Here is a 71,015-nt window from a genome sequence, read left to right on the forward strand (position 1 = left end):
AACTTAGAAATTAAAAAAAAAAAAAAAAATTATTTGAAAAGAGATGGGGTTGAAAACTTTTTTAATTAAAGAGTAACAAAGAATGATGAAGTTGTAAGTGGTTTGTGCATTTTGTCCTTTTATTTTTAAAGTACTGTGATAAAAAAAATAAATAAATAAATAAAAATTGGGTTTTGGTATCTACAGCCCACAGGTAAGGAATCCGGATGAGAATTGGGTATGGGTGATAATTAGGTTATAGGTTTGAGTATCCAGGTCGGGTTTTGGTATACCTGACCCAAACCTGGGGCCGTGCCCATCCTTGATTCCAACTATCTAATTATTATAATCGTTTTTTAAAATAAATAATAATAAATAAATAAAAAAAACGCTATTTGTGTTTTTTGGACTGGACTTTGTAATGTAAATTGGCCCAATAATTGGACTTTACCCGATATTGTAAGCTCATATTAGGCAGCCTGGACCCAAATCTTGAGTTGGCCCAGCTATACGTTTCTGACATCATAATATAAACTTTTAACGTCATTAAATCGTCAGAGGTGAATCGTTAATAGTTTTTTATTGTGTTTGAGGCGGGGGTGAAATCCCAAGAGTGATATTAAAATAAGGAAGATAATAAATTTTCAGGATTGGGGATTTGGAAAAGTAAAAGCAGAAAATGTTCTCACGAATACCTAGGATTTCTTTTATTTATTTATTTATTTTGTGCCTTTTTTTTTCTTTGAATTCCTTTCTTTTGCAAAATGATGCTCATTTATTGAATGGGGAATTCAAATGAATATCGTCATAGAATTAAATCAAACTGCTGCTTGATTGAGCACAATAGTGATAAAAAATTATCAATGGACTTTGTTAATTACATGGTTCCTTGATTGAACAAAATAATGATGATCAAAAGTTACCCGTGGAGTTAATCAATTGGATGGTTACGGGAAATTAAATAAAAGGTTAGGACTTAAAGTATTCCATATTTTATATTAATTTTTAGGTTATTAACTTCGTCAATTATTATTCTTACCCAAAAAAATAAAAATAAAAAAACAAAAAAAAACTTTGTCAATTATAGTCAAATCCCTTTTCAATTCTTCTAGACATGAATAAAGTAAATAAAAGTGAAAAATCATGGCCTTTAAATCCGTGTTTCACTAAAAAAAAAAAAAAAAAAAACTATGTTTCACCTAAGTTTTGTTTATATATAAATTTGGCAACCAATAAATAGAGAGGTTATGAGAGAGAAAGCTTCATTTAGAGAGAAAGTTTCACTTAAAGTGATAAAATGATTGTCAAAGAATTAAAGTTGGTTACAAAGATGAACACAGTTTTAACAGTGGATTCTAATGTTTATTTGCTCTGTTATTGCTTAGAATAACAAAATTGAATAATAGCGATGAACATGAACTTTGAATTGAAATGATTTTGTAAGTTTAAAATTTTAATTTACATCTAATATAAGGTATAAAATATGAATATTTTTTATGTAATTTTTTCCAATTTTTAAATGCATATTACAAAAATGAATGATTGACTAAAACTTTCCAAGAAAGTTAGGAATTTAATAGGTGGTTATTAACCCTTTTACCATTAAATTTCATATCCAATCCACATACTTATGCATTCATCTATGATTATTTTATTGGGTGCGATCATACCAATACTAATGCACCGAATCTCATAATTCATCAAATTCTATGATTATTTTCCATACAAGCTCTTCATATAAAGTTTCATTCTGAGTTAGATCCAATACTAGACCATATTGGAGTGTTCTAGGCATTTTGACATATTCCAGCAAATTCCGAGTGAATGCTATATTTCGGGCCAAAATAGAATTTGGGTTAAATTGTAATTTTTTAATTAAAAAAAAACTTTGTATTTAGTAATATCTCAGTGAAAACAAGTACATTTTCATTTTTTTTAATAATTTTTTTATATATATAAAAAAAATCATCTTGCTGTTGAGAATAATTCTGAGAGGGGTATATGAAATGTTTTTTTTTTTTTTTTCCTCATGTTATAAACCTTTATGTTGGATATATAATAAGATCTTAAACATCCTCCAAAATGGTATTCAAAACTTTGATGTGATGTACTCATTCATCTAATATTGAAATGCTTGAATGGGCTTATATAAAAAATAAAAAATAAAAAAAAGTTTGAATGGGTGGTTGCTAGAAGGCATCAATTTCACATTAATGTTCTTTTGTAAAAATAAATAAATAATATTTTATGCTCGTTGAAATGACGGAGTAGATAAACATGATAGACTATCCCACGAAAAAAAAATCCCTACCCTAATAACTTCTATCTCTTCTCCCGTCTCTATCTCTGTCTCTACAAGTTGACCGGTGACAACTATTGACATTTCTCAAAATGACATTTTTTTGCTCAAATAAGTTGTTTTTATCCATTATATTTATTTATTTGTGTAGAATTCAATTTTCGTGTATTTTTTTCCCATTTAGGAATCCCAAGTGGCTAAGAAAATAGAATTTTTTTTCCCAATTTGTGGCATGTTTTCGTGAATAATCATATGATCATTTGGAGTTACAAAAAAAAAAAAAAAAAATGGTAATTATCCTTCCATCCCTTAAGGTTTAAAGGAATAAGACTTCACCTCAAATCTAAAAAGAAAAAAGTAATCAGCCCTAATGACGTTTGTTTGACCAAACACAATTAACTTGACGTTAAAAATTTTGTGCACTAACTTACCATTTGATTAAGTCCATCACAGTTTATATGAAATTGCAACATCTTTTTTTGAAAAATTTCCTACATATTTTCCAAAACATTTTTCAAGAAATTTTTTTACTACAATTTTCCAAATAATACTTTGAAATTAAAAACTAGAACTAAAATTCTGAAAAGTAATAGTTGTCTATCCCCTCAACTCTTGAAACCCACAATTATTGAAAACTAAAGAAGGGTCATGAAAATAAATATATGGGGAAAAAAAAGCAAAAGATAAATGAAGCATCTGTCTCTGCTTGTGCAGAAATTGTTATAAGTCTTTTGGGGTTGGAGAAACTTTATCTTTTTATTCTAAATTCTATTATTTATGTTTTTACCACAATAATTAAAGTTTGGTAAATAGAATCTTTTTAAAATTTAGAATATTACATTATTGATATTAATGGAATGGAAAGAAGTGTCGTTTTCTTTAAACCTCAAAGGAGGAGAGTGTTTTTTCCCTTTAAATTTGGGGTGGAATGTCATTCCTTCAAAACTTAAGATAGGGGAGTATAATTACCAAAGAAATTGTACAAATTAAATAACATAAAGTTTTTTCTTGCTCATTTTTAGGGTTGCATTAAAACAAAAGAAAACAAAGTCAATTTTCTAGAAAATTCTTTTTGGAAAAAAATTTTCATTCAAAGATAAGGAGGTTAGTATTAAAGATTACTTAACGTCTTTTTTCCCCTTTTAATACTAATAGTTGTTTAAGTAACAAGATAGTTTGTCTAACTAATTGTAGTCAAAATGCAAAAACACCACATGAGATTTGGGTCATTTTCAAATACATCTCTTGCACTATCAATTTAAATTTTAAAACCCATGTGGTATTTCATGTAACCACTTTGTAATTTTTTTTTTTTTAAACCTCATTTTAAATAATAATTTAGTAACACTTTTCATTAAATTTGATTTAAAAATAAAATGAAGGAAAAAAATTCAATACAAGCAACCAAAAAAAAGTGTTGTAAAAAACAAAGCAAAAACAACAAAAATTTTCCTATATTTTCTTACCAACAAAATAAAGAACTATTTTCAAGGAAAAAGATCGGGACCTAAAGGGATAAAGTAAATAACTTTCGAAATACATATTCCCACACACAAGCAAATCCAACATCATATCTACTCTTTAAAATAAAAAAATAAAAAACCATCACTCTCCAAATCATTATTGTAGGTGAGTAAAATTTCAAAGAGGAGACAAAACCAAATCAAGGACAGTAGGTGCAACGGGGGGAGTACAGTTTGACCAAGTGAACTGGGGCGAAGAAAAGATGGGGAGTCGCCACCTAGTTTAGGTCTAGGAACTATATATATAGCGCTTTTACGTAGCACGACTAATCTTACTACTAGAGTATGGGTTCGGAGTTTAAGTATGGGAATGGGAAGGTGTTAGGCACCCAACCCCACTCGACCCGTGGGTCGACTTCCACTCATTGTGTACTACATTTTAATCTCATTAAAGATATGTTCAATATTGCATCCTAAACTCTCTCTCTCTCTCTCTCTCACACACACACTAACATTCATCTAACAATCAACATGATATCAAATCATCCCAAAACCCTAACATACATCTATCATGACAACTCACATCAAGCCTAGCATGCATCTATCATGCATATCATATTTTCTTATTCAAAAACACAAACAAGCAAGACATTACAACGGTAGAAGCATGGCAGCAAGGTACATGGCATAAACATAGGCATGTTAGAATCAAACAAGCATGTGATAGGCATTAAAACATATCATTCAACCAAGCATGTTCATATCCATCATTAAAGCACAAGATAAATGCATACCCATGTGAATGCATACCTTATCTCCCTTACCTTATTGCATCACAATACCTATACATCAGTGCATGATCATATCACATGCATATTCATGGCACATCAAAGATTTAATTGAAAAGAAACCCTAATCAAACATGTGAAGAACAATCAAAGAGTAAACAGAGAAACAGAGAAATATATATGTGAAAACAAGCTAGAACAAAGGTGTATTAAACAAAAGAAATAAAGAAATAGAAGCAAAAAAGGTGAATTAGGGTTTCTGGGCTTGAGTACACGTACGCATACATAGGGCCTGCATATGCAGCCCAGCTATATGCATGCGCAAACTTCGAGTATGCGTACGCATACACGCCCAAACCCTAACCTATAAACAACAAGAAAAAAAAATAGAGCAGAAACAAAAACTATAAATCTAACAACCTAACAATGCTTAAAACAATAAAACAAAGAAAATTTAAGCTAAGCAAACATATTATAACATATAAAAAAAAAAAAAAAAAAAAAAAAAAAAAAAAAAAAACAAGAAAACAGAAAGATTAAGACAAGAAAAGGCTAAGAAATGAAAAAAGAAGTTTAGAACTTATACCTCAAAAACAAAAGCTCTTTAGCTTAATTTTGACCATTCCCATCAGTCAATCTATTCACAGCCAAACAAAATTGATTAGTAAACTTCAAAATTCAAAGATCAAGACCAAAAAAGGTCCTAATAAAAAAAAAAGAAAAAAAAAAAGAAGAAGACTTAAGGATATTTTGCGAATAACTCTCTCTTTGATTCACTATTTCTAATGAATCTTAGGTTTTCTCTTTGGATTTTTTGTGTGTTTTGAACATGTATCATGTATGACTTTTTATATTGAGAAAATAAGGGTTTGGAACGGCTCCCAGACAATGTGGTATTTGTTCCAAACCTTAGCTTTAATGTAAAAAATTTGTCTTTTATAGTTTTTAGAATCCTAGCATGCGTACGCATGCCTGTGTATGCATATGCATGCATGAAACTTGCATACGCAGGTCTAGAGCATGTGTACACATACACGTATCTGCGTACGCATGCTCTAGGGTTTTCGTGGCTTTTATTTTCCAAAAATAATTTTATTCAGCTCATAAAAGAGTTATATTTTCCATAGAAACCTTCCCCAAGTCAATTTTAATCTGATTAGGCCCTAAACCAACCTTGAGCTTTAGAATTTTGCCATCATTGGGGAATGGGAGTCCGAGTCATAAGAGGTATAAAATGCGGTGTCTACGAGGACTTTGATGATGGGCAAAGAGTGGTGAATCTTTGCAACTTGAATGTCATCTTGCTAAGAAAGTGAGACCTCAATTTGGCCTTGACCAAACTAGGGGTTGACCAAGCTGGCTTCGATGGTTACATTAGTGAACTAGTAGGAGAAGAAGAAAGATGAAATTGGTAAAGTAATAGTGCCTATGGTTGTGTACCCCACTTAGCATAATGGAGGGTTCTTTTACAAACAAGTGAGGAATTGAGTTTGGTGGGAAATATGCTCCCCTCAAGACTTGCTAGTTAATTGTCCCCCAATTTGGCTGAGGGGATGTGAGTCAAGGAAGCATCTCCCAATTATTAGGCAAACCGACATGGCTTAGTAGTATTAAATATAATGATTTGTTATTAGCACATAATAAGTGTTGATTTGAAGAGGGTTAGCAATCACTTCTTTTAAGTATTATTGTACTAACCTTTGACTTACATAGTTGACTAAAGTAGATATTGGTTGGATTGATGTAGTTAACTTCGTGCCCCTTTTTTGATCTCCCCTCCCCCCCACCCCCAACAATAACTTATAAATTATCATTCCCACACCACAAACATAGATTTAGACTCAAACAACTGACCTCCACAAACAAAGGTAAAGTAGAACACACAATCCAAAAATAGCCATGGTCTTGCATAGATTAATGTTGGTATGGGTTTATAGGTCTATGTGAAGTCAATTTGTGGTGGCCAATTGTATGTTGTGCATGCGTGCACAGAGAGAGAGAGAGAGAGAGAGAGAGAGAGAGAGAGAAGAGAGAGAGAGAGAGAGAGAGAGAGAGAGAGAGAGAGAGAGAGAGAGAGAGAGAGAGAGAGAGAGAGAGAGAGAGAGAAAAACCATAACAAGAGTAGGTTTTTTTTTTTAACAAATAAATAAATTTTAGAAATTTATTTTATTAATGTGAACTAAAAGAAATGATTTTGTTACAATAAAGTAGTGCACACAACCACTTTGCATTCATTATAAATTATGGAAGTGAGAAGAGGCATTAATTTGGTGAATTGCAACATTTTAGGAGTTTTAAACATAGGTTGTGTTCAAAAATGGCCCAACCCTAGGGGGTATTTTTGAATTTTACCCTTAATATGTATTCTACAACCATGTATAGCTTCATAGCTAGTAGGAGGAATGAGTAACAATTGGAACATTAGCACCAACCCCACCCCCCCCCCCCCGGCACGCCCCCTCTCCCCTCCCTCCCCTACACACACACACACACACACACACACACACACTCGTTTGGTAAGGGAAAACTTGCTTGAGACAGGATAGGGACATTTTGACATCCATGCTATAATCCTTCTAAAACTTAATAAATATTGAATATTATACAATAAATTATACTTCTCATCCCTAAAATTTGGTGCAAGCTTGGTTTTATTCCCTAAACTGAAAAAAGCTTGTATTTGGTCTTTGAAATTTTCAAAAGGGAAAAAATTTGGTGGTCCATCATTTTTTTTTTTTATGTGTTTAGTGAGATGCTAAGACACGCCCTATATTTAAGGTACGAAAAAAAAAACCAATCACATATTTATGGGACCAAAAATTATATAAACCCTATATTTAAGGAGCTAAAATCAAACCAACCTATAGATAAATGGACAAAAAAAATTTCTTTTTGAAATTTTTGGTATTAAAAAAAAATTTTAATTTAAAGGACCAAAATCGAATTTATCCTAAATTTTAAGAATTAAAAGTATAATTTATCGAATATCATTATATATGCTATTTCTTTTTTGAAAAGTGCTATATCACAATATTTTCATAACAAATCATAGGTGGTCATTTTTTATTGGTTTTAATTTAAATTCACAAATGAAATTATTTTTTTACCCACCAATAACAATCAATAACAACCCACCATTTAAGATTTGTGAAAATATTGTGAATATGAGATTTTTTTTTTTTTTTGCATGTCGCTAAATATCATGCTCATACAACTATTTATTCTAAGTAAAGAAGGTGAGTAAGAATATATGTGTTTAAACTTAAGTATTTAGAAAATTTGTGCAAGACTTCATGTCTATTTTAGTATAAGAACTACTTTTTCTATTTTATATATTCAATTTTTTAAATGTCGCACGTTAGAATTTTTATTTTATGTTATATTTAAGTAAAATAACAAATTTTCTTGATTTTTTTAATTTTTTTTTTCTTTCTTTATATACAACAATTATCATTCAATCTCTCCATTTATTATCAGAATACATAAAATAAAAAAAAAACAACAACAACAACAAAATGCAAAATAAATAGTGCAACATAAATTTATATGATTACCGTAATAATTATGTAATTTTATACAACTTTATAAGATCTGAAATTGGTAAATTTTGAGCTTGATTAACTAAAATGTATTATTTTTGTATTATGCAAAAGCACTTATCCAAATCCTCTCTTTGTAAATCTTGGGCTTCTTCCAAAATCAGTTAATCCAATCACTTCATTAGATCTGTAACTGGCATGTGATATGATAGTGCAATCTTGCAGGATATGGGTTGCAGTCACTATATATATATATATATATATATTTATATACACACACTTTTGGCTGATTGACGGCACACATTTATTTTTTATAGTGTGGAGTGAAATTTAAGAGACAAATGAAACACTCAGCCACAACAAAAAGAGAGAGAGAGATATATGCAACATCCCACTAACTAAGCTAGGTGTACCTGATCCCATATATTTACATTAATTATAATTAACGAGAGATGAGAGAGATGGGCTATAAAGCATAAAGGTGAAAAGCTGTCCACCTAAACACCAATAATGATTGTTGTAAAAAGACAAAAAACCAAAACCCACGTCACACCCTTAATCATCCTCCCCCACCAAAAGTTTTCAACCACATGCGAAGGCTATGCTATACCCATGCTTTGCCATCCAGCTGTGATCGATCACGTGCTTCCCCACGCTGATCTTGGCCTACCTCACACCAACCCGAAACAAAAGTCAAAGCATTATTTTAACGGTTGTGATCTAGGGTGCAAAAACAGTGAGTTAGAGAAGGTCACCACCAGTTAGGTCCTACGCGGGTGCCACATGTTATATATATTGCCTTGAATTTTGTGAGAGGCTTCGAATTGATGGGTGTTTTGACCTCTGTAGAATACGACACACCACTGAACATGACGAATTTAGGCCTTTACCTATCTATCTGCCGCATTAATATATTATTTAAGCTAATCAAATCAACTTCATTATCATCACAGCAATCCGTGACATTTATAAAGAGAGTTGTTATTCTTCTGTCCCTTTGTCTTAAATTCTTGTTTTGACTCGTTAAAAAAAAAAAAAAAATTTCTTGCTTTGTTGGTGTGGCTTAGTACATTAGGAAATTTTTGTCTTATCATATTTATGAGGTTTGAAAAATTGAAAATTATGTGTCTGAGTAGGTGATATCTCGTTATTTTTTGAAGGGTTTAGTTAATATATGTTTTTAAAAAGTATATCAATCATCAATTTTAAAAAAAAAATTGTGAAAAATTAAAAAAACTGTTTTAGACTCACTAAAAAAAAAAAAAAAATTCTTGCATTATTGGTGTGGCTTGGTACAGTAGGAAATTTTTGTCTTATCATATTTATGAGGTTTCAAAAATTGAAAATTATGAGTTTGAGTAGGTCTCATCATTTTTTAAAGGGTTTAATTAATATATGTCTTTAAAAAGTATATCAATCATCAATTTAAAAAAAAAATGGTAAAAAATTTAAAAAACTGTTAAAACAGTTAACAGTTTTAACTGTTTTGAAAAGGAAAAGTAGAATTGTAGGACTAGAAGGTAGCTTATGTATGAATGCCTGGAGTTTGCAAGGCACATGGTGCCCTAGCCTAGGACAGACTTTGATGAAGGATCATCACGTATAATTTGTGGACCCCTCTATTACAATTTTTAATGGAATGATTCTTTTTTTTTTTAACAAAAGCCGCAGTCAGAATTTGTCGAAGCCACTAAAGAGAATGATACAAATAATAATAATAATAGTGCACCTTGCATAATGCATGTACCCTGTAGAGTGTTTTCAAATTTTAATTTCATATTTTATTGAAAATGGGTCATTTTCAAGAATTCATAATTAATTAACTGCTGAAAAAGGTTTTTAAACAGTAAATTTGATCACTGTCAATTTCGTTTCTGTTCCATATTTTCTTCAAATCATTCCTGCAGCGACATTACGATGTTGACTAGGAGAAAAATAGACTGAATAGTCCAAAGAGTGAAATCTGGTTCATATTTTTTCCTTTATTGTTTTTGTCAAAGAGGAAATATGTAAATAAATCCCAGGTCTTCAAATTAATCGTCTAATAAACGCAACATATTATTAGAAAAAATATTTTTTTTTTGTTTAATTTTTTAAAAAAACTAATTCATGATTGGGTAATTTTAATACGAGAGTATATATATTCAGACACACAATTTGTCAATCAAATTAGGATTTACAAAGCTCGAGTCCAAGTTCAAATTCCAAACCTGATGAATAAATTGAGTCAAAATTGATGACTTTTGCACAATTATTATATATCTCCCCTCATTTTAATAATGATAGAATTTTTTTGAATCTAACCTTAAGTCTACGCCATTCGAATTAGAAGAATAATGGCCAATCCTGTTAAGGGCAAAGGTCAAGCTAGCATGCCTTGGCCTTCACACCTTAATTAAACAAGCAAACCTGTCGTCTACAATCCATACCTGGCCAAACAATATTGGCTTAGTTTAGTCTCTGTCACACAATATTTTCAACCTTATTTATGGAAGGCTTTCCCTTTTCTTTTCTTTTTTCTTTGGTATCTCTTTTTTTTCCTACCCTCTCCTTTCTTTTTCTATTTTTTTTTTCTTTTCACTTTATTTTCAATTATATTCTTTTTCACTGTACACCATTTTGAGTTTTCAGAACAATTCAGATCAAACAATTGGTCATGCATGCTAGACAATTATTTCTGAGCACAACAGCCTTAATAAGAGCAACTATAATGCATGAAAACTGATCAGAATAATAATAATAACACATACATACATACATTCATTCATATATCTCTATCTATACAATTCAAACTTTGAAACAAGCTAGCATGACTAATAAAGAAAGCCCAAAAGCTCGGCAACTATAGTGATGACTCCTTTAACCTTTAGTTCTGATAATAGTGATAGTTCCTCTTCCTTGAGTGTGGATTCTTGTAAGGGCCACCACAGCTTTCCCAGAAAGGCCAGGACCATGAGGGGACACACATGGCCTACATGCAAAGTCCCCCACCGGATGCCTTACCGGCCTTGTCGGCGGCATTAGGATCCTCTCATTGATGTCGTTTAGAGTTACGTCCCCTTCAACCCCTCCTGGCTTCACCAATGCAAATGGATACACCACTCTTGTTATCACTCTCTCCCTCTTCTTTTTCTTTTCACCATCTCCTGACCCTGAAACAAATATACAATAAAATGTCACTTTTGGTCAAACTATAATAATGCATATCCACGAGATCCTAGATTCAACTCTTAATTATACACACCTAGATAATAAGAATCAACTCGAAGAGCTTTGACAACCCAATTAAGTTTTTAAAAGAAGAGAGAGAGAGAGAGTTGTACCAGGATTCATGGGGCTTATGGAGAATAGGTTTTCTCCATTGTTGGACTTGGTGCTAATCAGGTCTTTGTAAGAAGATGAAGAAGAATCTGTAGCTTCCGGGCCCTCTTCTGGCGTTTCTACATCTGTGATCATGTTTGCTTCCTCACTGATTCCACTCATCGATGTGCTCATAGGACCATCTACAAGGGTACAAAAAGTACGTAGAATCATTTAATTACAAATGGTAAAACGTACAGCAATAATTAATGACAAACGTTTCTCAAAAAACAAAAAAAAGATTCCTTAGGTGTTATACTTGAATTCACCCCCCCAATACAACAAAAACAATGAAACTCAATCGTCTCAACTAGCGGTCAAAAATTTTGAGAAACTAAGGTGTAACCTATAAAAAAAAACAAAAAAGTACATAAGTTTTACCTTTATCAAAATAATGCTCGGAAGCTTATGCACCTTAATTTTGTGAATTTCACAATTAAGTAGCACTAAAAAGGTAAAAAATGCTAGTACGATCATATTGTAATTACCTGAAAGTCCATTCATAGTGTTTATCTGGCTCAGGGAATATACGTTCTCCGACATTCCCCATGTGCAGTTTGTATTCCAGTAACTCTGTACAAACAACATAAATGCTAGTACTTTTAATCAACCATAAACGACGACAATATTTAAAATCCCAGTTGGGAAATTCAGACAAAAAAAATTAATTACCTTGGCAAGATCTTCGGGACCATCATGATCAGTTTGATCATCTGTGTACAACAGCAAGCGTCTTCGTTTGGACATCTCACTAAACTCAACCAGAGCATCTTCTAAATAGCCAGTCGAGTAATCAGACTCTAGAGGAGCTGAGTAGAATGGTGTATTTCCATCCATGACTGCATAATAATAATGATATTCACAATATCAAAAAATCATTGTTGTATAAGTAAGCATTGGGCTATATCCAAGAACCCATTAAAGGACAAAAACAGTAAAAGAAAAGAAAGCAAGATAGGTGGAAGAAAAGTGATTACCTAAAGACATTGTGTCTGCGTTGAGAACTCCAAGGTTGTGAAAATCCCAACCTAGGGAAGAGCTGTGGTGGCTACTAGTGTAAGCCAAGGAGTGAAGCTCACCCATATTGTGGGGAGTATTGTATTGTATTGTTTGTGTGTGTGTGTGTGTGTGTGTGTGTGTGTGTTAATGACACCCTTTAAATTTAAATGATGGGAAATGGTTCTATTTATGTGCAAGTTGTGCCAAAAAAAAAAAGGTGAAGGAATTGGATGGTTTTTTACAAGAAGCAGTAGTAGTATATCAGTCAACGGCAAGGGAGAAGAAAAATAAAAAGTGGGTTCTTCTTGGGATTCGGAAAATTGGGTCACTTTTTTCTTTTTTCTTGGTTTAGATATGTGGGGGACTAAATAATTACAAAAGATATCATATAATGTTTGTTGCATGTAAAGCAATGGTATGAGAGGCAAAGACATGCCTCATAGAGACACAATTCAAATTCAGCTTTTCCTTTTTGTTTTCCTTCTGATATTGTTACCAAACCGTCTCTCTCTTGGTCACTTTTTTCTTGCACATTCTCACTTGTTGTGGGGTCATAATAGTAGTTACCTATCTTCTAAATCTCTAAGAAAATTTAATTTAATTTTTTATTTTATTTTAGGTGGGTTTTAACTTTTCATGGGTGAATATCATTTAGAACATGGTCAAGTGGGCCCCATTAATTGGCATGCTGGTGGGCCTAACAATAAGGATAGAAGGAGAAGAATTGATGGGGTGGGTGCGTGGGACCAACTTTTTCTTGATCATGAGTTTTGAATGGTCCAAGTTTGTGTACATACGTGTCACCCACCTTGTATTTCGTGTGGAAGTTAGAGGGATTGATGTACAATCAGACGGCACAGCAAGTTTGTTTGATGTGCATCATTGGTGTTGTGTTTTGTGCCAAAGGACCAAAGGTTATTGATTTTTAATCAAACGGTTGGATGAGAATGGGCCGGGCCTGATGATCATGCAAATTCAAAAAAAGGGTCTAGACCAGAAGTCCAAGCAAAATGTAATTGAAAACCTGGCCCATGGCCATAGACAGCTGGATTCACACATTATTTTGTTACTTTTCCTTTTGTGTTTTCTGTTTAATACAGTTTTTTTTTATTGTATGCAACAGTCAATAACTAATAATTAATCAACATTTCCACCACCAGGTAAAAATGATAATGCTAAAATTTGATTTTGGTGGATAACGAAAATTATTATGAGAGAGAGAGAGAGAGAGAGAGAGAGAGAGAGAGAGAGAGAGAGAGAGTTCTAAATTTGAAAATCTAAAGTGACTATAACAAATTTTCATCATTTTTTAAGCAAAAAATGTCATTTGAATTTTACACTATGAGCCCGTTTGGTTAAGCATTTGAGAGTCCAAAATGTAAAAGAATGTGTTTGGCTGGACGTTTTTTAAGAAGTTGCGTATTTTAAAAACACCCAAAATTAGTGTTTTAAAACTGAAGGACGCATATGCTTTTCTTGAAATGCCACTTTTAAAAACAACTCACGTTTTCGCAATGCATTTAATAGATGATGCACGTTTTTGCAACAGCCTATCCAAACGGGTTCTATGTCTTAAAATTTATAAAGGAAATAAATGACATTAAATAGATAAATGGTAAATGATTGGAATGAAATGGAATTGGGTTTTTTTTCTTCTTATTATTTTAATTGATTAATAGGATTTGCATTTCTATATATCAAATGTGACCAATTTTGCAAATAGCTTTATTGGTTTGAGCAAAACTATGTTCGGAATGAATCCATTTTCTAATTGAGGTCTCGAACACTATTCATTATAAATATGAAGCAATGTAATTTGGTACGTCTCAAACTTTTTATTTTTGGATCCTTTGAGTCCTTAATTAATTATTTGTTATTTGCTTCTGAAAAATAACTTCTCATGAATTTATATATCTATACTTTTTTTTCTTCTTTTAGATAATTACTAGAGATTTTTACAGATACTATCATTAAATTTAGATGTGAGTTTCAATTTGGTCATTGGACTTATGACTTGAACAATTACTCAGTGTGAGAGTGTCTTTTTCGGGATACTCAAGCCCAAGGATCCCGGGCCTGAATGAAAAGGAAGGATTTGGTGGACCGGGCCTTGATTCACCGCAGCTAACGAGCTGTTTAAGAATCAAGTGAATGCAGAGAATACTCCTGACAATATACAGAAAGACAACAAACAAGGATATCGAAGAGTACCAAAATTAACAACATAAGTTCAGAAGGAAACAAAGCAGGATTAGCAAAACGATAAAAAAAAGAAATAGTGTTGTGGGGATCCTGGGAATTATTAAGCAGTGTTTCATTAATAAGTTATCTGTTTTGATTACAGAAAGCTCACTAGGACGTGATACAAGGTCCAATCAAGCTCAAAAATTGCAGTCTTGAATGGCTATTTCAGCCTTCAAAACTTGCAAAGTTTGATTCTCGTTGAATCCGAGTATGTGCAATAGTGGCCTTTACAGGATATCGGGAAGCAGTATTTGTTCTTCCCTTAGTATTTTCTTTCTGCATAGATTTTTCTGATGGTTCTTCCTAGAGAATTTCTTCTTTCTTGTGTTTCTTTCTTTTTTTCTCGCTGCTTTCTTCACAACCCGTCCCCTCCTTTTATAATGGAGTTTTTCTGGGTGTCCCGGGTTCCCCTGTTTTGTTCTTTTGTAAACAGAGCATGTTCTGTCCCTGTCGCCTCGGTAAGTCCCTTTGCCGTTTTCTCTCATTCTTTCCTTCTCTTGGTTCTGATTCCTTCGAAAGCTTCTGGTTGGCCATCCTCTTTGGGACGTGCTGAGGTATGCCCTTCTCGGCATCCCCATTTCTGGCGTATTCTTCTTTTCCCTTTCTTTCCTATTTGGGCGGAATCCTGTTCTGCCATTTTTGAAAGTCATTCGTTGCCATTCTTCTTCCCTGTCCTGGTTCCCCGAGGCCCTTTTGCTGTCTGTGCCATGAGAGGTCGCTCGCGTTTCTTGTTTTTTTCTTTTCCTGTCTTCTTTCTACCGATCTGTCCCAGTCTTCCTTTTTATTTGTGCTTGAAGGGATTTGAGGATCCTTACTTCTTTATATTTTGCCGTGGTCTCTTTTTGGGATGCTTCTTCCTTTTCTGGGCTTCAGGATCCTCTGGGCCTTCCTTTTATCCCCCATGGGTCATCCGTGCCTATTACTTTGGGCTTAGCCTGAGATTTTTCCTTTTGGGCTTGACTTGTTCTTCTGTTTTGGGCTTATTTCATTATGACCCTTTTTAGACCTCAACACTCAGGTTTGTGACAAATCTAACATTCAACTAGTATTTTCTAATAAATTGTAATAGATTTAATCATGTAATATACACATAGTAATAATTAAGGATGTTTTGAAATTAATATGATATGGATACCTCATGTGATTAAATCTTTTAATTTTAAATATAAAATATGAACCGAGGTTTGATTTATTTCGAATCTAGCATTTATGAAGTTAATTGATAACACTTGCATCAATGTTTAAGGGTAATATTTATATAAATTATAATTATTATGAACCATTTTTATTTATTTAGTTATTCTTTTGATTTGGATAGCTATAATGATGTGGAAGTTCACGTTGCTAAAAGTCTTGTGTCTTAATTAGTTGATACATCTTGATATTTTCAACCTAGACATCTAAGATTCTAATTCTCCATCCCCCAACAATTGATTTATAGGAGGAAAAAATGTGATAGTTCCATTAACCTAAACTCCATTTCCTCCCCTTTTTGAGTTTTCCCACCTCTTATTTAAATAATAATAGCAATCCTAATCAAAAGTCAATCCTTTATGTTTCGTTGGGTATTTTTTATCATCGATTTTTATCAGCATTTATACTTTAATTGTACTATACATATCTCATAAGGAAAAAAAAAAAGTTTACATATAAATGTGTCAACTTGTTTAGAATTTTCGTCTATAATAAGTGGTGAGGGGTACATTTAAGTTCTCTTCAAAAGAAACATCAAGTAATAATATTGTATCACAAAACAGTTGACATGTCAACAGTTTTGTGATACAATAGTATTACTTGTTTAGAATTTTTCAACAATGACGAAGTTCTTAATGAAATATTTAATGACTAGAAATTTATAGGGTATTCATCTTATTAACTAATCATTTTACTTTTAGTGAGACTTTTTTATTAGATTTTTTTTTTATTTGTTAGATATTTGTTTGTCTTACATGATTGTGAGACCCATGGCACTTAGGGTACATTTGATAAACTGAATGAGAATTATAATTGGAATTGTAATATTTATTACTAGGAATAATTGTGTTGTAATGAAATAACTAAACATATTCATAAGCTTAGTTGTGAGTTGTAACATTAAAATAAAACTAAAGATCTATTTTAGGAAATATCTTACTCAAACAATAAAATTTCCAAGAAAATAATTTTTATTTTAAAATTTCAGAGAGTTAAATTATTTTTTGATGATTTTTTATTTTTATAATTGTTACATGTATATAGAAAATTTGTATATTTAGAAATATATTAATTTTAACATTATTATGCATATTAAGGAATAGTTATTAGCCTATTACAACCTTTAGGGTATGTTTGATAGACTATAATAGATACTATAATGTAATCACTATTCTTATGTGTTTATTTATTCTTTAGTTTAGTTATATTTTTATTATGAGAAATGATATGTCTACAATATTTTTATAACAAATCATAAGTGGCAGGTTGTTACTGGTTGTTATTGTTAGGCAAAAAAGTAATCTTAGTGTTAGTTTCAAATTTGAACCAATAACAACTAACCACCTGTGATTTGTTGTAAAAATATTGTAGACATAACATCTCTCTTTTATTATAGAGAATAGTAACTTCTTATGAATCAGTGGTGGCTCAAGAAATTTTTTTCAAGGGGGTCATTAAGAAATTTAAATTAAATAAAATTTAATAAAAAAAAATTGAATATATCAAGTCATAAAAAAATGCAAATATATGAAATTTTATAACTTCTACGAGTTTTCATATTTTAAATCATTACATAGTAGTTCATTATTAGCTTTTATTATCTATTGCTAATGTGACTAGGTGTGACCATTTTATTTTATTAAGTTTGTACAACATTTATTTATTTTTATGAAGTTGTCATTATTTTTATAAAAATATTTTATACTAAAATGAAAAAAATGCAACCCACTGACACTATATTATTTATTAACCCACACATCCATATTCATTCATACATAAATATTACACTAAGTGTTTATTTAACCAATCAAATATTTGAACAATAGCTAACTTTACTATGTTTTTTCTTCAACTATGTACTAACATAAATAATACACTAAATGTCTAATTGTTGTTTAGCTTTAGGTTGTACTGATTTATGATTAGAGTGTGCAAGATTTCAGCCAATGTATGCAAAAATATTTTTAAGCATAAAATAAACTCATAAAAAAATATTTTTTATATAATTTTTTGTTTTTGAAGTCAAAGGGATCATTTGAACCCCTTGAACAACAAGTGCCACCACTACTATTATGAATAACTATTTTTTAAAATGAGAAATAATTCTTCCTCTCTAAAATGGTTATAATAGTTTCCTTAGTAGGAAAAATAATTAAAATTTATATATTTCCAAATAAATAAACTTTCCATATACATGTAACAATTATAAAAATAAAAGATCTCTCAATTTTTTTTTAAAAAAATATTATTTTTAAGGAAATATAATTGTATGAGTATGATAGTCCTAAATAAATCTTAATTTTTATTCTAATGTTATAACTTACAGTCAAACTTATGAAAATTATAATTACAACACAGTTTATTCCAAATAATAAATATTACAATTCCTGTCATAATCTCTGTAAGGACTCAATTTGTAACGACCCCAATTGGTTTATTGGGTTCGAACGTTTAAGGCCCAAACAATAAAATTTGTAGAGCGTGGGTGTCCAAGGACTAGGTTAACTCTAAAAGAAAAACGATTAAACCACACGCTTATAGATGGATTAGCACTAATATATCAATTAATTTCTTCTTTTGAAACAAGTTAAGCTCTTTTGTTCTTAAGGCTTTCTTCCGAATACTCTTGGTTTTTTGATGTTCCAATCCCCTTTTCTCAATGCTTTCTTTCATGTTATATACTGCTTTCTTCATATCATCTTCACCACACACATGTAAGTTGGGTTCAGGGGATCTCTTTCTGTCCCTTCTAACACCTTCTGGAACCTCCTACTAGTAGTTGTAAGGCTGCTTCATCACTGTTCAGGTATCACCTCCATATTAATGCGGCCAGAGAGTTGGTTGAGAGGTAATTAATGCGGAAGCAGCTATTGTTATAGATATTTGTTTGGCTTCTCTTTCTTACCCTTGGTCCCTTATCCCACTTTTAGTGGTGACGTAGCTCCGAAGTATGTTTGTAACAAGGTGGCGTTCTGGTCGTCCTCGGACTCATATTGCCAAGAAGGATTTTGTTCTTGGACGAATACTGAACTCACCTTACGTGATATCTACTCTTCCTTTCGTTTGGTTACCCCTACAACCTGATATGGGCCTCCTCGGACAGCTTTACGTCCTCGGATGGGTCACAGGCCCAATTAACTTGACTTTAATAATTTTAGTGACTAACCGGCCCCCACAATCTCCAATCAGGAGTATACAAAACATGCCTTTAGCATATTTATTAGAATTGGGACCACTTGTTAATGTATGTGACACTCAAATTTATTTGTTAGAATCGGGACCATCTATTATTGTACGAAACATTTTTTGAGAAGGATTATTAATGTATGAAACTATAACTTATGAAATATTCAAAAATATTGACTGTCTATTTTTTTGTATTTTTTTTTTATCTTTTAAGAATTGTGAGTCTTACTTTTTTGGGTTTTAATATTCTTGGCGATTGTTAATATTATTCTTAATAATATTACCTTGTCAATTATTATTACATCTTATATTAGGAACTATTGGGACTTGGGAAAGATAATATTCATGCAATGTTCTTTTGCTCAAGGCCCTAGATGGGGATGTAGTATATCACGCATCGGATGCATGTTTCCTCCCTCTTACATGGAAGTGGACTCTACACGTGTGGGGTCTACCTCCATGTGAGAGAGAGGAAACATGCATTTGATGCATGGTGTATTTTCTCCTAGATGGGAGCATTTATATAAGAGCAATCTGAACCTTGTCATGATGAAAATCCATTGTTAGCCAATCATTCATATCCTTAGTGACCACACTTTTGATATATGAAGGTAACGTATTCAACGGTATCCATTGGAGTTTGAAAGAGTCTCGTGAAGTACTAATTTATCACCAAAGTCTTCATTTTCTCCTCTATCTTCATTTTTGGTATAATCTTCCTAACACCCATATTGCTCTAGTTCTAGAAGTTAAAGAACAAAGTTTGTTATTCAATATCGCCCCATTAGCTTTTTTAATGTGATTTACACAATTATGTCTAAGGTGCTAGTTAATTGCCTAAAACACATTCTCTTTATACTTATATCTGATACACCTTTTGGTCTGGAATGTCTAATTACGTATAATATTTTAGTTGTTTATGAAATACTACATAGCATGAAAAGTAATACACATGGTAGGGTGGGTCAGGTGACTTTAAAATTAGATATGAGTAAGGTATATGATCGTATGGATTAGAGCTATTTACAAAATGTCATGAAGAAGATAGATTTTCATTCAAAATGGGTGTCTTTGATTATGACATGTCTAACCTTTCTGCATTACTTTTTTTTGTCAATGAATGGATATTTGATTCATTATTCTTAGACATATATTTGATTCATTTGGATGAGCAAGTTTTCTAGAGATTTCCTAATTTACACTATTTTAACTTATTCATGTAGGCAAAACATTTTCCAAACCATGCTTACCCCTACATTTTCCATTCTTCTCTTTTTCTCATAGACTCGCACTCTTTCTTCTCTCTTTCTTGAGCATTCTACTGCCACAACTTGTGGCACAACTCGCCCATGTGGTGAGCTGTGGTTGATGGAGGGGTATCCTTACATGGACCTACCATCACCCCTCCACCAACCACAACTCGCCACATAGGCGCGTTGTGGCACCAGACTTTTTCCTCTTTCTTGCATATAAAGCATGCTAGTGGTGGGGCATGAGGTTGTCGGCACAGTGGGATGAGGGGAGTAGCAGTCAATTGTTTGTTTTATTGGGGAGTGAAGGTGAGCGACGGTATTCTATGATCTAACATCATTGGCATGAAGGTGAGTTACTAACTATAATGGGTGTTTTGATTTTTTTTTTTTGCTGGATTATTTTTTATTTATTCGTTGAATGGGTGTAGTGATTTCTTAGTAATGAGTTTTGATCTTTTTTAGTGTTTTCTAATTCTATAATGAATTTTGGTTGTGGATACACAATTCTGTGATGAAGGAAAATTTAACATTTTATAACATGCCAAACACACAAAAAAATAAAAGAAAAATGATTGTCGGAGCCTTTTCAATTTTCAAGAGTACAATCAAACACCGAAAAATAAAATATTTTCGTTAAAATTTTTTCCAACTAAAAACATTTTATATCTTTATCAAAAAAAAAAAAAAAAAACACTAAAAACATTTTATAATAAAACAAATCGAGCTTTAATTGAATTACGCAATGTCTCAAGATGGTCAAAGCATGATGCTATGAAATAATTTTCACTGTTTGACTTGACAATCAATATGTAGTTATGTACATTGAAATAAGAGAATGCTTCTCAAGAATGTGGTGGCTGACTCTTCCTTTTGATAAGATGACATCACATAATTAATTGGGAAAATTATAGAGTATTTCGGTAGTATTATAAATGTGTAATTTTTCATTTTACATGAATTATTAGTCAAATTATTAATTTAATTGGTAGGATTTACATTTTTTTTTATATATATATAGAAAAGATAGAAGATCTACTATTATATGAAAGGAGGAAGTATGTATTTATAGTACTCTCAAAATATTTTATAATTACCCTTTAATTGGTGGAACTGATGCTTAGTCAAGTGCTCGTTTTGATATATCTTATTTTATTATTTTTTTCTTGATAACAATTTATCTTACTTTATTAGTTAATTTGACTTAGAAAATAAACTAGACAAATGATAGTTATAACTTATAAAAGTTAAAGAGTAAATTGAAAATTATACTTCTAAAATTGGGGGGTTTTTGGATTTTACACCATACAGTTTCAGAATTTATATTTTATCCCTTAAATTTTGAGGGCATTTGGATATTACACTTTAACATTTTAGAATTTGAATTTTATCTCTTAACTTTTAGGAGTGTTTGGATTTTATTCCCTAAAGTTTAAGGGTTGTTGGATTTTGCATCCTAAAGTTTCAGAATTTAGGGTGTAAAATCCAAACACTCCCAAACTTTAGAGGATAAAATCCAAATTTTAAAACGTCAGGATGTTAAATTCAAACACCCCCAAACTTCAATGAGTAAATTCCAAATTTTAAAATTTCAGGGTGTAAAATCTAAACATCCCTAAACTTTAGGGGTGTAATTTGCAATTTACTCAAAGTTAAATGAGCTTAATCAAATGAATAAATTGAAAAAAAGTTATGCCAAAATGCCAAATAATTAAGGTCTAAACTACATTGTCTTCTCTTACAAATTTCGATTTTATTTTTACCATCTTGAATTTTGACAACTCTTGATTTAATAAATATGATAAATATTTGGCCTTATTTTTATAATAAAGGTTTAATGGTTTTCCTTCTAAAAAATAAAAAAGATAAATACTGGCATGCTTTTTAGATTTTGCTATCACATTTAAAAAAAAAAAAAAAAACACATTTAGATACCAAAAAATGAATTGAAAAAGGAAAAGTCTAACAAATTGTGAGTAGTTGCCTAGTTAGGTCGTAATCATATACTCAGTACAGAAAAATATAAAGGAGATAAAGTGAATATTATCAGTCAAACAAAAGAAAAAGAGAGAAGACGGTAGGAATCAGAACAATCTTCCCCGATAAAGATATCTGAATTTTTTTTTGCTAGAAATATAAAGACATCTGTTATTAAAATCTTATTATACAATACCTTATGATTACAACTGCTTTAATGGGTCCAGTATCTAGCAGAGCATGACCCTCTATAAGGGTCTGGCAACTCTTAATTATTTAGCATATCTTCTTAAATTAAAAAAAAAAAAGAGAGAGAAAAAACTCTTATTTAGCACTATTAATATTCATAAACATATGATTGCTATTTCTCTTCTCGTGGGTGACTCTACGGGCTTCGATTCTCATGGGACGGTGTACCCTGCACAGAAGAACGATTATGAATTGGCATTTGTAGAAAAATTGAGTGAAATGTCCAAATATATGAAAATCGTGGAGGAAACTTATGGGAAATTTGGTTGTCAAACAACTATTGATTAAATCTTCAAATTTTATGTTATCTATATATTTTCTAAAAATTTCCTATCTTCTCCAACATACTTAATTTTTTTTAGAAAACTTCATCCAAAAATGTAAAACAAGGCTTCACCACAAGCTACTCTAATACAACACATTTCCTGTACTCTCTTCTTGTTTGGTAAATAAAAAATGGGAAGAGAAGGGTGACTAATGTGACTTTCCTACTTGGGTGTAACAATAATAATACTTTACCCGCTATCTTACCAATTAGGCCACCCAAATGTTGATGACTGTAATTTTTTCAATTCTTTAATAAGATGAATACCACCACCTGCTACTTTTATTCACTCAGTAATTTTGCTATGGGATGAGGAGGTGCTTGCTATTGCTAAGCTATTAGGTACTTCCACTAATTTCTTTTTTTTTCTAATTCCTGACTAGTACTTCCACTAATTTCTTTTTTTTCTAATTCCTGACTAGTACTTCCACTAATTTCTTTTTTTCTAATTCCTGACTAGGACTTCCACTAGTGTTTATATAATATCATTCTTTTCTCCTATACGCTAATAATTACCTAAGGCACTATATATTATTATTATTATTATTATTATTTTTGAGTAGAAGGCACTATATTAGTATAAGCACTAGGTTCGTACTCCAAAAAAACAAAAAAAAAAGCGCTAGGTTGGGCTTATATAATTTACTTTTAGCCCGTAGACAATAGGGCCTAGACTTATTTCCAATGCCATCCAATAGCCCATATTTGGTCAACATGTTTTCCATGTATGATGGGTTCCATTTTAAAGTAAAAAAACTTTTTGTTTTTGTTTTTTTGTTCCAAAACTAAACCAATTTGATTGATTACTTTCAAAATATATATTGTTCCAAACTAAAAAGTAAAAACCTAATGAATACTTACTTCCACACTTCTTTCCAACCGGTCGGTTCCTGATGTTGCATCGCTTTGGAACAGTAATACCAATCGCGGGCTTGATCCCTGCTTGCTTTGCCAAAGGTGACAACAAAACAGCACAAAGGCATTTGGGTGAAGTCTTGATCAAAGCACTAATTTTGGTACAACAAGCTGGTGGAACTTTAGCGCTAGCATTCCCAGCTGCGTTCAAGCAAGGGCTCAAGCTAGCCGCTGCGGTCCTAATCGGGGTCTTCCCACACTCCCCGGCTGCATCAATACCGCCAATAAAAGCATTCAAAGTAAGCACGAACACGAACACGACTGCGAAGGATGCTTTAATGTTGTTGGAGGCCATCTTTGTTGAGACTTCAAAGAGATTTCTAATTCTATTGCACACTGAACTCTAGGACAAAGTCAGCACATTTATATACTAAAATGAAGAGGAAAAAGGAAGGTGGATTTTTGAACTAGTGTGGTGGTTGTGGCTTAGTATATTCAAGATGTAATGATTTAAAGCATTGGATGCAATGTTACCGCTACGCATTATGTAGCAAGTGAGATACCATAAAATTGTGACACATTAGACTTTGGTTCATAAGTAGAGTGCTTGTCTTTTATCCTTCCAGCGTGTTCTATCCATTACTACATGTTCACACTTCTGTTCATCCCACCTAATATAATTGCACGTAGTGTCGAGTGGAGTTTTTTATGACATCTAGAGTAGATTGCTCTTCGTAGAAATATGTACTTAAATGAGCTTGTGTACTCCTTTTTCCTTCCGACGTGGTCTATGTTTTAGATGTAATGATTTAAAGCATTGGATGCAATGTTGCCGCTGCGCATTATGTAGCAAGTGAGATGCCATAAAATTGTGACACATTAGACTTTGGTTCATAAGTACAGTGCTTGTCTTTTATCCTTCCAGCGTGAGCTTGAGGTATTCTTTGGTAGGTGGGATGAAAAGAAGTGGGAACATTCAAGTTTGGCTATCCAAAATATCATAAATTCATAATCACTTATGCCAAGCTAGGAAGTTCCATTTGTTCTTCCACTAAAGCTAACTTAACATATTATATGAGTGTGGGTTCCAGTTAGCTCAACTAGTAAAATCTCTGATGATTAAATAAGAGATCGGGGGTTCAGATTCTGCCTACACCAAAAATTAATTGATGTCTTGGTTTGATGATAAAAAGTTATTATCAGGAAAGGATACCATAGATTGAAACTCCCTAAAAAAAACATATAAGACAAATATGCCACGTGGCATAAATACACTAGATCTTAAATATGAATGATAATAACCAAAAATATTGTGATATCATTGTACGTTGGCGTCGACAAGTAAAACTTTGACATCAAGAATCAAGATAGTTAGTCAATCTAGAAATTAATCACTAACAATTTACAATGAGCTTTACTAAGTTCTAGCAATATTTTTACTTGAGTATTGGGCTAATATATATATATATATATATATATTATATAACATTATTCAAATATGGGAAAGAAAAAGAAATTAAAATTTTTTTTTTGGGTTTTCTTCAATATTCTTATTAGATTGTCTCATAATCCAAACATATTTTTACTAAGAATTAGAAAGCATTTTGGTCTTTCTACAAACGACATATAGAAGGAGGTTGTATGTAAAGTACTTTTAAAATTGGGGGATTCAATTGTGTTTTGATTCAAACGGTTAGGTGTAATCCAAATGATATCTTAGAGTTAAAAAAAAATGCAATTTTCCCTAAAAACTTCAATTAATGTGATTTAATGAGTAAAATTATTAGTTTTCAAAATCCCAAATTTTAACCCATAAAAAAAAATTCCTAAATTTTAAGATTTTTATTTTTTATTTATCATTTTCAAACTCTCAATATCATTTTGACAATGTGACTTACCCAAGTGGAATTAGAGTTCTTAAAAAATTCTATCACTCTTGCTTAGGCCTTAACTTCATGCCCTTATTTCAATTTTTAAAACTTACGTCCATCAAGGCTCTTATAACTCATATGAAACCTTCTAATGTTTTCAACAAAAATGTTCAAAAGTCCAAATGTTCTGACTACTAAATTATCAAAAAGGAAAAGAACCAATAAGAAAAATAAAAGACCATAAGGAAAATGCTAGGACCAAAACTTACCACGTAAGCAGATTATAGCAAAAATTATGATACTAGAATTACTCCGACTGCAACAGTGCAACTTGATTTACATCTTACGTCAGCAATGCGTAAGGGGAACGTTACTGCCCTGGCATGGTTATCATGATTCTTTTCCACTGCTTTAGTACCATTTCACTTTATTTCGGGTTGTTTTGGTTTTTTTCGTGGTCTTTAGGCATACTCGTGGGCAGGAAACAAAGTAGCCCATAGTCTTGGAAAGGGCAGCATGTAATTTTTACCCTCTCTGTACTTGGATTGAGGAAGTCCCTGTAAACTCTGTTGATGCTTATCTTGCAGAAATTATTAATATTTCGTAAACCCCTCCCCTTTTTCTGGGGTCGGTTTCTCCCAAAAAAAAAAAAAAAAATTCATTGCGTTGTCTGAGAAATTTGTAAATAGATAATTTTCAACGTACAGCTTATAAGATCAATGACTCATTGTAATTAATTTTTGTTTCTGTTATACATTCATCAATCTAATAACCACAAACGTACAGCTTCTTTTTTATTTTTAGACAGTGGGCAGTAGGTCGATCAGTTGCCGAAGGAGGAAGCAAATGAGCAATTGCTGATCAAATATGAAATAAATTTCAAAGGAAAGCTAAAATGGGATAGTCTGAGTATTGGTCTTAAATTAGAAGAGGGTTGAGGTGTCACAGGAGTTCTTTATTTATATCTTGCAATTCAAAAGTATAGGCAACATGGGATGGGGGTAGTGTCAGGGGCGGCTCTAAAAATATTGTCTGCTCGTTAAGAAATTTAAATTATACAAAATTTAATAAAAATAGAACTTCATATATTGGCTTAAAAAAAACACATACACACACAAAGACATAAAGTCTTACAATTTTCTTTTTGAATTTTCTTATTTTGAAATTTTTGCATAATAGTCTTATTATCAATGCTGCAAATTATATTTTTTTCAAAATTTTAGTTCCATAAAAATTTTCTTGGGCTTTTTCTTTTTGTTTGTAAGGACTTATATATTGTTAGGACCTAATATATTGTTAAGGGATCAAAGTTTAAAGAAAAGTTTGACTACAAATTAAGCTAAAACCTAAGACTACAACTTTCACTAAACAAATTAATATGGTTACATATTTTGAAAATTTAAATGTTAAATTGTATGTTCTTAAAACACATGTCAAATTTCATGTCAATCAAAAGTTATTTACTATTTAGTCTATAAACTTATTTTTTATGTATAATTTTAGACAACAAAAATTCGAAATTTAAAGAATTGAATGATGACATAGTTATTGATATTTCATCTTTTTAAAATTACCAAAATACCCCCGAAATCTAAAAGAAGATGACTGAAATACCTTCAAAACCTATAAAATGACCAAAATACCCAAAAACTTAAAAATTACCAAAATATCTCATAAATTTTTTTTTTTTTTTGAGAATCCACATCAGAAGATTTTATTCAGCTAAGGCTATGAAAATCAGCCTGAAGTACATTTGCAATCTCTGGTGGTACATCTTCCATCCAGACTTGTAATGACGAAAAAGAAAGTGCCCGCCTCGCAATCGAGTGAGCTACAGTATTACAATGCCTCCTTACATGAGAAAAAGAAATAATGGAGAACTTAGAGGCTAAGTACTGCATATCCTTGATAATATGACCGAACTGTGCAAGGCTATGAGAGTTTGACTTCAGAGCGTTCATGAGGATCTGTGAATCCCCTTCCAGCACCCCCTTATTGAGACCAGTTTCCAACGCCAACTCCATTGCACGCCTGGCTGCTAGGGCCTCAACCTCAATAGCTGTACTAGGTAGTGGAAGTCGCTGTGCCAAGGAGACCATCACCTCCCCCTTGCTGTCCCTAATCACCACCCCTATTCCGGCCTGGTTTTCATCCTTGAAAAGTGCCCCATCAAAATTAATCTTGTACTGTTGGTGCTCTGGTGGCTGCCACTGCATTGGGGGTCTGTCTATAGCTGCTGTTGCTGCATAATTATGCAGCAAAAATTCTTGTAACCTATTTCGAGCTAATTGCACCAAGTTTGGTAGATTTTCACCTCTTTTCCCAACCCTCATATCATTCCGTCTCTTCCATACAGCCCATACAACCATAGCAAATAGATCCGGATCCCTGTTCTCCGCCAAAATGCATCCCATAAGATCAACAATGCTCTTTATTTGCCTTAGACTGCGCTGGTTCCAAGCTTGTACCGAGAGCCAAATTTCCTCCAACTTCGGACAGAGGTATAGAGCATGGAGTGTGTCTTCTTGCTGCATCTTACAGTGATCACAGCGGTCATCATTTACCACCTTTCTTTTAACTAAATTCTGCTTCGTGGGGAGTGAGTTTTTCACAGCTCTCCAAACTAGATTTTTGACTTTGCTTGGCACGTTGAGACCCCATATCCCTTTCCACAGTGGTTTGAGCATCAAAGGATCGGACTGACCCGGTTGTTGATTCTGAAATTCCATCTGCAGAAACTTATAACCCGACTTGACTGTGTATGCTCCATTAGCACTGTGAGGCCAAATTAGTTCATCCGGTTGCTCAGTGAGGCACAGGGGAATGCTTTTCACCAAAGTTGCCTCAAATTCCAGCAAGGTCTCATCAATTAACTCAGTCTTCCAGCATCTTCGTTCTTCATCAATCAAGCTTTGGACTTTTGCTTCAGCCAAAACATCTATCCGTGGAGATAAAACTAGTGCTGAATGTTTTTGTGGCAGCCACCTATCCCCCCAAATATGAGCTGACTTCCCATCTCCAATTCTCCAAATAGCCCCACGTTTAATCACATCTCTCCCTTTAATAATACTCTTCCATGCATAGGATGCCGAGCTTGGACAAGTGGCCTCCATGACTGAACAATTTGGGAAAAACCTCGCTTTAAAAATCCGGTAAAACAGTGAGGATTTATCATGTAGAAGTCTCCAAGTTTGTTTAGCTAGCAAAGCATCATTAAAACGGGACAAGTCCTTGAATCCCATCCCTCCTTGCTCCTTTGGCTTACATAACTCCTCCCACCTTACCCAATGCACCTTTCGACTATCTCCTCGCTGCCCCCAAAAAAATTTCCGAATAAGAGCTTCAATGTCATGGCACAGAGTAACCGGTAGTTTGAAACATGACATAGTGTAGGTAGGTAAAGCTTGAGCCACTGCTTTAATTAAAATTTCTCTCCCTGCTTGTGATAAGAGCTTGCCTTCCCACCCTTGGAGCCTTTTCCAGACTCTTTGCTTAATGTTAGCAAAGCTATCCTTCTTTTTTCACCCTATGAAGCTTGGCAATCCCAAATACTTCTCATATTGCTTGACCACGGGTACTCCAAGGGCTGCTTGAATTGAAGCTTGCATTTGATAGGAAGTGGACTTGCTAAAAAATAGGGTAGTTTTATCTCTATTTATTTGTTGCCCCGATGCTTGCTCATAAGTGGCTAGGATCTCCAAAAGCTTTTCACACTCATTAATTTTTGCCCTGCAAAAAATAAGGCTGTCATCTGCAAAAAGAAGGTGTGTTAGCTTCGGTGCACTTCTACAAATAGAAACACCCCTTATATCTCCAGTCTCCTCTGCTTTTCTCAACAAGCCATGAAACCCTTCTGTGCATAATAAGAATAAGTAAGGAGACAAAGGATCTCCTTGGCGCAGCCCCCGTGACGGTGTGATGTGACCATGTGGCTCTCCATTAATTAAAACAGAATAAGTAGCCCTTGAAATACATTGTATCATCAAATTTACCCAAGTGTCTCCAAAACCCATCTTCTTCATCAATTTCTCCATATACAACCACTCCACCCTATCATACGCCTTGCTCATGTCCAGTTTAAGTGCCATATACCCCGTCTCCCCCGAACTATGGTTCCTCATATAATGGAGGTTTTCGAAAGCCACCATAATATTGTCAGAAATCAATCTGTCCTTCACAAAAGCACTTTGTTGTTCCGACACTAGGTTGGGAAGAATTTTTTTCAACCTGTTTGCCAAAACTTTTGAAAAAATTCTGTACAAAACGTTGCTGAGACTTATAGGGCGATATTGTGAAATATATTCAGGACTATGAACTTTAGGGATTAAAGTTATGAAAGAATGACATAAAGATGGAGGGAGATTACCCGAATTAAGGAGATACAGAATATCATCAACCACGTCATTACCCACCAAAGACCAATAATGTTGGTAGAAAATGGGTGGCATTCCATCCGGTCCAGGTGATTTTAGGGGAGCCATCTGCTTAAGAGCTGTCTCTACTTCTTCTTTTTGGAACTCTGCCATCAAATCATTGTTCATATCATCTGTTACAACCCTGGGTATTTGAGCCAAAATCTCATCAAAATTCTCCGGGTTTTGTGAAGTGAAAAGAGCCTGGTAGAACTCCAACACAATCTCCTCCATTCGGCTAGGATTAGTGCACCATTGGCCTTCATTATCATACAGCCCCTTGATGTAGTTTTTCCTTCTTCGTTGTGAGGCTTTGCTATGAAAAAACCTCGTATTCCTGTCCCCATCTTTTAACCATTGCACCTTAGCCCGTTGCCCCCACATCTGTGCCTCTTTATCAAGGAGTACATTTATTTCTTTCTCCAATTTCTTCATCAATAACACCGAACCCCCACTGCAAGCTACTCTCTCGGCCTGAGCTAGTTTTTTCCTTTTTTGTTCCAACTCCCGTCTCACATTCCGGAAACAAGTCTTACTCCATTTGGTTAGGCTTTTCCCGCATTTATCCACTTTTTTTATCACTCTTTCTCCCCTGTGAACGTCTCCGCCCTGCTGCCATACCGCCTCAATTGTTGCCCCACACCCCGGTTCACTCATCCACATCTGCTCAAAACGAAAAGGCCTCTGTTGCTTACAGTCCATTCCATCCGGATTGATTAACAAGGGCTTATGATCTGAAGTGGTAACATCAAGATGATGAACTTGTGTATCCGGAAACAAAGAAAACCACTCATTGTTAGCCACTGCCCTATCTAATCTCTCCCATACTGTGAAATTTTCATAATGCTTATGCCATGTGAACTTTGATCCCACAAACCCAAGGTCCATAAAACCACACTCATCCAATACATCTCTAAAGGCTTGCATCTGACTATGAGGCCGAGTCCTACCACCCAATTTTTCAGATTGCTTTGTAACTTCATTAAAATCTCCCGCACATAGCCAAGGTGCCTGACTTCGTGTTTTCAGATTTCTCAAACGTGCCCAAGCTTCATGTCTGAGTTGTGTATCCGGTTCTCCATAAAAACCTGTGAATCTCCACTCCCCTTCCTTATTTTTGCAAATTGTGACATCAATGTGGTTCTTTGAAAAAGTCTCTATATTTAAATCAACCTCCTCCTTCCAGTACATCACTAAACCTCCTGATTTATTTCTCCTAGGTGCAATAAATCTATGCTTAAACTTCAAACGATCTTGAATGAAAATTAGCCTAGCTTCATCCGTCCATGTCTCGGCTAAAAACACAACGGAGGGATCTTTTGCCCACACTATTTCTGCAAGCTGATTTTCTGTACGTTGGTTCCCAAGCCCCCGACAGTTCCAACATAAAAGACTCATAAAAAACAACTAAAATACTTCCGAAACCTATAAAATGAGCAAAATACTCGCAGAAGTGCTTGTCTTTTAACCCTCCAGCGTGTTCTATCCATTACATGTTCACACTTCTTTTCATCCCACCTAATATAATTGCACGTAGTGTCGAGTGGAGTTTTTTGACATCTAGAATAGATTGCTCTTTGTAAAAATATGTACTCAACAACGGGGCCTATGCCGACAATAATTTAGAAATATCTTCTTTCTCCTTTTTATAAGTCCTTACAACAAGGAAGGGAATTCGAACCGTGCTACAGTCACAATGCTTTCACCGAAACTTGATTATTGTACATCATCAAAGGTCGCGTGATGGTTCTAAATTGGTCATAAACCACTACGGAAATTCAATTTACAAAGACCTTGGAGAAAATCCTGTATTAAGGTTATAGTATATTATATAATCCATCAATAATATGATAGCCAGTTAGAATCAAAACCATTTAATCCATCCATTTGAATATTTTAAAATTTTATATTTTATTAATCTTTGTACTAGTGGGGTGGTTGCGGCTTAGTATATTTTAAATTTAGAGACCTTGAAGAAAATCCTTTACTAAGTAAAGTTACAGTTACACCATACAATAATTTATTATTAAATTTATATTTTGAAAATTTCACTATTAAATTACACATGTTTTTAACAAGTTGCTACTTTTCATACCAATCAAATGTTATTTATCATTCACCTATAAGCTTATTTTTTATGCAATATTTTATACTATAAAAACTTGAATTTAAAAAATTGATTGATAATATGACTATTATGGGATGTTTGAGGACTGAGAAGAATAAGGAGTGGGATGTCCTGCACCCACTCATTTGTAAGATGCATCTGACCTGAGAGGTTGGTCTACCCAAGAAGAAGATGGGGAAGGTGCTTAGAATCTAATGAGCACCCGAGTAGGAGAAATAGCATTCTAGGAGAGGATCAGCATGTTGGGAGGAAGCTTCCTGAAAGGGTATACCTTCCGTCTCCGCATTGAATGCTCTGCAACAACCTTATTAGCTACATTAATGAAGAAGTGACCTCTGAACAGTGTCTTCATAGCTAGCAACTCCTTCTACTACCTTCAGCAAAACCCTGATGGGACAAGTATCCAAGGAAGAGTTTTGGGGCGTACAAGTGGAGGGTTAGGATGCCAAGAAGGAGGGTATATAAAGGGAAAGAAGCTCTATAGGGAAGGGATCAGAGAGAGAGAGAGAGAGAGAGAGAGGTGAACAGTGTATTACTTGACAAAATTAAAGTAAAACATATATAAGAACTTATCCTTGGAAGTGACCGAGGAGCACTTTTTCATCAATTGTTTGATTCATATTCTTCCTTGTTTGCGAACCACATCATTAGCTCTAAGCTTAGGAAACTATTCTATTGTAATTTCCTTCCAATCTCTCACTAAAACAATTCTATTGTTTAGGCTTGGGTTAAAGTGCAAGGCACTACTAATCTAAGTAGGCTTGGGCTTCCAAATCTAGCACTTACAATTGGCACCGTCTGTGGGAAATTGCAAACAGTTTTCCTAAGTCATAGCTAACTCGGAGTGCAATAGGGAGGAATTTGTTGGTTCTCAACGTGAGGATCACATTGTTAATTTGGAATGACAGAGGGATAGGGAGAAAAATCCTACACCCAATGTTAGAATAGAAACACAGCATACAGAGCACATAGGAAGTTATTCCAGGTTGAGAAGTCATGTTTCGCACGAACAGGAAACGTGAAATTTGAGGCTGGAAATTGATCATTTGCGTAAAAAATTGTGTAGGAGGGAATGTAGCAAGAGAAATTTTACACCCCCATCAAGAAAGGAGTACGAAGAGAGGGAAGATAGATCTTATAGGTGGAAATCTAGAACCCCTCCTAGTGAATCTTTCTCTGCATCTTCAGAGGAGGATAGGTTTGAAGAGCGCAGGAGGGAGTATGGAAAAGGGAAACGGGGGGAGAATACGTTCCCTCAGACTATGGGGAATGACGCGATGAGTAAGGCCCTTCGTCAAATTTCGAAGTCACCTTTCGTAAAGAGAATTGATAGAGCTAAGCTACCCCATCGCTTTATGCAGCCCATGTTCACCATCTATAATGGTAGAACTGACCAAGTGGAATATGTGAGCCATTTTAACCAAAGAATGACCATTTACTCCAGAAACGAGGCCCTTATATGCAAGGTTCTTCCTTCCAGCTTAGGCCCTGTTGCTATGAGATGGTTCAATGCTCTAGAAGAAGGTTCAATAAAATCTTTTGAGGAATTGACCTGAGCATTTGGAGCTAGGTTTGTCACATGTAGCCAAGTCCCCAGGCCCCTGGATTCTCTACTATCCATGGCAAAAAGAGAGGGGGAGACTCTTTAGACCTACTTAAACAGGTATTGGGAAACATTCAATGAGATAGATGGGGATTTTGAAGACATGGCTATAAGAACCTTCAAGGTGGGGCTTCCAACGGAGCACGATCTGCAGAAGTCACTAACGATGAAGCTTGCTCGTAGCATGTGTCAACTCATGTACCACATTAATGAGCACAAGTGGGTTGAAGAAGATCAGATGCAAGGAAAGGGTAAGGCTAAAGTGTTTCTCGAAAAAAAGGATCCTCAGGCAGGAGGATATAATCAAAATAGACAACCGAGGGATTTTTCCAACCAATTACTGAGAGACAATGCGTCGATGGTCAACTCGGTGTTTAAGAAACTAGTCTATCAAATCCGTGAAAAAATAAAAAATGAGCCTTACTTTAGGTGGCCTAACAAGATGGGGGGAGATTTGACCAAATGAAATCAGAGTCTTTACTGTCATTATCATCAGGAAAGGGGACATACAACTGAGGATTGCAAGACTTTACACTATCACTTTGGTCAATTAGTAAAGGTCGGAAAGTTGAAACAGTTTTTACATCAACCTGCGAGGCCGGCAGGACAACCCGAGGTGGGGTTTTAAAGGGATGGTGCTCCTTGGCTAGCCCTAGGTACGATCAACGTAATTTTTGTTGCATTGAGGAGTGATGCAAATATCTGTTTTAGAATTTTGGCTGTTGCTTCGAATTCAGAACAGGGAAATCTAGCCTAGGTATCAAAGCGGGCTAAGTTGGAGCTATCGCCAATCTTGGGTTTCTCGGAGGAAGATAAGGCGGGAACATTCCAAGCCCATGAGGACGCCCTTGTAGTAACTCTTCGCATATGAGGGTAAGACGTGAAGAGAGTTTTGGTGGATTAGGGGAACAAAGCTGAGATTATATATCCAGATTTATATAAAGGGTTGAATCTTAAACCCGAGGATTTGGAGAGATATGATTTGCCTTTAATAGGATTTGACAGCAGAATGGTAATCCCCAGGGAAGGATTAAGTTACCAATGCAAGCCGGAGACGAGGAAGTGTAGGTTAACTTTATTGTGGTGGAAGCCTATTCCCTTTACATGGCAATTTTGGCAAGACCATGGCTTCATGCAATGGGAGTAGTATCGTCTACCCTACATTTGAAGTAGTAACTGGTGTCTTTTCCCTTTTGGCAATTGTAAATCCAATTTACATCATTTCACGTGAGGTTAGTCCCCATCTTTCGATTTATCATATCTACACTACAAAGGACCCTAAAAAGGTGAGGAGAGCATTGGGTTAGGGATAACCTATAATTAATAAGAAAATCTCTAGTAACCCTACCCATGGAAATTTCCATCTCACCTTCTATGAAGGCGATCATTGGAATAACTATCGAACTAGGTGGTCTGTTTATGGCTAACCATTCGCCTAGTTCACAATGTTGAATCTCAACATTGTCGAAAATCCTATATCTAGCCCTAAAGGCGGCCATGGCTTCGGGAGTGTCAACTAGCCTAGCAAATCTACCCATAGGACCTTATAGGGTTAAAGTATAAAAAACAAAAATAACAACAAGTAAATCCCTTTGTGGTACGGAGTGTGTAACCAAACGCACCTATAAGCACTGGAAAGGTTTCTCCTTGGATTGTTGCTTCAATGAAAAAAGCTAGAGAACAAGTAAATGGAACAAAATTTCTCTCAACACCTTCTTATATAGGAGTTAAAAAAAATTGAGCTGTAAAATTCCCACTCATAAATTATGGAAAATGAGGGCCGTAGGATCATCATCATGTCATAGAACATGGGGGGAACAAGCAGCCGCCTAACACAATAACTGTAGGAACGTGGATATTAAATCATTAAGCACGTACTACCCATCCAAGTGTTGCTAAAACCTTGCTCTTAGATCAAGCATTAATAACAAGGTCTTAGGGGGATAATGTGGGGTGTCCGAGGATCGAGAAGGATAAGCAGTGGGATGTCTTGCACCCACTTATTTGTAAGACGCATCTAACCCGAGAGGTTGGTCTACCCGAGAAGAAGATGGGGAAGGTGCTTAGAATCAGATGAGTGCCTGAATAGGAGAAATAGCAACCTAGGAGAGGATCAACATGGTGGGAGGAAGCTTCCTGAAAGGGTATACTTTCCACCTCTGCATTGAATGCTCTGCAACAATCTTATCAGTTGTATTAATGAAGAAGTGACCCCTGAATAGTATCTTTACAGCTAGCAACCCCTTTTACCACCTTTAACAGAACTATGATGGGAAAAGTATCCAGGGAAGAGCTTTGGGGCGTACAAGTGGAGGGTCAGGATGCTAAGAAGGAGGATATATAAGGGGAAAGAAGCTCTACAAGGAAGGGATCAGAGAGAAATAGAGAGAGAGAGAGAGAGAGAGTGAGAGAAATAGAAAAGTGAATAGTACACTGCTTGACAAAATTAAAGTAAAACATAAATAAGAACTTATCCTCAGAAGTGACCGAGGAGCACTTTTTTCATCAATTGTTTGATTCATATTCTTCCTTGTTTGTGAACCACATCATTAGCTCTAAGCTTAGGTAATAGTTCTATTGTAATTGCCTTCCCACATCTACACTAAAACAATTCTATTGCCTAGGCTTGGGTTGTAGTGCAAGGCACTACTAATCTAAGTGGGCTTGGGCTTTCAAATCTAGCACTTACAACTATTGATCTTTAATTACATTGAAAATTTCAAGCATAGAGAATATATGGAGATACTATAATTTAACAGTAAATCTGTCAAAATTTGCATCCAATTAAAAAAATATTGAGTAATGTAACATGCTATTGAGGTCCAAAATATCACAAGTATTAAAATCTAAAAACCAAAAGGCCCTCAAAGAAAAGGAAGACCCAATCCGTCAACCAAAGCCCACTTAAAGTGAGTAAAAGGAAACCCAAGCCCATGAAAGGGGAGGCCCTGAGCCTTAGAAAAGGGAGGAAAGAAAAAGAGAAGCTCGGCCCAGCCTTTGATGGAAGAATTCCCGAGGAGCCAAGAAAGGGACTAGACCAAGATACCTTGAAACTGCTAGAACTAGGGGGATCCTTGGGAAATGCAGGAAAGAGTTAGTTGGGATTTGGACAGCTCAAGGAAGCGTGCTCATGGACACAAGGAACGAAGGTAGGCATGTCCCATTAGCCGACTATGACTTAGAAAAAAGCTGATGACTTAGGAATTAGCACTTGATAAAAAGAAGCATGGTACCTCGGGGAACGTAAGAAGGTGAACCATGAAAGAAGGTGGTTGAGGATCTTTCAGCTTGAAAAGGAGGAATCTAACCATTTAGAGAAAGGACAAAAGGTGAAGTAGCCAAAAGGTGAGGTCTGAAAATGTCTATCTAGAAGTTTTGGAAAAAGAAGATTAAAAGTCAGCCCTTAGAACCCCCCAAAAGAGAAAGGTCAACTGGAAACTTTTTGGGGGAAATCTCAAAAGAAGAATGTAATGAGAAAATAAGGAAGGGACCAGCCACCAATGTTGCTGACACAACATTGGTTCGATACCTAGGGTAGCAAATGGAGGGAATCAATAGCACACTAAAAACCTTAGGAAGACACTATAAAAGGGGATCAAGCCATAAGCAAAATTCATTTCAGCAAAAAGAGCCTATAAGAGACTCATTTAAACCTCAGAAAATAGGAAAAAAACAGAAAAAAGAAGAAGAGGGAAACACTATGAGGGATCCTGAGATAAGTACTAGAGGATACACTTGGATTCAAGGAAATTCAAGTTTCATAAGTCTTGAAAGCCTACAAAGAGCAATCTAGTTTGTGACCTTTGAACTTATTTGAACATATCCCAGCAAGAAATAGGGTCCAATGTACTAAAACTTAATATAATGAAATATCATTTTATTCTCTGAGGATCCTTGACGTTTTTATTTGCTTTTTAATTTCTTTATTTCTTTACTGTTCCTCAGCCATTTACTTTACAATATATATATATATATATATATATATTTGTATGTATGAATATGTATGTGTTGTAGGGCCCATGTTTTGTGCACAACTTGATTCATAATCAGTCTAATATAGTTGCGGTGAACTAAACTCAGTCCACCAAACAACAAATATAAGGCACAGGATCCTCGTTTTTGCTTGGGCTTGGGTATTGTCCAAAATAACAACCCACACATGCTTAAAGTTTTAAGTAATGTTACATTACTCAATATTTTTTAATTGGAAGTGAATTTTGAAAAATTTACCATTAGATTACATCATATTCATATATTCTCCATACTTGCAAATTTTCATGGTGATCAAATATTAATAACCATGACATCAATCAATTATTTAAATTCAATTTTTTGTAATTTAAAATATTGCATAAAAAATAAGCTTATGGATAAAATGGTAAATAATAACCAATTAACATGAAAATTAGTATGGATATTAACAACATATAGAACATGTAATTCAACGGTAGGATTTTTAAAATATGAATTTTATAAAAAGTAATTAGGTGGTGTAACATTATTTAGAGTTATACCAAGTGTAACTTGAACCCAAATATATATATATATATATATATTTTCAAGTTTAGATGTTGAATTTCCGTATAAATATAACAAATACAAAATTGTAGTATAAATGAAAGAGCACTTAACATAAAATAGGAGTGCATTTAAAATCTTACTAATTCTGAAGGGTATAAAATTACTATTCAGCCTCCCTTCTTGGTGCTGGCGTTTCCCTCCTTGAGTAGAGGCTTCTATGGTCTTCTTTCTTTCATTTGCTCTTGTTTTGCTTTCCTGGGAACTCATGTTTAAAAGCATCCTAATTGTTTTCCCTTCATAGAAAGCAATCTTCCTGGACAAATCACCATTTGAGGTAAACGAAAGAGGTTAAGAGAAGACATTTCAAAGGTTCCTTGGGGTTGATAGTGACGGTTGAAACTCCGGAAGCCCCCAAACATCTTTCTCCTTTTGTTATACCCCTCTGACCTAGGTTCCTCGAACCTTTCTCCTTTTGTTAGCTTTCAATTCTTGGATTTCAATGCCTGTTGGGGCATCATGCATCTTTTTCATTTTTCTTTAGACTTTTACCAAGGTAACTCGATCCTGATGGCCAGTTCCTTGATGGACTCCTTTACGCTTGACCCCTCTGTTGCTGGGCTTTCTAGGGATCCCTCTCTTGGGTCATATGCTTCTCAAGCAAGCCCCCCTTGAATTTTTTTTTTCTTTTCTTTCCTTCATTTGCCGGACTTTCCTTTACTCACCCTTTGCAATCTTTCAAACTCTTTTGTAAGACTATTTGGTGGGACTGCGGGTCCTTTGGGTTGGGCCTTTCTTATTGTCATCTTTTTTGGGTCTTAACACACAAGAAGTTACATGTACATGAATCCTAAACCTATGTTTGATTTTATTCAAATACAGTCGCGTTTGAAACAAACTAGATGCACATTGATAGCACGTACAATTTATGAACGCCTGTGCATGTTTTACATATATGATTAATGGACTTCGTTGCTCATGAAAACTATGAAATACTACTACATATCATCCACACACTTATGCAAATAAGATCTAATTATTGTTAAAATAATGCTAGGTTCATAAAATTTTTACAATAAATTCTAGGTGATAAATTATTATTGGTTCTTTAAGTTACCAGTAACATCACTTTTTTATTCATTAGTAACAATATGTTATTCAAAATTTGTTGTGGAAATATTATGGACGCAATATATTACTCATTGCTGCCATTTTTATTTTGATATACCACACCCACACAAACTGTGGTCACCAACGTTAGAAATGAAAATTGTTGATCAAATAAGTTTCTTGAGGTAGAAAAGCCAAATTGCGATTGCGATGTAACCATTGAGTTAGTAGATGAGAATAGGCCTTAAATCAGGAGAAGGTTGAGGTGTAACAGTGAGTTTTTATTTGTTTATTTTCATCTTGCATTTCAACATCAGTTTATGCGGCCGAGCGGTGAGAACACTAGGAAATGGTTTTAGCTCATATGTAAAGCTAAATCTAGGAAATGCAGTTCTTGAGGTCATTAGAATCTTGGAATCTGGCATATGCAATTTAAACTTCTCGAGAAGGGTTTCTGATCCAGGCCAGACATCATCCAGGATCAACAATTTAGGATTTGATCCAATTTGTTTTGGTAGTTGCTGCAGGTGGTTGACTGCATCTTCATCACTTTGAAAATGGGGCATCAGACCCACATGATGAAATAGTTTTTGTACAATGACCTTCAGGTTGGGAGTTTTGGAAATAACGGCAAATATATATATATATATATATATATATATATATTCTTCCCAAATTTGCCTATCCTCAAAAAAAAAAAAAAAAAAAAAAAAAAAAAAAAAAACTCTATAATTAGAAATTTGAGACCAAGGTACATCATTTCTTATATCACTGATTCACTGTTACTGTACACAAACATAGATAATGGTAAAGAAGTAAAAATACACAATCCCAACCCCAGCAAAGAATATGAAGTAAGATTTAAAATTATAAATAATAATAATAAATAAATAAAAATAAAAACTGTGTTTTTGAGAATCACCACCAATCATTAAGAAATGAGATTCATTTTTGTTTTGTTTTTTTTTTTTTTTTTTTTTTTTTTTTTTTGCAACATTATCTTTGTTATTACACTTCTAAGGCTGTAATTCCAAAGTTTGAAATGTGCCAAAAACATTCCTATGACTGTTGAAAGGGCAACGGCTTGAACATCTTACCTAATGAGACATAGATTTGTTTCAAAGTTTAGTTCAATTTCACTTCCAGGAATTTGAATCTGCATGTCTGAATTCAATCTCATTCATTCCAATTATAGCTGAAACATATATAATATTCAAGCAATAGTTCATTTTAGGATAGAACAATGAACTCCTCTGTATTTTGTTTTTGTTACTACTTAACTGTTTACCACCACTATAAATAACTTGTTTCCTAAACTGAAGTTTCTATTTTGACACCAATACCACTTAATTAAAAGCTATCAAGTTTTTTTATCAGTTTAATCACAAGTATAGAGTTAGTCTTAATTACCAAATCACTAAATATCAGCAGAACGAAAAAGTAAAGAATGCAACAAATTAGTAACAAAGGGAAACATACCCCAAAAAGGCAATTTACTATAAAAGGAGTTTACAAACTCAAAACTTGTGTTAAATATTAGCAACGAGATGTGTTATACCATGTTATGTATGCTAGAATGAATGCGGAAGGGGAAGCATAGCAGAGAAACACCGAGAACACGAGGGTTACGTGGTTCAGCCTTGACGGCCTACATCCACGGAGGAATCCCTTAAGGGCTACATCTTTATTATATTAGAGTGTAGTACAATAACTTCCTGTGTTACAATGAATCCTAACATGAGTATATATAGGCGACTAAACCCTAGATTACTAGTACAAGCAGGAATGGGCTTGGGCCTATTACATTGGGCTAATATGTCTAATATATATCTCTAACACCCTCCCTCAAACTCAAGGCGGAAGCTTGATGAAGACTTGAGGTTGGATAAGTATGAGAAGATCACTTGAAGATGCCTTGTAGAATGCCTTTGAAGAAACCACAATGAAGAATGTGCCAATTGTCCAATTTCGAAGCTTCAAATGAAGAAACGGAGGCCAAAATCGGAATCTACGCGAAAAACTGAGCAAGATAGGCCATTTCGGAAATTTTGACTTTTGGTCAAAAGTCAACGCAAAAAGTCAAAGTCAATTGGTCAAAGTCAACTTGTCCATAGTCAAGTCAACAGTCAAAGTGCTCACGGGTCAGATCCGGGTGGTCCAGGTCGGGTCGGTCCGGGTCGTGGTGCTGACGAGACGACATTGCTGACGTGGCTGATGACGTGTCGCTGACGTGGACTAGGGCTGACGTGGATGTGCTTGCGTGGCTGCTGACGTGGAGTGATGACGTCATCCGGATGACGTCAGATGACATCAGCAGAAGATTTCCGGCGACTGGCAGGAGCGTGCGTGTTCACCGGCGCGTGGAGGAGATGCCGGAAACTTGTGAGGCGCGTGGAGGCGCGTGTAAGCTCGGTTGAGGCCCGTAATTTCAGGTTTCGTAGATCGGCGGACGAGGAGGCCGAAAGGGCGGCGCGTGAGCCCAGAAGACGATCTAGAAGTCAAGAATCTAGGCGGCGCGTGAGGGATTTTCCGGTTGCTACTGCGGCGCGTGGAGGCGCGTGAGAGCTCGTATGATTACCAGATTCTCAGGCCAAGTGGATCGGTGGACGACAAGGCCGGCTTGGCGGCGTGTGTGACTGAGATCCGAGCTGGGAGTCGAGAATCTTTGGCGGCGCGTGTGAGAGTTCCAGGAGCCATTGGTCGCGCGTGGTGGCGCGTGCGACTGCCGTTGGAGGTCGGGTTTCTGGGTTTTGGTCGCGATATGCCGTGGAGCACGTATGTCTTGTTGGTTTCATCAGGCGAAGACTTGATGTGCACAGATCTTATAAGTTAAGTCCTGGCTTTGCTTGAGTTTGTGGATCTTGGACACAGCAGTGAGCCGTGGCGGCTGCGAGATGCCGTGGAGTCTAGATCCAGCAGATAAGCATATGTGACTTTTGATGGTGATGTGCACGTGAGAATCTTCTTTGTTGTGTAGAGATGTTTGTTTGATGCCAAGAACGAAGTTTGGCTCTGATACCATGTTAAATATTAGCAACGAGATGTGTTATACCATGTTATGTATGCTAGAATGAATGCGGAAGGGGAAGCATAGCAGAGGAACACCGAGAACACGAGGGTTACGTGGTTCAGCCTTGACGGCCTACATCCACGGAGGAATCCCTTAAGGGCTACATCTTTATTATATGAGAGTGTAGTACAATAACTTCTTGTGTTACAATGAACCCTAACATGAGTATATATAGGCGACTAAACCCTAGATTACTAGTACAAGCAGGAATGGGCTTGGGCCTATTACATTGGGCTAATATGTCTAATATATATCTCTAACAACTTGTATGATTAGATTCTACTGAGCAAACAACTCATTGATGTCACCACAACTCCATAACTTCTAGACTTTTATATCAACCCTCCCTCTGGGATCATGCAAGTTTGCAACAGGGACGGCCCTAGGCTTAGGCCTATTAGGCCATTGCCTAGGCTCCCTTCCTAGAGAAGGCCTCAAATTTGGGGGCCAATTTATTTATTTATTTTTTATATATAAATATTTTTGGGAGATATTAAAACATTTTAATTTACATTTTTTTTTCACTATTAAGAAAGCTTAAAGAATTAAGTAATGCTAGAAATAGAAACAAAACAATTTAAATAAATAGGTCTTATAAATAGACTTGTTACTAACCACAAGTAATTCAAATAAGAAAATGTTAAAAATACTATAAATTTTACTACCTAACTTTTATTTATTTAATTATTTTTATACGAAATAAAAATTATACTGTAGCCTAGTTTAAGTGTATATGTGTGCGAAACTTTCTTCTAGAGACTTAAATATCGGCTATTGCCCCCCTCACACCCCACAAGAACTTATACTTGTGAAGTGATCATTGCACCAATGGTGCGTGGTGGTCTCCATAACTTTTATAATTTGATGTGATAATGAATATGATAGGTAGATTTCAACAAACTATTGAATGCATTTTTGAATGAATATTTGTGATTAGTGATATATCTTTGTAATTCTTATATTGTAAATTTTATAATATTTCTAGTATTTTTGTAAGCTTCATGTCATTGATCACATTCATTACAAAACTAGTTTGTAGTAAAATTTGTTATAACTTTAGCATTTTCTTGAAAAAAAAATCATATTAAAGAGTAAAAAGAATGGATTAAAAAAAAAATTATATAAAATGCTAGTTAAATATTTAAGTGATAACATAAAGGTCTCATTTGAAAATTTCGCCCTTAGGTCTCGATATACATATACTATATATAACCTACAAAACCCTGTCACACCGTATATAATTCTTTTTGTAGATAAATTGTTCTCATCAAGTTGGTGCAACATATAAGCACCCAATGTTGAGGTTCTAGTTCTAAACTTCAGTCAAAGAACTACAGCTTACCTGAGTTTGTGGAGAAAATGGATAAACTCAAGGCGGTGATAATCACTAATTATGGTTTCTTTCATGTTGAATTAATAAATTTTCAACTACTCAAAGTCTCTATCCAATTTAAAGAGAATCAGATTAGAGAAGGTTTCAATTCCTTCCCTTTTCAAGGCCCCTATATGGTTAAGGAGTTTGAAGAAATTATCCTTGTTCATGTGCAGTTTTGGTCAGGATTTTGGGAATAGTACTATGAAAGTTAAAGATGCATTGCCAAATCTAATGGAGATAAACATTGACTATTGCAGTGATCTAGTGGAATTGCCTGCATGGTTGTGTGATGTTATCCTCCTAAAAACACTTTGCATCAGCAATTGTCATCATCTATCTAGATTGCCTGAAGGAATTGGAATGCTGGTAAATTTAGAAGTGCTTGGGCTTCGGTCTTGTACTGAGTTGTCAAAGTTGCCAAATTCAATTAAAAGCCTCCAAAAGTTAAGAATTCTTGACATATCTGACTGCCTTGGCATTAGAAACTTATTAGAAACATGCCAAAAGACATTGGTGAATTGTGTGATTTGAAAGAGCTCCACATGAAAGGGTACTTGAACTTGAACTTGCGTAATGGGTTGCCACAGTCAACCATGAAACTTGAGCAATTGAAGCTTGTGATATGTGATGATGAAGAGAGGGCCAAGCTATGGGAACCTTTCAAGGAAGTTCTCACCAATCTAGAGGTCAGGATAGTTAAAAAAGAAATCAGTTTGAGCTGGCTCAAGCTCAAATCATGATTTCTGGGAATTTTTTCTTAATGGTGATTTTGGGTTAGGTGGTACTTGGAACTTGGAAGTGAGTTGGCGTTAGCTCTCAAGTTATTACGACAAAGGATCAAGGAATAAGTGCTTTTATATTCTACGGTCACGATTCGGGAGTCCATTGTTTTCTCTTCTGCTTCTGCTTTTGCTTTGAAAAGTCTTTCTTTTTACAGAATATATTCCAATATATGTTATTGGCAAAAATGACTATTTGTGGAAATTTCATATTTTTGAAAAATACTTCTGTTACTGTACATTGTCTGATGAAGTATAAATTCGTTAGTTGTAATGAACACGTCCAGATGGAGTCAGATATTCGTCTGCGTCGCCGTAGAAGTAGCAATCCCTCACGTTGGTCACTGATGTGGTGCCTGCCACAACGCCTTTAATGCCAAAGTCAGTATAAGAAGCGTATAGTAAATAACAGAGCATAAAAATAACTAGGGATGCCGTTTTTGTGTCAATGTCCATTATGTTGGAGGGGTGAGGGCTATAAATATATATTCTCTTAGCTCCTAGCCGTTGTGGCTGTTATGGTGGTTTTAATACTCCTTTGGGTAACGCCTCATCCCTAATAATGTGGATTTTAATGGGCTTCCAACAGTCTACACAATTGGCCTATTAATTGCCCTACTCATTTATTGATTGTTTTGAATTGCTTCTCTACCTTCGTCAGGGGTGAGGTTGTATCGCCAAGGATGCTTAGTTGTTTCATCTGTCATGGTGACTTCATCAGTATCAATGACTTCGTCTAAGGAGATTGACTTCGTCAATCCTGTCAGCTGCCCTCGAGGTTCTATAGTTATCGTGACATGTCATGATGACCATAGAAGATGAAAGGTTTTTATGAGTTGTCCATAACCCTTAGGGTTTCGCTTCGTATTAAATGCATGGTGGCGGCGCCACATGCATCGTGGCCATGTGGCACGTTCTAGTCAGTGGAGTTAATGCTCCAATCGTATGACTCTTGGGTTTCCCGCTGAATTTCAGTTTTTGAGCTTTGGTTTTTAAACTTCTCGCCTTCTCAATTTTCCCTTTCACTTTTCTCAAAACTTCCAATCATTGCTCCGAGTGTTTTCTTTCCCAACTTCACTATGCAACTCTTCTCCGAGCCAGTGTGTAGTGCGGTGGTGCCTCCCTCATCTACCTTTTTTGAGGTACACTTCTTCTCTTTTTCTTGCTTTCTTTTTTTTTTTAATTATTATTATTGTGATACAACTTCTAATCTCTTTCTTTCTCTCCTTTCCTTTTCTTTAGGTGTTTGTCTTCGATTTCTTGGGGATTTAGCTTTTATTTCTTCCCTTTGTGTTTTTTTTTTTGGTTTTCCATGGTTAGTAGCTCTGAGGTTAGGATAGCTTGCCCCTCAATTTCTTTCCTTTTTGCATGCTTTGGAGGGTCTTTAGGCGTTTTCCCACACCTTGAGAATTTTTTTTTTGAGGGTAACAGTTTGAGCATTGCATTGGCTGATCTGTTGCCTTTGCTTCGTCAATCGATTGATTGGTGAGAGAGTTTGGTGAGAGAACAGGAGATAATGTCTAAGGTTAAGTCTAGTGAACTCGAGACTGGGTTATCGTCTAGCGGTGACCCAGTGGAGAGAGATACTGCCGTCTTTATCCCTCGAGAGGTTAGGGCTTTTCATGCCTTCGAGGAGGAGTGTAGGCTGGATGCTGATACACTAGGTAGATTTAAGGATAGATTCCAATTCCCAGAGTGAGTTAGGGTTCGTCTCCCCAATGAGAAGGATCAGGCCTGCCACTTCTTCCTCGGGGAGGTATGCTTTTACGCGTCTGCCTTCATTTGTGGGTTGAGGTTTCCTATCCATCCCTTCCTCACGGAGCTATTGGACCACTTTGGTATTGCTCCTGGGTAGCTTATGCCCAACTTATGAAGGATAGTGATTAGCTGTATGGGGATATGGCTGGCCGCTACGGATGGAGGTATGCTCAAGGTAGACGAGCTTGTCTACTTGTGCCACTTGAAAGAGTCTAAGGAGCACGGGTACTATAAATTGGTGCCCTGGCAACGAAAGACTAGGATCGTCAAGGGTTTACCTTCGTCTTTCAGATATTGGAAGTCTAAGTTTTTCTTTGTATTTGGGGACGATTTTGAGACTTCCTTTGGAAAGGTTTGGGGTGATCTCCCGAGGTTGCATCGTCGGTGGGGTACCCCGACCTTAGGTGCATCATTATTTCTTCTCGTCATTTAAGTTTTGTTGTGTTTACTGTTACCGCCACTGATTCCTTTACTTTTTGCTTTGCCCAGTTAAGAGACGGTCCAAACTTAAGAGTAGGTATAAGGAGTGTGTGGAGAAAGCAATCGAATATGTGCAAATGGTTGAGAACTGGGACGATCTTATGGACCCACGGACTCTTGCCTTCTATTGCCTCGGGTCGGAGCCTTCTGCTTTCACCCTGTGCAATCTTGAAGTTGAAGGAAAAAAGAGTAAGTGTTAGATTCGTCAGTACTGATTTCTTTATATACACTTGTTTTTTTTTTTTTTTTTTTTCACAAGTGTTTTCCTCTTGCATAAATGACGACCAAATTTAACAAAGATATATATGCAAAGATGAGAACGAAGAAGGACAAGCCGCTGTCCAGCCTCGGGAAAAGGACAGTACATATCACAGGGAAGGGCCCCTCGGCTACTCCACCGGCCTCCGTCATTCCCGTTGTCTCTGGTATTGAGATGGCAAGGACGGCCTTTCCAGCTACTTTGGTTGAAGAGATCCCTACTCCTGCCTCCAAAAGGTCTCGGATGGTTGACAAAGGGAAGGAGAAAGCCGATTCCCGTTTGTCTTGTGTTTGGGATGACGAGGGTCTAGCGGTGGAAAGGGCACATGGGTTCATGACTACCGAGGACTTGAAGGCCATCTCCGGCGTGTCCTTCAACGAGGTTGCGACTCGCCACGTCCACAAACTGATTTAGGTAACGTGCTTGTGCAACTTTTAGTCTCTTTCTTTTCTTATCATTGTACTGACGGCTTCAATGTTCTTTTCAAGTGTTGTGGGATAGCCTTCATATTACTTCTGAGTACCTTACTCAGGAGGCCAAGGTGGCGTCTTTGACATCCAGGATGAAGGCTTTGGAGCTGGAGAATTTCACGCTGAAGAAGACACTTTTCCATTCTATGGATAAGGCCAACACTATGAAGGAAAAAATCAAGACCTTGAGTGACGACATCAGGGCTGAGCGTCAGCTAAACCTGGAGAAGGATGAGCAACTTCTGGGAGCCAAGGAGAAACTCAAAACCATTGCCGCTCGGTCCATTGAGTCATTTCAACAGACTGACGAGTACAACACAGTGCTCTTTAGTTGGTACTTCAAGGGTTTTGAACTTTTGACGAGGTACCTTGTCAAGCATCCCACTGGAGTTGAACTGGAGAACTTTGACCTTGAAGAGGTGGACAAGAAGATGGCAATTAACAAGGCTGCTCAGTCCTCGGCTCCTGAGGGTGACGTTCCCAAGAATGTTCCTATTGATGATGCTCCTACTGGTGACGAAGCTGCCGCTGATGCCTAAGCTTATCACTTAAAAAGATTTTCCTTTTCTTTTCCCTTTTTTTATTTTTTTTTTGGGTGCCCATTATGTTTTGGGCCTTTTGTAAGTCTAACTCCAGAATAATTTTTTTCTTTTTAATCTGTTTTGAGAACAATATCTTTAGCCTAGTGTTTATAGGCCTCTGGTTTAGATGTAAAGACAATGGCAATTGCCCGCTGTTTTTGGGCTTGAATTAAATTAGCAATTGCATACTTACTTGTTTGCAATTTCTGTTCTTGTAGTTTCCCTTTTGCGTCAATGCTTTGTACTTAGCAAAGAATTTTTAGTTGAGACCCTTCCTCTTCTTCATCAACAGTTTTTAGTTGTGACCTTTCAAAAGATATTCTCTCTTGAGCATGTTTGTTGCAAGGTTCTTGTCTCTTTGTGACTTACACCCTTTTAGAGATCTCGTCAATCTTTTGGATTCGTCAATAACTTATATTCGTCTAGACGGAATCTTATTACTTAGCCATATTCTTGTGACTTACATCCATTGTCATTCTTTTGGCTTCGTCAGTAACTTACATCCGTCTAGGTAGAATCTTGTTACTTAGCCATTTTTTTTTTTTTTTTAATTTGTGACTTACACCCATTTAAGGGATCTTGTCATTTTTATGGCTTCATCAGTAACTTACATCCGTCAAGGAAGAATCTTGTTACTTAGCCAAATTTTTTGTGACTTACACCCATTTAAGGGATCTTGTCATTTTTATGGCTTCATTAGTAACTTACATCCGTCAAGGCAGAATTTTGTTACTTAGCCCTTTTTTTTTTTTTTTTTTTTTTTTTTTTTTTTTTTTTGTTGTGATTTTCACGTTACTAGATCTGCTTGCATTAAAATATTGGCTGAATAGTCCTTTTCATTGCTTTCAAGAATGAATATAATTGTTTGTTACATCTATTAGTGGTACTTCTTCAAGTGCTTAATGTTCCATGGTCGTGGAAGTCTCTGCCTGTTTATGGTTTCCAGGTGATAGCTGCCTTGCCTGGAGTAATTGACGACCCGGTAAGGTCCTTCCCATGTGGGGCCGAGTTTTCCTTGGGCAGAGTCTCTGATTGCTGGGGTGACCTTGCGCAGGATGAGGTCTCTTATATCGAGTCGTCTGAGCTTTACCCTCTTGTTGTAATACTCTGCCATCTTCTGTTCGTACTTCGTCATCTTGTCGGAGGCTTTCTCTCTCACCTTGTCTAAACAATCTAGGTTAACTCGTAACTGGTTGTCATTATTCTCTTCATGGAACATTTCTTGCCTGATGCTGGCTATTCCCACCTCGACCGGGATTACTGCCTTAGTACCATAGGTGAGTCTGAAGGGGGTTTCTCTTGTTGGGGTTCTTGGTGTGGTCTTGTATGCCTACAAGACGCTGGGCAATTCTTCTGGCCAGACACCTTTTGCATTATCTAACTTGGCCTTAATTATCTTGAGTAGTGTCCGATTCATTACCTCCATCTGTCCGTTTGCCTGTGGATGTCCTGGGGATGAGAATTGGTTCTTGATCCCTAGGCCTGAATAGAAGTCCCTGAAACTTTGGCTGTCGAATTACCGCCCATTATCTGATATGATCGTTTGTGGAATCCCAAACCTACAAATTATGTTTTTCCACACAAAGTTGTGGATTCTGGCTTCAGTGATGGTTGCTAGTACCTCTACTTCGACCCACTTTGTGAAGTAGTTAATGGCGACTAATAGGAATTTTACTTGTCCTTTACCTTGAGGCAATGGGCCGATGATGTCGATTCCCCATTGGGCAAAAGGTCAGGGGGAGGATATCGTCGTCAGTTTCTCCACTGGAAGGCGTTAGACATTCTCAAACCTTTGACACTTGTCGCACTTGTTGACGAGCTCCCTTGCATCTACCTACATTGTGGGCCAGAAATAACCTGTTTAGATAACTTTACTTACCAATGATCTGGGGCCAGCATGATCTCCGCAAACTCCTTCATGGATCTCCTCTAGAATATATTTGGCTTCTTCCTCGTCCATATACTTCAGGTAAGGCATAGAAAAACCTCTCTTGTATAATGTGTTGTTCAGGATCGGGAACCTGGCTGCTCCCCTCTTGACCTTCCTAGCCTCCTCAATGTCTTGAGGGAGGTGCCTATCCTGGAGAAAGGAGATGATTGGTGTCATCTAGCTACCTGTGCTTTGGATTGCAAATGTGGATATTTCCCCGATGCTAGGGCGTTTTTGGACTTCCATTACCATGCCCGTGCTCGCCACTACTTCTTCTGATGATGCTAGCTTTGCGACTTCGTCTGCTATCATATTCTGACTTCTGGGGATTTGCATGAATTCCATTTCATCAAATTCCTGAGTCAGATGCTTCATCAGCCTGAGGTATCTCTGTATTCTTTCCTCCTTTGCTTCATACTCTTCTTTAATCTGCCCAATCACCAGCTTTGAATCACTCTGAATTAGCAAGTTCTTAGCTTCAAGCGCCTTCCCGAGTCTCAATCCCGTCAGTATCCCTTCATACTCGACCTCCTTGTTTGTGGCCGGCAATTTCAATTAAACTCCGTATTTGAGCACTTCTCTGTCATGGGCGGTTATGACGACCCCTACTCCCCCCCTCTTTTGGGTTGACAAACCATTGGTCTGCACTGTCCATTATTCTGTCTCGTTGGTGAGACCATTCTTGTCTGGGAGGGTGAACTCGGCGATGAAGTTCGCCAGGGCTTATGCCTTAATAGCTATCCTGGGGTGGTACTCAATATCAAACTGGCTAAGTTCAATTGCTCACTAGACCATTCTCCCTGCTACTTCAAGCTTGTTCATGGCCTTCTTGATAGGTTGATCAGTCATCACCAGGATGGAGTTCGCCTGAAAGTATGGTCACAGTTTGCGTGAGGCTACAATTAACATAAATGCAATTTTTTCAATCTTTGGGTACTTAGCTTCAACATCTCGAAAAGCTTGACTGACATAGTAAATTGGGAGTTGCTTCCTTTCCTCTTCTTAAATGAGGGTTGCACTTACGGCCGTGGTTGAGATTGCCAAATACAAATATAAATTTTCCCTCTCCTTGGATGGACTCAAGAGGGGTGGATTACTCAGGTATCATTTGAGTTCCTGAAAGGCTGCTTCACATTCGTCAGTCCAGGTAAAGGCCTACTTTAATGTCTTGAAGAAGGGTAGGAATTTGTTCGTTGCTCTAGAGACAAACCTGTTGAGAGCTGCAATTCTTCCTGTAAGTTTCTAGACCTCTTTGACGGTCTTGGGCGATGTCATGTTGAGTATGGCCTACACCTTCTCTGGGTTTGCTTTTATCCCATTTTGGGACACCATGAATCCCAAGAATTTTCCCGAGGATACACCAAAGGCGCATTTGCTGGGATTCAACTTCATCTGGTATTGTCTGAGGGTGGCAAACGTCTCCTTCAAGTCGTCCAGATGGGCAAGTTCTTCTCTACTCTTGACAAGCATGTCATCCATATACACCTCCATATTCCTGCCAATATGCTTACTGAACATCTTCTTCACTAACTTCTGGTAGGTTGCTCCTGCATTCTTCAGCCCGAAGGGCATCACCTTATAGCAATAGAGCCCCTAACTTGTAATGAAAGCAGTTTTCTCCTGATCTTCTTCGGCCATTTTTATCTGGTTGTACCTTGAGAAAACATCTATGAATGTTAGTAACTTATGTCCGGCTGTAGAATCCACTAGCTGGTTTATTCTCGGCAGAGGGAAACTGTCTTTCAGGCAGGCTTTATTCAAGTCTGTGAAGTCCACGCACATTCTCCATTTCCCATTTGCTTTCTTCACTAGAACAATGTTTGCGAGCCAATTAGGATAGTAGACCTCCCAGATAAAGCCTGTTGACAATAGTTTGTTAACCTTCTCTGTAATTGCTTGGTTCCATTTTGGGGCGAAGACTCGTCGTCTTTGCTGGATGGGCTTTCTCTCCGGTTCTACATTCAGATTATGCTGAATAACTTTTGGAGATATGTCTGGCATGTCTTCATGAGTCCAGGCGAAGACGTCCAGGTTTTCTTTAAGGAATTGGACGAGCCTTGTTTTCGTCTCGGGACTTAGTGTCGTCCCTATTCTTGTCATCTTTGTTGCTTCTCCTTTGACCAGTTCCACTGTCTCCAAGGCTTCCACTTTATCTTCTTCTTTCTCCTTGATAATCCATGTATGGTTTTCCTTTGCGGCCAACACGGCCTGATAGCATTCCTTGGCTAAGATCTGATCTCCTTTTATCTCGCTAACACCGTTTTCAGTTGGGAACTTTACCTTTAAGCAATAGGTGGACGTGGTTGACTTCCACCAGTTAAGCGTGGGTCTCCCATTGATCACATTGTAGGATGAGGGGCAGTCGACCACTAAGAAGTCTAACTGACGTGTCAACTGCTTTGGGTAGGTCCCCACTGTTACTGTCAAAGTCACTATACCCTTGGGATATACTCTGTCCCCATTGAAACCGACGAGGGGGGAGTCAAATGGACGTAGTCTTCTTGGATCTAGCTTCAGCTGCTGGAAAGCAGGAAGGTAGATGATGTTTGCGGAGCTACCATTGTCCATGAGGATTCTTTTGGTGTTGAATCCTTCTATCGTGAGCATTATGACCAAGGGGTCGTTGTGAGGCTGCTTCACTCCCCTAGCATCTTCTTCATCGAAAGACATGTCCTAGTTCATCCTTCTCTGTTTAAATGGGGGTGTCATGTGAACACTGTTCACCTGCCTCTAACATGCTTTCTTAAGGGATCTGAATGATCCGCCTGTGAATGGCCCACCCGTGATCGTCCTTATCTCCCCGATCACTGTTTGTGGTCGTTGAGACATGTGATTCTCGTCTTTGGGTGAAAACCCGTGCTAGTTTTTATCATCGTCTCTGAACCTGCTAGATTCTCCCTTCTTCACATACTTCTGCAGTTTTCCTTTCCGTACCAATTCCTTTATCTGCTCCTTCAGGTCCTGACAATCTTCTATGTAGTGGCCATGATCCTTATGGAACCGACAGTACTTCTTCTTGTCTAGGACATTGGGGGACGAATGTAATGGCCTTGACCATTTGAGGTAATGCTCATCCTTAATCTGCGCCAAAATTTTGTCAATTGACATAACTAAAGGAGTGAATTTTACTGTTCGAGGAGTTTTTTCGTCTCTCCATTTACCCCCGTCGCTGGTCTGGTAATCTGGACGCTCCCTTTTTTGTCCCCTACGATCGTCCTCCTTCTTTCCCTTGTCTATTGGCTTCTCTATGTCTCTTATGGTGGCTAGTGCATCTTCAGCATTCATGTACTTCTGTGCCTCCAAGAGCATCTCTGCCATCGTCTTAGGAGGATTCTTCGCGAGTGACATCACGAACTCTCTAGACTTCAGCCTTGCCTTAAAGGTCGTCAACTGCACTTTGTCGTCAGCTTCATTTACCTCTAGGGTCTCCTTTGTGAATTGTTTCACGTATGACCTTAGGGTTTTTCTCCCCTTGTCTAATAGTAAGCAAGTGGTCCGTTGGCCTCTTGGGGCGTTGTCCCCCGATGAAGTGGCGCAAAAAGGTGTTGCTCAACTGCTCGAAGCTATTGATGGATGAAGTTGGCAACTTTGTGAATGTGGTAGGGAAGGAATGACACAATATTTCATTAGGAGGCTGTTGAAGGCCTAGTGTCGTCTTGAAGGTGTTGAGGTGGTCCTGGGGGTCCTTAAGTCCGTCAAACAGTTCAAGCTGGGGCAATCAAAATTTTGACGGCATTGGGCACTCCAGGAAGGCCATAGTGAAGGGAGAGTCTGTTGCCCTAACCATTCTATCCGGGCTTCGGTTTGTTTTCTCCTTAATGGCGTTCCTCAACTCGTTCATCTCCTTCCTCATCTCTCGAAGAAGATCTGAGTTCTACTCATCTGGAGTAGTAGGCCCTCGACGGTCACTTCTTCTATGGCTATCTCCCTCATCCTCTTGATTGGCTCTGGATCGATTCTCCTCCTGTTGAAGCTGTAACCTCATTTCCTGATTCTGCCTAGTGAGCTCTTCAATGATGGCCGCTAGAGCCTGGACTTGCTGAACTAAGGCTGTTGAGTCCTAGTTCTGAATATATAGAAGTTGATAGGAACCACGTTTTTGAATCTGAGTACGAAAATGTCGTCCCCATAGACGGCGCCAAACTGATAAAGCATAAATTCATCAGTTGTAATAAACACGTCCAGATGGAGTCAGATATTCATCTGCGTTGCCGTAGAAGTAGTGGTGTGGTGCTTGCCATAATGCCTTCAATGCCAAAATCAGTATAAGAAGCGTATAGTAAATAACAGAGCATAAAAATAACTAGGGATGCTGTTTTTGTGTCAATGTCCCTTCTGTTGGAGGGGTGAGGGCTATATATATATATATATATATACATTCTCTTAGCTCCTAGTTGTTGTGGCTGTTATGGTGGTTTTAATGCTCCTTTGGGTAACGCCTCACCCCCAGTAATATGGATTTTAATGAGCTTCCAACAGTCTACACAACTGGCCTTTTAACTGCCCGACTCATTTATTGATTGTATTGAATGGCTTCTCTACCTTCGTCAGAGGTGAGGTTGTATCGCCGGGGATGCTTAGTTGTTTCGTCTGTCAAGGTGACTTCGTCAGTATCAATGACTTCATCCAAGGAGGTTGACTTCATCAGTCCCGTCATTGTCTATGCAAATTTATTTATTTAAAGGTCTTATATATCTGTGCACGTCTTAGGAAGATCTATTAGAAATTGTGGGCATAATTGGTATTTCATTTTTGGGGTTCATGCCAAAAGTATAAAATGAATATTATAGGAGTTATCTGATTGTGTTATCAGAAACTTTTAAATGTACATTATAGGACTTATCATGGAGCAATTTTTGCAAATTCAATTAGCTTCCCTGGTGGGCTGTGGGCAATTTTTGGTAATTTTTAGTGGTTTTGGGGTATATTAGAGTTGGGTGATTTGTAGAAATGATACTTGGATCATAATTGGGTTTAATTGGGTACCCAGTTAATTGGGTTAATACGCATTTAACCCAATTAATAATTGGGTGAGTTTGGGTCTCATTTAAATGAGTGGGTTTGGGTGGGCAAATAGGTTTGAGTTGATTTTGCCACCCGTAATTTCATCCAAGGAAAATTGAAGTATTTCTTATCTGGGATATTAGAGTTGGACACAGAGTTATGTCAATAGCAGCATTTGTTGGAAGGGCTTTGCTGGGAGCAGCGTTTGGAGAAGCATTTTTGCGCGCACGGGATGTTGCATGACACTGTTAAGAATTTGAGAGGCAATGCTCTTGACTACAAATGATACTTTGTTACTAAATTTACCATTAGATTTCATTATCTTCTTTTTGGTGACTGAATGCCTAAGTCAAATATATTGAATGAATTTATAGTTTACCATTTATTATTTTGCTAGCATTATTAACCAATTTTATATAAGTAAATCACTTGTATTGCAAGATTCATCTTCTAAGCAAATTTGTATTAGCTTGAATAATCTTCTTTTTGATCTTAGGTTATGATAAAATGCCTTATCTTTTCATCTTAATGATCAGGATGAAATAAGAAGTGCATATTTACAAAGAGGTTCTTGTCAACCTCTTGGTCATTCCCTAAAAAAGAAGTTAGTGCAGCATTGCGTCGATTTAATCCTAACTAGTTTGAAGAATACAAAAAATTGGTTAGAATAGATGAAAAAAAAGGATGATGCATTTTGTTTATATTGTTACTTATTTAGTCTAGATATTGGTAATTGAATGGGATATCAGTAGTTTAACGATTGCTTGATTGTGTACATTGAAAAAGATGTAGTTGATAACATTGATAATGAAGTTGATAACATTGTAAATTTTGAAAATCTAATTGTTGAATTTCATGTTCCTTATGTTCTTAATTAGCGTGCATATTAAATTTCATGCAAATCAGACTTTTTTACTATTTGATCAATAAACTTATTTTTTTACACAATTTTAGATTTAAAAAAAAAAAAACTTGAAATTGATCTTTGATGACATAGCAATTGATTTTTGATTTTCTTGAAATTTTGCAAGCATGAAAAATATAATAAGAACTTGCAATCCAATAGTTAGATTTTCAAGATTCACAATTAATATAAAGATATTTGAGGAGTTTGTAGAGTTTCTCTTCAAACTAGTTTGGAGAGAAACTTTGTTCATAATAAAGCTATTATACAACGATTTCAAAATATGAAAACTTGCAGAAATTGTTTTTAAAACTTTATGTGCTATTTGCGTGTTTTTTTTTTTTTTTTTTGTGATGTTGGTATATTCAAATTTTATTTTTATTAATTTTTATTTAACTAAATTTTTTAATGACCATCCTAAAAAATATTCCTAGAACTGTCACTGCTATCAAAAGACTACTTTGTTATTGGGAAACCTTGATTTTGAATTATAATTTGACAATTTAATTTAGGCATATGCCTATTTTTTTAATTTACATATTTATTTTATAATTTCTTGAGCTTATATATATATATATATATATATATATATATATTCTTAAAATTTGTTATTTAACCATACATTTCAACCGATACCCCACAGGTTAAACTAGTGAACTAATGACCCGACTCATAGATTGGGTTAATGTCTTAGTTGGGTTAAATAACTATGAGTCATATGTTTTAATCAATGAATTATTTACAAAAATCAAATGTATATGTACTATATTTAATGTACAAGCGGTGACGTGGCTACATTTTTAGTGTTTAGTTTTATTTTGGGGCATATTGGAATGCATTTTTTATTGGATAATGTGACATTATTTTATTGGATAAACTAAACATGCGTAGCAGACAAGTTTATGTATAACTTAAACTAGTTACTAACACATGCTATGCACGGGAACCTGCCTATTTTTGAGGTAGACTAAAATAATTTTATAAAATCTTAAATTGATTAAGAAACTACATCATTGCATGATTTGCTCTTGTATGATTTCAATTCGTGTTACAATTTGATGAAGAAGCCATTGTTTGAACGTGCAATGACTTACAAAAAAATTGTCAGACAGTTTCAGATATTGCAAAAAAAAAAAAAAAAAAACTAAAAAATTAAGATATTAAAAATTCTAAAAGATCAAGAAATATTAAATAATAATCCATGTCTATAACTATTGAAATGAATCAAAAGATTCAGAGCATACAAACTATAGAAATATATATATATATATATATATATATTTATATAATTATATATGTGACTGCACAATAGAGAAATATAAGAATGTTATCATTAAAAGAATAATTCAGATGTTAAAACTTTTGAAAGGCCAAAGAATATTAAAGAATCATAAGATTTACTTCCTATAGATTTTTGAAAAAAAAAAACAAAATATATATGATTACACAATAGAGAAGTATAAAAGAAAAATTGATTGCCTTCAAAAGAATAATACATGGTATAATCATTGAAATATGCTAAACATGTTCAAATATTGCAAAAACTAACACAAATTTAGATGTTAAAACTTCCAAAATGCCAAAAAAGATATATAATTAAAGAATAAATTATTGAAACAATTAAAAAAATATATGATTATTCAAAAGAGAAATATAAGAAAAAGAAAAAAGTACATGAACTCATAAAGAAATAAGTTTTAAATTTTAATGGGCCTAAACTTTAAACGATGAAAAAAATTCATATACATTGGAAAAACCGTGAAAAATGCATGAAAAACCATAAAATAATTTTATTTATTTATTTTTTTTAACAAAGTAGAGGAAAAGAAAATAACAGAAGATGAGCTCATATCTCTACTCCAATCAAAGATTAGTCCTCTTTCGGTTGAAGTTGATATTGTTAATTAAAAAAGTCAGATAATTTTGTTTTTAAAAAATAATTTTGTTTAAAAAAAATGATATTGATGTTGCAAGTTCTGGAAATGTCAATAAAAAATCAAAGGTTTTGATTATATATATATTATTACTTTCATTATTATTATTACTAGCCTCTGAGCACGCATGTGCTCAGAAGCTCTTCTATTTTTTGGGTAAAAATTAATAATTTGCATTTATTATAATTTGAAATTTCTACTTTTTCCAATCACCAAAAAAAAAAAAAAAAAAAAAAAAACCCTAAGGGTGTGATGAAGAAATTATTTCCCCCATAAATACATAAATCAATACTACCAAGAATTTTGAAAGATACTTGTTTGCTCAACGAATGGTTTGAGTCTTAATTGCATTTGCCAATCTCAATTCTAGACCTCGTAAAATGTGTCCCTAACATCAAATCCATTGAAGCCATCAATTAGTTGCTAAAATTTGGCTTAATTTTAAAAAATAACCATTGAAAAGCACAGATTGAACAAATTGTCAAAAAAAAATCTATAGAGAAAAAGAAACATGAGATTGATGAGAATGAAACTTGGACTTCACAAATATAAGATAAATATAAAACTGACTAACAAACGTGGAGGTTAGTGATAATAAGGAGATCGTAAGTGAGAAAGCGAAAAACAAAAATAAAAGCATGAGAAATTACATAGTGGTAACTGCTTTTTAGTGGGGATGTTGGGATAATAAGGATGGATAGAAGTTATAGTACTGGTTTTATAGTAGAAGTCTTTTTTTTTTTTTTTTTTTTTTTTATAATAAAAAAGAAGAGATTTGGGAAAATAAAAACGTGAGATTAGGGTAATGAAATTTTTTAAAAAAAAAAAATTGAAAAAAAAGGAGGATAGAAGAAACAAATACATCATGATGAAGTAAAAAAAAAAAAAAAACGTAGGCTGAGTTTTGTAGATTTGAGGGGTTTTAAAACTAACAAAATGGTGATTATATTTTGTAGGAAGTTAGTGAGTAAAAGTAGGAATTTAAATCAACGTAAAAATAAGAGTTTATTAAAAGCAGGAAGACATTTCAAGGCCAAAATGGCCAACTGGCCTTAAAATTGTAACTATTTAGTTAGTAGGCTCCATTTACAAACTATATCAATTACTAGCATCTCGAGTTTTTGATGCTCGATTTTCGCTTATAAATCGAGACTCAAAGACTCGATTTCCATTGTCCAATCTGACATATTTTTTGACGTGGCGATGACATGGAAATCGAGTCTTAAAGACTCGATTTCTAACTTTTATTACTACACCAACCCACAGCCCAGCCAGAACTTCATCAGAGCAGAAAAAAAAAAAAAAAAAAAACACCAGAAACAGAAAGAGAGAAGATCGAGATTGAAGCAGACCACCACCGTGAGCGAACCAGCGCCAGCTCTCGCGCGGCCTGGGTCGCGCCCCGTCGCGACCTGGGTCGCGCGCAGGCTGCGCATCGTGCGCGAACCAGGTCGCGACGATGCGCGACCCAGCGCGCGACCCAGGTCGCAATGGGGCGCGACCCAGGCCGCGCGAGACCCAGGTCGCGCGCTACCTGGGTCGCGCGAGGCGCGACCTGGGTCTCGCGCGGCCCAGGCCTGCTTCGGCTCCTATCTGATCTGATTCTTCTTTCTCCCTCTAATTTGAGTCTTCTTTCTCCCTCTGATCTCCTTCTGGATTTCTTAAATTTTTTTTTTGGGTATTTGGCTTGTACGAGAGACTGTGAGACTTAGAATTTTTTCAAAGTTTTTTGGTTTATAAATCAAGTCTTAGAGACTCGATTTCCAGGTGGGCAACAACTGCCAGATCAGAACATGGAAATCGAGTCTTTGAGACTCGATTTATAACCAAAATCGAGTCTCATGGACTCGAGATGCTAGAAAATGATATAGTTTGTAAAGTAGCCTACTAACTAAATAGTTCTGATTTTAGGGCCAGTTGGCCATTTTGGCCACATTTCAACGTAGAAGTAGAAATTTATTATTTTTGTCAATTTACTATTTTAACCCCATTTTTAAGTTTTAGGTTGAGGTATTTTTTTTATAGTAAAAAAAACAATAACTAACTTTCTTTTGCCAATTTACTATTTTAACTTAATTTTTAAGTTGTTAGTTAATTGATTTAGGGGTATTTTTGACAGGAAAAAAACAATAACTAACTTTCTGAATCCTCTTAATATACACATATAAGATATAAAACCTAAAATAAAAAGAAAAAGAAAATAGTGGTGATATGAAAAATTGTGGGAGTTTTAAAAGTTTAGGTTTTAAATTCTAAAACTTCGTATCATAGAATCTAAACGCCCAAACTTTAGGGTATAATTTCAACTTTTAACTAAACATTTTTTAGAAACAGAATATTACACGGATGAAATTTAATCTTTTATTGTTATTATTATTTTTTAATTTTAAAGTAGCATGTCGCTGAGTGGAGAAACACCATTCTTGCTTAGCTTGTAAGAATTGTATTTCTTATCTGGGTTTTCCAAAGATATTGGACAAATTAAGAAAATCTTTGGCTTGTTTTGTTTTGGCCTGTTTGTCAAAGCAAAGTTATGCCAGCTGAATTATTGGCGGGGGCAGCGCTTGGAGAGGCATTCAACATTTTGCATGAGGTAGTTAAGAAATATGGAAGGAAAGCCCTTAACTTCAACTCCGCTTTTAAAAGACTCAAACGCAATCTAGATAGATTTGCGCCAGCGATGGAAGAGATAAGAAAGGCAGGCGAAGAACTTGGTCTCCCAAAAGACGAAACAAAGAGCTTGATCTATCAAATTAAGAAGGGCGAGGAGCTCATTCGCAAGTGCTCGAAAAAAAATTGGTTGCTGCGCATTTTCAAGTACTATGATGAACTTACTGAGCTGAACGCAGCAATTGTGACGTTCATTAAAGTTGACATGAATTTACAGACCAGAAGGGATGTGTTGCGGCTTTTGAAGGCTATGCAGAAAACAAAAGAAACTAGGCCGTCGTATTCGGTTCCTAAACCCCCAGATTTTATTGTTGGCTTCGATGTGCCTTTGAAGGAGTTGAAGACAAAGTTGTGGGAGGAGTCGCTGCTTCTACTCACTGCTCCTGGAGGATGTGGGAAGACCACATTGGTCAAAATGCTTTGTCAAGATGGTGACATTAAAGGTATCCCAAATTCTTGGTGTGATGCTCAAATTGATTGGATATTGATCAAGTGTGTGTTGTGTGGTTGTGTGCTGAGTCTTAAACTAGATTAGTTCTTTTGAGTTATAGTGCAGATGTTCTTGTGAAATATGAAAAAGGTTTGTAGTGATTTGATAAATTGTTGAAGAACAAGTCATAATTTAAGTAGTAGAAGTTGGGACAGTTTCTCAAGTCTCCCTCTAGCGAGAGTCACAGATTTTGTTTTCCTGAGTAGAAAGGTTACTGTATTACAGAATATCGTGAATCTCTCTCTGTTTCAAATCCATAAACCCTGTTCCTTCTAGTTCTTGGTTTTGTCAAGAACACTGACAAACCAATATACTGCTGAACCACACAAGTTCCAGCTTTGCATCAGTGCATACAGTGTGGTCCCAGGATTCCGGAGTGAAGCGGACGCATCCTGATGAAGAGGCAAATGTAGAAGTCCATAAGTTATTGACTAGTTGTGGTGACATCAATGCATTGTCAGTAGAGTCTAATCTCAAAAGTTTATTGAGTAGTATGTGAACTTCTTCTTTTATACTAGTAAATTGTCTTGTCAGGGTATGTTACCCTCAGAGTAGTTTTTTCTTTGAAGAAGTTCTTCGTCGATTTGGTTTTCCAATTTGTTGCATTATCTACTTGTTTGCTTTACTGAAATTGTGTGTGATTTGGTAATTAACACTAACTCTCTACTTCTGATTATAGTATTATACTGATATATTCCATAAAAAAAAAAAGGAATTATACTGATATAAAACTTGTTAAATTTATTTAAGTGGCATTGGGGTCAAAATGGATATTTCAGTTTAGCAAACATGTTATTTCTAGTGAAAGTAAACTGTAAGGTAGTGCCAAAAACAAAATACAGAGGAGTTCACTGTTGAATCCTAAAATGAGCTATTGCTTGAATATTATATGTGTTTTGCTATAATTGGAATGAATGAGATTGCATTCACGCATGCAGATTCAAATTCCTGGATGTGAAATTGAACTACAGTTTGAAACAAATCTATGTCTCATTAGGCAGGATGTTCAGGCCGTTGCTTTAGCCCTTTCAATAGTCATAGGAATGTTTTTGGCACATTTGCTGGTTTCATACTTTGGATTTACTGCCTCAGAAGAGTGGTGACAAAGATAATGTTGAAAAAAAAAATGATTCTCATTTCTTAATAATTGGTGGGTTTTCTTTTTAAAAAAAAAAAACAGTTTCTTTTTTCTTTAATCTCACTTCAAATTCTTTGCTGGGGTGGGATTTTGTGATTGTTTCTATGTCCTTGCCATTATTTTTGTTTCTGAGTACAGTAACAGTGATATAAGAAAATGTACCTTGGTCTCAACTTTCTAACTAGAGTCTTTTTTTTTTCTTTTTTTTGGTGGATAGACAAATTTGGGGACAATATTTTTTTTGCCACTATTTCCAATGCTCCCAATCTGAAGGTCATTGTACAAACACTATTGAATCATGCGGGTGCTCAGGTGCCTGAGTTTCAAAGTGATGAAGATGCGGTCAACCACTTGCAGGAACTACCAAAAAGAATTGGATTAAATCCTACATTGTTGATCCTAGATGATGTCTGGCCAGGATCAGAAACCCTTCTCGAGAAGTTTAAATTTCATATGCCAAATTTCAAGATTCTAGTGACCACAAGAACTGCATTTACAAGATTTAGCTCATATGAGTTAAAACCGTTAGATGCTAAGGATGCAATGACTCTTTTTCACCACTCAACCCTGCAAGATGGGAGCTCTTGCATTCCAGATGACATTCTAGATGAATATATAGATAAGGTACTTTGGCAATCTATGATATATATGCATTCAACAGGCTTAATTTTATTTGCACTTACTTTGTGTAAGGTATGTATATGAATGAAGAAATACCTCTAGAAATCATGTTTTTATACGTACATATACATTAAAGCTTGGGGTTTTTTTATTTATTTATTATTATTTTTTTTTTATGAATTGTCCCCAAAACTCGAGCAAAAAGATTGGGGGAAAAGTCATACGAACCATGGTTTCATATTCCAAACTATTAATGTAGTTTAAATAGCTAAAACACTAAATAAACCCTGTAACCTTAAAAGAATAACAAATGTTATTTGGTTCCATAAATTGCAGATATTGAAAGGCTGTGGGGGGTTTCCACTAGCCCTTGAAGTGATTGGTGGATCATTCCGTGGGCAGAGTGTAGAGGTTCAGCTCAGTAGATTGAGAAAATGGTCTACTGATGACATTATTTCCAATATTGATCTGCATAAATGTCTCCAAAGAAGCCTAGAATTTTCAGGTCCTGAGGTCAAATTCAAAAAGTTTATCACGGATTTAGGTTCATTTCCTGAAGACCGAAGGACCTACACTGCTGCCCTCATTGATATGTGGGCGGAATTATATGATCTAGGTGAAGATGGCGTTGATGCTATTGCCACTTTACAGGAACTCAACAATCGGCATCTGGCTAGTCTTGTGATGACAAAGTATGGTGACTTTTTATTTCAATAATCTGATTTTTCATACCATTGATGTGGTTGGTGATTATTACAAAGAGCTTGAAAGAAGGAAAGTTGTACAAAGCTAGAAACAATGAGGGATTTCAACTACTCTACCAAGGGAAAGAAGGGGTTTCCAACTTCTATTTGTCTGGGAAAAAAAATTGTTGCTTGTCTTGTAGATGTTTGAATTCAATTATTGTAGATGTAAACTGATAGTATTTATTTTCCTTATCTGTGTTATTATATTTTTATGTTGGATGATAATGGAATTAATTTTTCGTATGTGAAGTTTGATGATTTTAAATCTTTCTAAGCTTCTATTTTTTGTCCATTCCCCAGGAAAGATGAAAGTGAGTTTAGCAGGTATTACAATGAAGACTTTGTCACACAACATGATCTTCTTAGAGAGCTAGCTATATCTGAGAGTAAGCAAGAGCCAATAGAAAAAATGCAAAGACTGATTATGGACATAAGAGAAAACGCCCTACCACTCTGGTACACAAAACAAAATCAACAACCCACCAATGCTCGCCTAATTTCTATCTCAACTGGTTGGTTCATTCTCTCTCTCTCTCTCTCTCTCTCTCACACACACACACACACAAACACATACACATACATATACTATATATAACCTACAAAACCCTGTCACACTGTATAGAACTCTTTTTGCAGATGAATCGTTCAAATCAAGTTGGTGCAACATTCAAGCACCCAATGTTGAGGTTCTAATTCTGAACTTTCAGTCAGAGATTTACAGCTTACCTGAGTTTGTGGAGAAAATGGATAAACTCAAGGCGGTGATAATCACTAATTATGGTTTCTTTTATGCTGAATTAATAAATTTTCAACTACTCAAGTCTCTATCCAATTTAAAGAGAATCAGATTAGAGAAGGTTTCAATTCCTTCCCTTTTCAAGGCCCCTATATGGTTGAGGAGTTTGAAGAAATTATCCTTGTTCATGTGCAGTTTTGGTCAGGCTTTTGGGAATAGTACTATGAAAGTAAAAGATGCATCGCCAAATCTAATGGAGATAAACATTGACTATTGCAATGATCTAGTGGAATTGCCCGCATGGTTGTGTGATGTTATCCTCCTAGAAAAACTTAGCATCACCAATTGTCATCATCTGTCTGCATTGCCCAAAGGAATTGAAATGCTGGAAAATTTAGAAGTGCTTAGGCTTAGATCCTGTACTGAGTTGTCAGAGTTGCCAGATTCAATTAAAAGCCTCCAAAAGTTAAGATTTCTTGACATATCTGACTGCCTTGGCATTAGAAATTTGCCTAAAGATATTGGCGAATTGCGTAATTTAGAAGAGCTCCACATGAAAGGGTACTTATTGAACTTGAACTTGCGTAATGGGTTGCCACAATCAACCGAGAAACTTAAGCAACTGAAGCTTGTGATATGTGATGATGAAGAGAGGGCCAAGTTATGGGAACCTTTCATGGAAGTTCTCACCAATCTAGAGGTCAGGATAGTTGAAAAAGAAATCAGCTTGATTTGGCTCTAGCTCAAATCATGATTTCTGGGAATTGTTTCCTAATGGTGATTTTGGGTTAGGTGGTACTTGGAAGTGAGTTGGCGTTAGTTCTGGAGTATTACGACAAAAGGTCAAGGAATAAGTGCTTTTATATTATTACGTTCATTATTTGGGAGTTGGGACCATTTGTTTCTCTTCAACTCTGCTTTGAAAAGTCTTTCTTTTTACAGAATATATTCCAATATATGTTATGTTTCGCAAAAATGACAATTTGTGGAAATTTCATATATATTTTTGAAAAATACGTCTGTACGTTGTCTATGCAGTTTTTTTTAAAGGTCTTATTATATCTATGCACGTCTTGGGAAGATCTATTAAAAATTGTGGGCATAATTCCTTTTTCATTTTTGGGTTCATGCCAAAAGCATAAAATGAATATTATAGGAGTTATTTGATTGTGTTATCAGACATTTTTAAAAGTACATTATAGGATTTATTTGTATAAGACCAATATAAATATATTGTTATTTGTAATGGTTTAAATTTTGAAGCACAAATAAAATAATTTGTGCTGAATCAGTGCTATGCTTAGGTTATAAATTTATGGGAAAAAAAAAACTGTCTAACCGATGGGTTTAACCAAATCAAAAAGAATTGGTTTGACTCTTGTGATAAATTGGGTTGAGTTAGATTTTTTTTCAACTAGAATAAGGTGGGTCAAATTAAAAAAAATAAACAATCAACCCGAACTATACGCAACCTTAAGGGTTCAAATTTTGGTAATATATTCAAAAGCACAAACAGTAGTACAATATTTTTTTGGCACAACTTTATTCATGTAAAATGTTAGGCAATGGAATAGTGCATGCAATAGCTAGAAGAGATCTAGAAGCTCATACTGTTTTAATGGAAGATCTCCCATCAGATCTTGTTCTTCGACATGATTTGAGTTAATATCGAAAGGCTTGTAAGACGACCTACATTCATTATCTAGTTACCACTAACATTTGACCAAATACTAACCCAACAAGACTCTTTTGGATGCATATGTATATATTATATAATAGCTAAGTTGATGATGGGGTTGTATATATGTACCTAGAATAGTGAATACTGGACATGGTTAAGTTGACTCTTTTCACCCAACTTGGATACATTATATGAGCTTTTGTTATTTGGAGTTCCAAAAAAAAAAAGCGAATCATCACTAATCGACCTTTATTCAATTTGGTAATTACCAAAAGAAAAATAAAGTAAATTATTAATGCTCTGCCAGGACCATCATAAATAAACTAACCTCCATAAAGCTATTGAAAAAAAAAAAAAAAAAAAAAAAAAACGAAAAACTTCTAATGATGTTAAAAAGTTCTACTGGCTTCTTTGTTTTTTTTTTTTTAATCGACTTAAGCAGATTTAGCTATACCATCTTGGTAGTTGGTAGTAGTACTCTTAGGAGGCCATGACCTTTTGCCTCTTGATTTCTTTCTGAGCAATAACATAGTTCTTCCAAAGAGTAGTGACTTCTCTTTGTGTTTCCAAGTCACTCTTTCTCTTGGACACATCACCATTGTTTCCATTCTCTTCAACTTCACTACTAACTTTTGGGGGCAATTTGTCAAGCTCATGGAGAACCGTAGTGATGTCATGCACAAGACGTTCAGCAAGGGTGCGTGAGAACTCGGCTCTAATCACAACACGGAGCACAATCACATGCTGAGCACCTGCGGGCATGGGATATGCAGGCACAATCCAACCAAACCTTCGTAACATTTCGGACACCACAAACTCATCGTGACCTCCTTTCTTGTTCTTGAGAGAAAATGCCACCACTGGAACTCCATTATCCTTGGACAAAATCTCAAAGCGACCAGTCTTCTCTAATCCTTCCTTTAGCACCATTGCATTTTCGTGACAATTTTCCATGATATTCTTGTACCCCTATAAAATATGTACAAGTTTTTTGCATTAGGAAGGCTATAAATTTAATTTGAAGTTCATCTACGTAGTTTATTGTAATTTATTAGGCTCACCTCCTGGCCTAAGCGGATTAGTTGATAATACTGGGCAATAATTTGACTTGAACCTGCATATATAAAGCAAGTAAGAAATAATTTTATATTTTGTTGATGAATAAAAACTAGGATGGCATCTATATTAAAAATAAAAAGAAGTAATCAGACTGGTCACCTTTAGAGAAATTGAGGGTAAAGACAAGGGAAAGGACAAGGCCGATTCTCGGTCATTCTCTGTCTTTGACGATGCTGGCCTTGCATTGTCAAGGGCACATAAGTATTTTTCTACTGAGGAGCTGAGGGTCTTCTTGGGGGTGCCCTCTCATGAGATTATGGGTCGTCATATCCACAAACTCGTTTAGGTATTGTGCTTTTGCAATTTTACCCTTTTCTCTTTCTTTCTCTTTTTGCGTTGTCTTGAATGTTGGATTTAATTCTCAGGTGCTAAAGGAGAGTCTTCACATCACTTCTGAGTACCTTACTCATGAAGCCAAAGTTGCTTCAGTAGTGTCCAGGGTGAAGGCTCTGGAGGCAGAAAACTCTAAGTTGAAGAAAGATTTAATTGTTGTCATGGACGAGGCCAACACCATTAAGGAGAAGGCCAAGGTTTTGGGGGACGACCTTAGAGCAGAGAAGTAGCTCACACTGGAAAAGGATGAACAACTCCAGGCTGCTAAGGAGAAGCTGAAGAACATTGCTGCCAAGGACGTCGAGGCTTTCCAGCAAACTGAGGAGTACAACACGGTGCTCTTCAATTGGTACTACAAGGGCTTTGAACTCCTTCGTCGGTACTTGGTCAAACATCCCTTTGGAGTAGACCTTGAGAACCTGGACATGAAGGTAGTTGACCAGGAGATGGCAGCAGACGAGGCCTCCTAATCCGCTGCTCCTGCTGAAGATGCTCCTGGAGATGCTCCTCTGCTTCCTTAAGATGGTGATAACACGGCCACTGCTTGAGCTTGCCTATCCTCTTTTTTTTTTTTTTTTTTTTTTTTTTTTTTTTTTTTTTTTTTTTTTTTTTTTTTTTTGTATTTGGGGTGCCCAACATGTTTTGGGCTTTTTTATTCTACTTTTAGAACAATATTTAATTTAAGTGCCCAATGTTTATGGGCTTTTAATTATAATATTGAAACAATGTTGATTGCCCGTCGTTTTTGGGCCTTCAATTATATCAGGAATTTTGTACTTACTTGTTTTCGTTCCTGCCTTGTGTGATACTCTGTGACTGCATGTAATCTATATTTGCTTCATTCCTTTAGTTATTTCTTCTGCGTCAGTAGCTTGCATTGGTGTTTAGTTACAATTTTCATTACTGCGTCAGTAACTTACATCCATCGAGGCGAAATTTTGTTACTTAGCCAATTTTTGTGACTTACACCCATTTAAGGAGTCTTGTCATTTTTGGCTTCGTCAGTAACTTATATTCGTCTATACGGAATCTTGTTACTTAGCCAATTTTTGCGACTTACACCCATTTAAGGGATCTTATCGTTTTTGGCTTCGTCAGTAACTTACATCCGTCTATGCGGAATCTTGTTACTTAGCCAATTTTTGTGACTTACACCCATTTAAGGGATCTTGTCATTTTTGGCTTCGTTAGTAACTTATATCCGTCTATGTAGAATCTTGTCACTTAGCCAATTTTTGCAACTTTTTAAGCTGCTAGGTTTGCTTGCATTTGCTCATTGGCTGAATAATCCTTTTATTGCTTTCAAAAAGGAATAAAATTATTTGTTACATCTATTGGTTGTACTTTTTTAAGTGTTCAATGTTCCATAGTCGCAACAGTCTTTGCCCGTCTAAGGTTTCCAGGTGATAACTGCCTTGTCTAGAGTAATGGACGACTCGGTAAGGTCCTTCCTAGGTTGGACCGAGTTTTCCTTGGGCAAGGTCTTTGGTTGCTAGGGTGACTTTGCGCAGGACAAGGTCCCTTATGTCAAGTTGTCTAAGTTTCACTCTCCTGTTGTAATATTTGGCCATCTTTTGTTGATAATTTGTCATTTTCTAAGAAGCTCCATCTTTGACTTCGTCCAAGCAATCCAAGTTGATCCTTAGTTGGTCGTTGTTGGTTCCTTCGTGGAACGTTTCTCGTCTAATGCTGGTGATTCCCACTTCGATCGGGATTATTGTCTCAGTGCCATAAATGAGTCTGAAGGGGGTTTCTCCTGTCAGGGTCCTCACTGTAGTCTTGTAAGCCCACAAGACATTGGGCAATTTCTCCAGCCATGCTCCCTTAGCGTCGTCCAACCTGGCTTTGATGATCTTGAGTAATGTTCAATTAGTCACCTCCATATATCCGTTCGCTTATAGGTATCCAGGGGATGAGAACTGGTTCTTGATCCCTAGACCTGAACAAAAGTCCCTAAAGCCTTAACTGTCGAACTGCCGCCCATTATCTAATATGATCGTACGTGGTATCCCGAACCTGCAAATTATGTTCTTCCATATGAAGTTTTGGATTTTTGCTTCGGTGATGGTTGATAATGCCTTTGCTTCAACCCATTTTGTGAAGTAGTCAATAACAACCAGTAGAAACTTTACATGTCCCTTACCTTGGGGAAATGGGCCGACGATGTCAATTCCCCATTGTGCAAATGGCCATGGGGGAGGCTATCGTTGTTAGTCTCTATGCTGGGAGGTGTTGGACATTCCCAAACCTCTGGCATTTGTCGCATTTCTTGACGAGCTCCCTTGCGTCTACCTGCAAAGTAGGCCAAAAGTAACATGTTCTGATAACTTTGCTTACCAAAGATCTAGGGCCTGCATGGTCTTCGTAAACCCCTTCATGGATCTCTTCTAGAATATATTTGGCTTCCTTTTCGTTGACGCACTTTAAGTAGGGCATGGAGAAGCCTCTCCTGTACAGGGTGTCGTTCAGGATCGTAAACCTGGCTGCTCTCTTCCTGACCTTCCTGGCCTCCTCAACGTCCTATGGAAGGTGTCCGTCTTGGAGAAAGGATATGATCGGGGTCATCCAGTTGCTTGTGCTCTAGATTGTAAAGGTAGAGATCTTCGATGCTAGGGTGTTTCTAGACTTCCATTTCTAGGCCCATGCTCGTTGGTCTTTCCATTGACGATGCTTGCTTCACGATCTCGTCTGCTACCATGTTCTGACTTCTGGCAATCTGCACGAATTCCACCCCATCAAATTCCTATGTTAAGCGTTTCGTCAGCCTAAGATAATTTTGCATTCTCTCCTCCTTTGCTTCATACTCCTTCTTTATCTGCCCTATTACTAACTTAGAATCGCTTTGGAGGAGCAAGTTTTTAGCTCCTAGTGCTTTCCCAACCCTTAGCCCCGTTAGTATTCCTTCGTACTCGGCTTCATTATTGGTGGTCTGGAATTTTAGTTGAACCCCGTACTTAAGCATTTCTCCTTCTGAGGTAATGATGATGACCCCCACTCCTCCATTTTTTTGGGTTGACGAACCATCAGTTCGTATCGTCCATATTTCTATTTTTTTGGATGTACTATCCTCGTCTGTGATGGTGAACTCAGCGATGAAGTTTGCTAATGCCTATGCTTTAAAAGTTGTCCTGGGGTGGTATTCAATGTCAAACTGGCTAAGTTCGATTGCCCACTGGACCATTCTCCTTGCTATCTCGGGCTTGTTCATGGACATTTTAATGGGTTGGTTTATCGTTACCAAGATGGGGTTCGCTTGAAAATAAGGTCGCAATTTGCACGTGGTTACTAGCAATGCAAATGCAATCTTCTCAATCCTTGGGTATTTGGCTTCTACCCCTTGGAAAGCTTGACTAACATAGTAAACTGGGGGTTGTTTCCTATCCTCTTCCCGGATCAAGGCTACGCTCACGGCTGTGGTTAATACTGCCAGATACAAATACAGGTTTTCCCCCTTCTTGGACAGACTCAAGAAGGGTGGATTGCTTAGGTAACACTTAAGTTCTTGAAAAGATGCCTCACATTCGTTAGTCCAAGTAAAAGCTTGCTTCAATGTTTTGAAGAATGGTAAACATTTTTCCATCACTTTAG

At 36.0% G+C, this 71,015-nt stretch overlaps 3 protein-coding genes across 3 annotated transcripts; 1 reads left to right on the plus strand and 2 right to left on the minus strand.

Moving 5' to 3' along the window:
* Window positions 1-10,799: 10,799 nt before the first annotated feature.
* On the minus strand, window positions 10,800-12,600 carry LOC115981695 (protein XRI1-like). The gene is made up of 5 exons (XM_031104008.1): window positions 12,406-12,600; window positions 12,101-12,267; window positions 11,917-12,001; window positions 11,392-11,571; window positions 10,800-11,220 (listed from the first exon to the last, which is right to left on the minus strand). The coding sequence occupies exons 1-5, from the start codon at window positions 12,509-12,511 to the stop codon at window positions 10,928-10,930; spliced, it is 831 nt and encodes a 276-aa protein (XP_030959868.1). The 5' UTR covers window positions 12,512-12,600; the 3' UTR covers window positions 10,800-10,927.
* Window positions 12,601-22,381: 9,781 nt separating this feature from the next.
* On the minus strand, window positions 22,382-24,096 carry LOC115982034 (non-specific lipid-transfer protein 4). The gene is made up of 2 exons (XM_031104506.1): window positions 23,714-24,096; window positions 22,382-22,696 (listed from the first exon to the last, which is right to left on the minus strand). The coding sequence occupies exons 1-2, from the start codon at window positions 24,060-24,062 to the stop codon at window positions 22,680-22,682; spliced, it is 366 nt and encodes a 121-aa protein (XP_030960366.1). The 5' UTR covers window positions 24,063-24,096; the 3' UTR covers window positions 22,382-22,679.
* Window positions 24,097-60,470: 36,374 nt separating this feature from the next.
* LOC115979287 (probable disease resistance protein At5g66900) lies at window positions 60,471-65,181 on the plus strand. The gene is made up of 5 exons (XM_031101287.1): window positions 60,471-61,006; window positions 62,409-62,815; window positions 63,149-63,504; window positions 63,859-64,070; window positions 64,195-65,181. The coding sequence occupies exons 1-5, from the start codon at window positions 60,574-60,576 to the stop codon at window positions 65,034-65,036; spliced, it is 2,250 nt and encodes a 749-aa protein (XP_030957147.1). The 5' UTR covers window positions 60,471-60,573; the 3' UTR covers window positions 65,037-65,181.
* The last annotated feature ends 5,834 nt before the right edge of the window (window positions 65,182-71,015 follow it).

Source organism: Quercus lobata, chromosome 3, assembly GCF_001633185.2.
Source record: "Quercus lobata isolate SW786 chromosome 3, ValleyOak3.0 Primary Assembly, whole genome shotgun sequence".
NCBI classification, from domain to species: domain Eukaryota; kingdom Viridiplantae; phylum Streptophyta; class Magnoliopsida; order Fagales; family Fagaceae; genus Quercus; species Quercus lobata.

Bases quoted from the DNA above. Each gene is read 5' to 3' on its own strand.
- LOC115981695 (XM_031104008.1), bottom strand. From the start codon at position 12,511: ATGGGTGAGCTTCACTCCTTGGCTTACACTAGTAGCCACCACAGCTCT. The intron at 12,268-12,405 runs GTAATCACTTTT...ATTATTATGCAG, and splicing joins CGCAGACACAATGTCTTTAG to TCATGGATGGAAATACACCA. The intron at 11,572-11,916 runs GTAATTACAATA...GTACCCTTGTAG, and splicing joins CACTATGAATGGACTTTCAG to ATGGTCCTATGAGCACATCG.
- LOC115982034 (XM_031104506.1), bottom strand. From the start codon at position 24,062: ATGGCCTCCAACAACATTAAAGCATCCTTCGCAGTCGTGTTCGTGTTC.
- LOC115979287 (XM_031101287.1), top strand. From the start codon at position 60,574: ATGGAAGAGATAAGAAAGGCAGGCGAAGAACTTGGTCTCCCAAAAGAC. The intron at 61,007-62,408 runs GTATCCCAAATT...TTTGGTGGATAG, and splicing joins TCAAGATGGTGACATTAAAG to ACAAATTTGGGGACAATATT. The intron at 62,816-63,148 runs GTACTTTGGCAA...CATAAATTGCAG, and splicing joins TAGATGAATATATAGATAAG to ATATTGAAAGGCTGTGGGGG.